The sequence below is a fragment of the Dipodomys spectabilis genome, unplaced genomic scaffold (assembly GCF_019054845.1).
Source record: "Dipodomys spectabilis isolate Male_0828 unplaced genomic scaffold, ASM1905484v1 ptg000165l, whole genome shotgun sequence".
NCBI classification, from domain to species: Eukaryota; Metazoa; Chordata; class Mammalia; order Rodentia; family Heteromyidae; genus Dipodomys; species Dipodomys spectabilis.
Genome location: NW_024870842.1, coordinates 1,175,825 through 1,247,074, shown reverse-complemented (window position 1 = coordinate 1,247,074; position 71,250 = coordinate 1,175,825). Strand labels below are relative to the sequence as shown.

The 71,250-nt window shown below is 45.6% G+C and overlaps 1 protein-coding gene across 1 annotated transcript; it reads right to left on the bottom strand.

Moving 5' to 3' along the window:
- Nucleotides 1-42,056: 42,056 nt before the first annotated feature.
- Nucleotides 42,057-68,146, bottom strand: CUNH16orf78 (chromosome unknown C16orf78 homolog). Its single transcript, XM_042693453.1, has 5 exons — nucleotides 67,946-68,146; nucleotides 61,624-61,731; nucleotides 61,016-61,199; nucleotides 45,011-45,260; nucleotides 42,057-42,204 (listed from the first exon to the last, which is right to left on the bottom strand). The coding sequence occupies exons 1-5, from the start codon at nucleotides 68,144-68,146 to the stop codon at nucleotides 42,057-42,059; spliced, it is 891 nt and encodes a 296-aa protein (XP_042549387.1).
- Between the last annotated feature and the right edge of the window lie 3,104 nt (nucleotides 68,147-71,250).

Here is a 71,250-nt window from a genome sequence, read left to right as displayed (position 1 = left end):
GTCAAAAAGAGGGTCAGCCACATCAGGCTCCGGATGGGGCCCTGCGCTATCAGAGCTGGGTTCTCCACGTGCCAGGAGGAGTGGAAAGGCCGGGCATGATTGGCATAGGGCAGGGTTGTCCCGGAGAGCAAAGAATGGCTGAATATGAATGACCTCAGACCATTTACCATTACGACGGCAAAAATCGTCTAAATCTCTGAGAATGACGTAGTCAAAAGTCCCGTCTTTGGGCCATCGAGAACGATTATCCAGTTGGTACTGTGGCCAAACTTGAGTGCAATAATAAATCAGTTGTTTCTTGTTGATGCAGTCAATAGACAAGACATCCAGGGAACGCAGGAGGCATTTCAATGGAGTTTCCTCCTTTGGGCGTGACTTACAACAACCCATTGGAAATGTAAAAGAGAAAAACTTAAGAGGAAAATTTAGTGAGTGAAGGAGGGCTTACTGAATGGAAGCGGTGTCCCAACTTACCACCGAGCCCTCTAGAGAGAAGTGACGAGCAACCAGAGTCAAGTAAAGGCCTAGTAGGTTCTCCGGCGTGGTATCTGGAAAGAGACTGAACGACAGAGAACCCTTAGAGAGTAGGTCACTCACCAAAATGTAGAAGTGTGGAGGAAGATGCAGAGGCCAGCAATAGAATTGATGCACTGTGTCCGCAGCAGATAGACGGGTTCATAAAAGGCCGTCAGAACTGTGGGTATTCCTCAGAGCAAAAAGGGGAAAACAAACAAAAAACGAAAAAAAGAAAAGAAAAGGAAAAAAAACAGAGGGGAATCCAGCTATCCTGACTTTAAGCCCTTTATCCGAGTCACGGCACCATTTATGTTAGGTTTTTAAAAAGAGGTGGCCGAGTAAGAACTGCACCACGCACGTGGTATTCAGGTAAGGGGTAGGTTTATTCAGTAGACCTGCTGGGACCAGGCAAGGTTGGCACTCCACGCGGCTGGCAAAAGGAAAAAAAAAGGGCGGTCTGGCCGCGGTTTAGGCCTTATATAGGGTAGGGGGTGGGGAAGGGTGTGTCCAGGTAAAGGGAAGTGGGATCAGGTGGGAGAAAGGTGTGGCCACATCAGGTTAAGATGTGACCTCAGCGGATGCGGATGTGACCTCTTCCAGGTATCCCAGTTGCCTAGGTAACGCAGGTACTGGGTGAGGTCTGTTCGCCGTCCAGGAATGGACCTTACAGTGTGTAGTCTAGTGAGGAGGTGGGCAAATAAACAAGCAGCAACAGTACACATAGATAAGAACGAGGACAAGGCTGGGTACTGTGGGCTCACATCTATCATCCTAGCTACTTAGGAGGCTGAGAGCTAAAGATCAAGATTTGAAGTCAGCCTGAGCAGAAAAGTCTATGAGATTCTTATCTTCAATTAACTACCAAAAAAACCAAAAGTAGAGTTGTGACTCAAGTGGTAGAGCGTTAGCCTTGAATGAAAAAGCTAAGGAACAGTGCCAGGCCCTGAGTTCAAGCTTTAGTACCCGTACCAAAACAAAGAAACAAACAAACAACAACAACAAACCCAAAAGGAAAATAATAAACCCAAACCAAAAAACTCCAGGACAGAGGAATCATTGGAATTTGTGGGAGGGTGGTGCTTCATAGGGTTCTTAAGGAAGGCTACCTGTAGGAGGGGGTATTCATTAGTTAGAGAATGAACTTCCCATGTCTAGCCAAGTTGCTATAATGGCTCAATTTTCCTTTCCATTTGACACAATGAATAAAACTAGACAAGAAACGTCAAGAAATGAGTCTCCCAGATAGATGGGAATCAAATGAATGAGCCCCGTGACTATGCCGGTTTCAAATACACTGCATTAGAGGGGGTCAGGGAGGAGACTGGCAGATTTCCTGAGTTGAGGAGACAGCGCTGAACATCAGGGGCTGAACTCTGCTGCAATGTACAGAAAGAAGAATCTGAGGGAGACAGCCTCACTCAGAGAACTCTGAGGGCCCTGCTGTGTTGTTCAACCATGTGGCAGTCAGCCTGTATGGGCGAGGAAAGTACTTGAGGTCCAGGAAGGAAGTACAGAAAGCCAGAGGGAGGAAGACCTCTTGCCACTGGGTTGGAATTAGTGTCAGAGATCAAGAAAGCCATACCAGCGTCTTGGGGTGTTCATGTGCTTTGGATAGAGGTCTAAGTGGGAGACGTTTGGCTCCAGCTTGGCAATATTGGGAGGTAGTGGAAGCTTTAAAGGGCAGGTTCCACTGGGAGGTCTTTGGGTCCCCAGGAATACCCCCCCCCCATCTTCCCTGTCCTATGATGGGGTAAGCAGCTTTGCCCCGCCATGGACTGCTCACCACAGGCTCAAAACAATGAGACCAACCTACTACAGACAGAAGCTCCCAAGCTTCCACCCAATATAAAGCTTTTCTCTTCGTAAGCTGATCACCTTATGTATTTGCTACAGTAACTGAAAGTTTTCTGGCACCAAAGATATTGCCTTGGTATTGAGCAATAACTAGTCTTAGATTGAGCACCACCTTAGTCCCATCTAACCAACCCTGAAAATAAGTCCTCAAAGGGTCAAACTGTTTTCAAGTACTTTAACTGCATCCATAACAAAGCTCATGAATGTGCGTAGGAATACAAAGGTATTTTGCCCCCAGAAAAATAAATGTGTTGTATCCCTGGCACCCACTGGCCAACACATGTATAAACAGGAGGCTATGCCCCATGGGGAAGAGGAAATCATAGCATCAAAAGTCACCTTCCAGCCACTGGTGGCTCAGTCCTGTAATCCTACCTCAGGAGGCTGAGACCTGAAGTATTGAGATTTGAAACTAGCCTAAGAATCCAAATCTAAGAGATTCTTATCTCTAGTTAACCAGCCAAAAGCCAGAAGTGAAGGTGTAATTCAAGGGGTAGAGTTCCAGCCCTCAGGTTAAAAAAAAAAATCCAAGCAAGAGCATAAAGCCCAGAGTCCAAGCCCCAAAACTGGCACAAACACAAACAAAATAAAACCAACAGAAACCAACAAAAACTGACCTCAGGAATGTATGATGATAGAACTAGTAACAAGTACATAAGAGCAGTTCTAATGACTGCTTTCTGTGTTTTAAAAAGTTAATTTGAGAGGTGACTGTCCAAAAAGAAATGTACTCTTTACCTGACTTATGTAAATGTAACCTCTCTGTAGATATCATCTTTACCAAACATTTTTTTAATGTAAGTTAATTTGAAACAAGAAAGACAAGAGAAAGGCACAAACAAAAGTCTTAGAAATAAAGACTACAAAGTTAGAGCTCGAAACGGCACTAGATTGACTTCCTATTCATGGAAGAGAAGAATAGTGAAGTTGAAGACTTAGCAATGGAAGCTATCTGTAATGAAACAAAGATAGCAGAACCAGAAAAAGGTTCACAAGAGAGCGGAGGTCAGCTTTCTCACGCCAGGCTATGTATAACTCCAGTTCTTTTTCCAAGGGGAAGGAGCAGAGAACATATTTGAAGACAGAATGGTTAAAATTTTTTCCAAACTTTATAAAACTTATAAATCCATGAAAAATCAGTGAACTTCTCAAGCTCAAAAAAGAAAAGAATGGCCAACCCTCAGTTCTGCAGCTAGTAAAAATATCTTTCAAAAATGAGGCAACACATGAGGATTAAAAACCTCAAAACAGGAGGATTTCTTTGAAAAAAAAAAATAAGACGTATAAAAGCCAAAGGACTTCATTTTAAATGCAGAGATATTAATAAAGTTAAAAGTAGAAAGGGGGAAAGGTTCAGCGATACTGCCTCTAATAAAAATAACAAGTAGACAACATGGTGTTCAGAAGACAGAATATTACTGGAGTAGAAAGGTCAGGAGGTAATACTTTATGATCAATACATCAAGAAAGATAATAATACTAAATTTTTAGTCAGCTGTTAGCAGAGCTACAAAATACATGAAGGAAAAGTTTATAAACCTGTAGGGGAAACAGACAACTTTGTAATGATGAGCAGGCATGTCAGCATCCTTCTCTCAAAAACTGTTAGAATTCATGGACAGAAAAATCAGACAGGGGTCAGAATATGTGAACACTAACTCCAACACCTGCAGGAGGAGACCCCAAGAGTCGACCACACAGTCTTTGCACCTGGAATTTGGCCGAAATGGGCCTTGTTTGGGTTATAAAATGAGTCTTAATAAACTTAAAAACATTTAAGTCGGGTTGGGAAGGTGGCTCAGTGGTAGAACGCTTGCCTTGCATGCCTGAGGCCCTGGGTTCGATTCCTCAGCACCACATAAGCAGAAAAAGCCGGAAGTGTTGCTGTGGCTCATGTGGTAGAGCACTAGCCTTGAGCTGAAGAGCTGAGGGACGGTGCCCAGGCCCAGAGTTCAGGCTCCACGACTGACAAAACAAAAAATAAAAAACAAAAAGCATTTAATTCTGATGACACAGAATTAAATTAGGAAGGAATAAGGAAAAGCTTGTTGGAAAAAATCCCAAATATTTGGAACAAAATGACACATATTTGACCCAGGTATAAAAGAAATCAAAGAGAAAAATAGTATATTTTACTAAGTGAAAGTGAAAACAGAGTTTCTAGGAAGAATTATAATATGTTAAGCCTATATTTGAAAGGAAGAAAGGTCTCTTACTGGACCTATCGCCCCCCCCCCCCCCCCCGCCCCTTTCTCTCTTACCTCAAAAGCCTGCTGTAGAGGCTCATGCCTGTTTATCTCAGCTACACAGGAAGTAAAGATCAGGAGGATTTAAGTTTGAGACCAACTAGCTGGGTGTGATGGTATCTCCTGTTATCAGCCATATGGGAGACCTAGGTAGGAGGATCTAAGTTCAAGGCGGCCCCAGAAAAAAGTGAGATCCTATTTAAAAATTACCTAAAGAAACAAGGGCGGAGAGCATCGCTCAAGTGGCAGAGCATCTGCCTAGCAAGCACAAAGCCCTGAGTTCAAATAGAAAGCTAGTTCTTTAAGATCAGTAAAAACAGTATAAACCTCCAGTCAGACTGATCAAAGGGGAAAAAAGTTACCAACATCAACAATGACAGAGCTGACATCTCTATAGAACTAACAGATATTAAAAGGATAATAAGAAATGTTATGAATAACTCTGCCAGTAAATTCAACACCTTAGTTGAAATGGAAAAAAAAAAATTCTTGAAAGTCACATTCTACCAGATCTCCAACAAGAGGAAACAGAAAACCTGAGTAGCTCTGTATTGATTCAGATAATTAAAACTGTAACAAGAATTTCACACAAATAAGTCAGTTACTAGTGGGTCATTCCTGAAATCCTAGATACTCCGGAGGCTGAGATCTGAGGATCCTGGTTTGAAGCCAGACCAGGGAGATAAATCCAAGAGACTCTTATCTTCAATTAACCAGTAAAAATCTGGAAGTAGAGCTGTGGGTCAAATGGTAGAACATCAGCCTTGAGCTAAAATCCAGGCAAGAGCTTGAGGCCTTCAGTTCAAGCCCCAGTGCTGGCACAGAAAAACAGAAACAAAGACTTTCACACCAATACAACTTCAAACCAAGAGGACTTCCCTTGTGAACTCAAGCAAAAATTTAAAAAGAAATAATACTTATTCTACACAAACTCTTTTGGAAAAAATAGAGAGCATTTCCATGTCACCCAAAGAGCCCAAGTATTATAAGAAAGAAAGCTACAGAATAGTGTTCTTTGCAAATAGAGATGCAAAAATTCTAAGAGAAAAACTTGAGGAAACTGAATCTGATCAAATAGAAAGAATCATGAACAAGAAGATTTACCATTAATCAATGCAATTCATCATCTTTACGAACTACAAAAGAAAAAATATGTAGACACAGAAAATCATTTGATAAAATTCAGTACTCATTTCCAATTAAAAATAAAAGTATTCAGGCACCAATAGTTCATTCCTGTAATTCTAGCTACTCTGGAGGCTGAGACCTGAAGGATTATGATTTGAGCCCTGGCAGAAAAGTTTTCAAAACTCCATCTCCAAAATAACCATCCAAAAGCTGAGCTGGTAGGGTACCACTGAGCCAGCAAGCCAAACAAGCAAGTTTGAGGCCCTGAGTTCAAGCCCTGTTACCTGCAAAAACAATAAAATAAACTCAACAACTAAAAATGGAACCTTTTTCAACCTGGAAAGTCTACAGGCATCATGGTGCCCAATGATGACAAATTGGTGTGCTCTGGCTAGGACATGGGGTAAGACAGAGACAAGACCTCCCACCACTCCTATTATCACTGCACCAGAGGCTCTAGCCAGTAAATAGGGAGGAAAAAGAAAGAAAGAAAAGGAAGATGTAAGAGCACTTTTACTTGCAAAGTATACAGTTCTCTGTAAAGGACATCTGGTAGCATCTTTCAAACAGCCGCTAGAACTAGTCAGTGTTTATTGGGACATGTAATTCGCATATACAGCCAATATTAGTTTTAGACTTTAATGAGAAACAGTCAGAAACTAACAGTAAGAATGCTCCTTTTATATATTTATTTAGTTTTTGCTGGTACTGGATTTGAACTCAGAGTCTCCTGCTTGTTTGGGTGGTACTCTACCACTTAAGCCACACTTGTAGCCTGGCTTTTTGCCAGTTATTTTGAAGATGGAGCCTTGCATATTTTCCTTCCCTTGCTAGCCTCAAATCCCAGTCCTTCTGATCTCAGCCTTCTGAATAAGCTAAGATTACAAATGTGATTTATAGGCACCTAGCAAAAATATCACTTGCATGCGTATAAAATATGGAGTGCTAAGCCCTCAGTCCAAGGACAGATGTGTGACATTTGTATATTGCAAAGTATAAAACACTGCTGAAAGAAATTAAAAAAGAATTAACTAATCCAAGATCTGCCTTCCCAGGGTAGCCTTGAAAGTTAGATATTAAACATGGCAGAGCTGGCCATGGCCAGGTCCTTGGTGACTTAGAGGAGCAGTAATTCCCCTTACCAGGAGCCTTTCACACTGTTACAACAGTGGGAAATCACTATCATATATGAATCATTACACATTTAACAGTTATACATTACTGCAGCCTGCCTCACTGTCATGAATACAAAACCTTAGTGACGCTGGAGGACCGCGTCACTCACAGAGTTGAAGATGCATGGAACTTTGACCAAGAAGTTCTACTTCTGCATATTCTGGGGAAAAGCTTCCCTGTGTATCAGGAATATCTGAGAATCCCCAGGTAGTATTTTTTTTTAAAGCAAAAGCTGAAAAGAATCCATCTAGACAATAAATACGTTGTGAGAAATATAATGTAACAAATATATCCTGGAAAGAGGGGGGGTGGGGGGAGAGGCCTTGCCCATAGTCAGAAGAGTTAATATCAGCACAGAAAATGCTTAGTGATAGGAGCCAGACATAAAAAGTGTATATTGTATGATTGTAAGTACATAAAATTGTAGCAACTCAAAGTAATCTATGGAGACAGAAAGACTGCAAATAGTCTCTTGAGTTTGGGAAAATGTTTAAGTAGGAGGGATGAAAAAAAGTTGGAAGGTTGGCAGGTTTACTACCTTGAATGTGGTGACAATTTCATGATACACATGTATGTCAAAACTTACCTCATGCAGCACTTTAAATGTGGGCAAATTATACTCATTAGATTTGCTTTAAAGCCAGATGCTGGTTGCACACACCTGTAATCCTACCTACTCAGAAGGCTGGGACCTGAGGCTCTTAGTTCAAAGCCAACCTGGACATAAAAATCTGTGAAACTCTTATCTCTAGTTAACAACCAAAAGGCAGGAAGTGGAGCTTTGGCTCAAACGGTAGAGCATCAACCTTGAGTGAAAAAGCTAAAGGATGATGCTCAGGCCCTGAGTGCCTTATTTCTGGCATAGAATGGGGAAGAGGAGGGAGAGTAAGAGGTGGAGGAAGAGGAGGAGGAGGAGGCGGCTGCGGCTGCTCCAGGTAGAGGGACTGGTACTGCAGAAGCTGGAGGGATGAGCCTTCACACAAACTACTGAGTAGAGAGCTTTGGCCTGGCTGGACAAGTAAAACAGGGAAGAGAAAATGACTACAATTATTGGCCCCTGTGGGCCGCTGGGGATCTCTGGAGCATTGCCAGGCCCAGCCCTCCACAATCTTGTGTCTCCTGCTTCCTATGATCACCTAGCACTCAGCCACCTTGGGCCCATGTTGAAATGAGTCCTACAGTGAAAGGCTGGGGCTCAGGGTAGGCAGGGCATGAGGAACCTGGTGGAGTGGGCAACTTCAGGAATCAGGGTGATGGGCCTAGAACCTCCTTTCTGCCCAGAAGGGGACCCACATAGATAGACACATAAAAAGCCAATGTATAGAAAGGTTATTTAGCAGAGATTATTTTGTGAAATGACTAGTAGAAACATGTTTGGGACCATCTGGCTGAGTTTGTGCAGCTTTTTGTAGCTCAAAAGTATGATATGAGAGGGAGACAAAGCTTGGGGACAGCTTATATATTTGGCCTGAGAGATGATGGAAATAGGAGTAAGGACTGAATTGGGGGGTCAGAAACTCCCAGCAAGCTGGAGGGTCTGCTTCACCGTCATTTGGTGAATGGTCTTTCAAAAACAGGTATTTCACAAATTCATTTCTTCTCATTAGCTTGCAAACTGAAAGGCAGTTTTCTCCTTCTCTTGGGAAAAATGGACCAGAGTTGATTTTCTCTTTGTTTCTTTCTTTGTTTCTTCCTTTCTTCCTTCTTTTCTTTCTTTTTCTTTTTTCTCTTTCTCTTTCTTTCTTTCTTTCCTTCCTTCTTTCCTTCCTTCTTCCCTCTCTTCCTCCCTCCCTCTCTCTCTTTCTCTTTCTTTCTCTCTCTCTCTCTTTCTCTCTCTCTCTTTCTTTCTTTCTTTCTTTCTTTCTTTCTTTCTTTCTTTCTTTCTTTCTTTCTTTCTATCTTTCGTTCTTTCTCTGTGGGTATCAGTGCTTGAACTCAGGTTCTCATGCTCTTCCTTGATTTTTCTACTCAAGGCTGGCACTCTACCACTTGATCTACATCTGACTCTTTGCTGAGTAATTAGAGGTAAAAGTCTCATGGACTTTTCTGCTTGGGCTAACATCAAGCCATGATCTTCAGATCTCAGTCTCCTGAATAGCTGGAAGTACAGGTGTAAGTACAGGTTCTTGGCTAAGAATGGATTACTTTCCCTAAGGAGAGGATAATTCCTCCTCAGCTCACTGCTTAAGCCAGAAGACATGTTTATGGGCAGTGATGGGCGTTTTCCAGAACTTATGAAGGCATGAGCTCTACTGGAAATGCCTCTGAAGGCAGAGAGGGAGAAGGGCCACACAAGACCCTCATGGGGATGGGAAGAAAAGAAACTCCAATATGCAGTACAGTCAACAAGCAAGACAATCTAGGAATGAGTCACACATGCACAACAGTGCCATAGGGTGAAAAGGTGCCATGGGGGCTCAGGGGAGGGAGAACCCTGGGTGAGGAGAAGCAGAGAACAGAAATTCTGTGGGGGATACAGGATTGAAATGGATTTCCAAGATGAATTTCTACTTGAATCAAGGCAGGAGAAAGAGGTTAGGAAAAAGATGTCCAGTGAAGGACCATTTTGTAACATGTGAGCAGCAAGCCACAGGCTCTGAAACTGTCCTCCTGGGTTTAATCCACCCCCGATGGACTGGAAATGTCAGCTGTGGAGGAGGCGATGGGTGATGGGCTGTGCATGTGTGCCAGTTTATCTGCTTTTCTCTTCTAATTTCCTCACCATGAATATATATAACATATATATATATATATATATATATATATATATATATATATATATATATATAAAACGTGTGTATTAAGAATGTTATGAATCAGCAAGCTAAACATTCTAGGCAATTTTCCTCCCTCAAAGGGAACACTGGCCCTGCTTTGGACAGTAGTTGAAGACAGATGGCCTTTCCCAAAACATAGAAGTCAGGGTATTCAGAGACCAGCTGTCTAAGGTCTCTCCAGGAGCCCTCTATGCTCCTACCAGGCCACAGGCTAGACTGGATATGGGCCAGGGGTGGGGAAATGTGCCCTAGCTGGCATTGCAAGGTGCCAGGCACACCTGAGCAGCTGGGCAGGTGTGACAGCTGCCCTGGACTGCATGGAGCTGGCTGTGTCTGTGCACACGCACCCGTGCGCACCTCACCGCCCTCCCTCTCCTCCTCGTCTCCCTGGCTAGCTCAGGTGTGGTGCATCTGTGGCCTGTTGGCAGATCTGTTGCCCGCAGTGCTAGGGAGCTGTCAGGTTAAAAGCTGGCTTGCTCGATTTGATCCCACATGCGAGCTGTTTTATTTCTCTCTCTCTCCCTTACATGGCTTCGGTGTGCTTTTATAAATATTTCACTAGCCTTGCTAAAGTCTATTTCATCTCTCTCTTAAATTTATTAAATATAAATGCAGCAACAACTCTACCATAAGTCTCTCTTTGCTGTCAAAAATCTCAGGCTCCCATGGAAGTAAATATAATTTGTTTTGTTTACCGTGGGTAACTCTGAGCCCTAGCTGCTGAATCAATACTGTCAGCCCCCCTCAACCTCTCTGGTTTTGTTAGCAGGGGTCTACTAGACCCCACCTGCCATAGGGCACAGGGATACAGGATACACTCTGAAGATGCCATGACAGAGAACTACTAAGGGCTTCTGCAAGACTTGGATGGCAGGGAGGACCGTGGTTTACTGGTCCCTCCATGGCCCTTTCCATCAGTAACCATGGATTAGCTTTATGCTTCACCTCAGACCTGAGCAGACCCGAAGCCCATTTGAGCACAGCTTTGCCCCAGGTTTCTTTTTTGGAATAGAAGGCCATCTGCCACAGCAGGCGACCTGGCCCAAAAAGAAGTTGACCCCTATGAAATGATTGAGGGCGTTAACATCCCTTTCACTCTGCCCGGAGCTAACAGAAGGAAGGGGGGTTCAAGAATTCTGGCCCCCAAAAGCAAGCCACAAGCACCACCCCATAAGCCCCCCTGCCATTTCCTTTGTTCTTCGTTAATTGCAAAATAAACACAACCCTGCCCACTGACTGCGGAAAGAGATTTCTGCCAACTGGGGAACCAGCAGGCAATGGGCAGAAGCTGCCTTCCATTCTGGGGCTCTTGCCCTCCGCTGGCCTTGTGTGATTTCCTGGAGTGTCATAGAGGGTCAGAGCTGAGAAAGATCCAGCTTACGGGAAATAAGGAAAGATCCAGCTTAAGGGAAATGAGGGAAGCAGACAGTCAAGATGGAAGAGACAGGCATATTTATTTTTCCCTCTTAAATCAGTGTGAATGGTTTTCTCTTCCACAAAGAACTGGGTCGTATTCACAGAGCATCTATCTTGGTTTTCCTCTACTTTTGGCCATGATGTTGGTGCAGACAGTATTACTTTTTTTTTTTTTGTAAGAAAGACAAAGTGCCTGGCCACAGTGGCTCACACCTGTAATCCTAACTACTCAGGAGGCTGAGATCTGAGGATTGTGTTCTGATGCCAGTCCAGACAGACAAATCTATGAGACTCTTATCTCCAATTAAGCCAATTAGCTAGCAAAAAAGCCAGAAGTGGAGATGTGGCTCTAGATGTGGCCATCTGTGAGCAGAAAAAACAAAAACCAAAAAACAAGTCAGAGCAGGAACTCCTGAGTTCAAGCTCCAATAAGAGTGCGCACGCGCACACACACACACACACACACACACACACACACACACACACACACACACACACACACACAGACTTGGCTAGAATCCCTGCTTCCAACTCCTAGCTCATCTACAGAGATGAGAGCAGGTGATGACACAGACCTAGTGACAGTTTCATGTTTAGAATCGGCTCCAGTATGCAGCTAGGGATGCAGAACTATGCTAAATGTCTATAACTCCAGAGAAGAGGCTTTTGTGGGTGGGGAGGTAGGGGCTTGCTCTGGGGTATCTGACACTGTCCTTCTGCTCCAGGGAAACCATGATTACAGGGGCTTGCAGAGTGATGTCCTATGTTGGCATACCAAGAGAGGAGAGCCCAGAACTCCTGGGGCCAAAAGAAGTGTATTTGGGGGGTGGGGGAGAATGGCTGAAGACTTTTTGTGGTCCCTTTCCATGCTGTTATACTGAATGCAATTGCGTGGTTATAATTAATTTTCTTTAAAGTGTTAAAAACTTTTAGAATCTTGCTTTTGAAATAATAATTTTGATTTCATATGTTCTCATATATACAGACTATCTAGATAGATATAGTCTCTCTCTAGTCTATATAAACTATAGTCACAAGCATGTTTCATAGGCCCTGACAAGATATAGATCCTGTGCTTAGGGGGTAAACTGAGCCCCTGTGTCTGGAATGGACATTGAGTGAGGAGTATGGAGGAGAGGTGCTAGCCCTGAAAGAACTCATCATCCATTTTCATCCTGCCTTCCCTGGGATAAACCGCAGGACCACGCCCCTAGCAGACCCCTGCAGCCTTCCTCTTCCCAGGCTGTGTGGAGGCTGCAGGTCCCCTGAAGGTAAATGACAGGGGCTGTGGAGGCTCCTGTGTCAATTGCATGGTGGCATTCAGGTGTGGGGCTGGAGCTTCCTGTTGCACGGTTGGGAACTAAGCTATTTCAGGCTCTCTCCCGGCTCCTCTTCTGCTCCTGAGAGGGCAGGAAGGAGGGCAGGGCCGGCACAGGGGGAGGCGTGGGCCTGAGTCTGCCTCTACCAGGTGTTTCAGAGGCAAACTTTTTCCTCCTGTTTCTGCTGCCCACTGCTGGTGGAATGAGCTTGTCAAGACTTTCTTTGATGTACTTGAAATTCCCTTTTCTAAGAGTGGAAAGACAAAAAATGAAAAAAAAAAAAAGAATCCAGTCACATTCTACTTAATGTTAGACATTTCCCTTTGTGGCAGGGTCTCCTGGAGTAAATTTACCTCGAAAGTCATTTTTACTTGATGGGGCTGTTTCTTGGGGATTGGATCTGTGGCTTTCCTTCCCCAGGGTGGGGATGGGGGAGGGAGAGGAGAAGGTCAGTGGAGGCAGAGGAGAGTGACAAGGCAAATTAAGACCTTTCTGCTTGCCCCTGGTTTTCTCTCTGGCTTGGTCAGCTGCCTGTGCCTTGGTGGTGGGGTTTGTACACATTGACTCCATTGTACATTTCCACTGTTCTCTAGCCAATGCTTTGACACCCAGTAAGCTATCGTTTGGCTGCTTCCCTGAGAGGCTGGTAGAATAGTTCTTCTGTTCCTCATGAGGCCCTGGCACTGGGAGAAGGAATCCAGCTGAACTAGGTTGTGTGACAGAGCCCTGGACTTGTAGCAATGTCCCATCCATTGTGGTGTTATTTCTACTGTCCCCTTTTGGCGTAAAGAGGTACACTATACCTTGAGAAGGTTCCCTTCCTGGTTCCCTGGAAAAGAGTCCCAGGGAGGGCCCTGATCAACTTTTATTAATTAATTTATTTTTTTGATCAGTCAGGGGGCTTAAACTTGGGTCCTGGGCACTGTCCCTGAGTCTTTTGGTCAAAGCTAGTGTTCTACCACTTTGAGCTACAACTCTACTTCTGGTTTTCAGGTGGTTCATTGGAGAAAAGTGTCTCATATACTTTCCTATCCTGGAACCACGATCCTCAGATTGTGGTAGCTAGGATTATAGAGTAGCTAGGATTACAGATGTGAGCCACCAGTGCCCGGCACTTGATCAACTTTTAGGCCTCAAACTGTGGCTCTCTCCCAAATGTGTCCCAAGGAAAAGTCAGAGCACTAGCTCTCAGAGGGAGGAAGTTTTGCTCTTGGGAATATTTGGCAATGTCTAGGAACATTTTGGTTGTCACAATAACCCCATTACTCGGATTGCCTCTGATATCTAGTAAGCAGTGGCTATTAGACACTCTATTCTCTCTTACAGGAGAAATCTCCACAATAAAGATCACATGTTTCAGGATATCAGCAGTGCCAGCCCAAGGAGCTCCAGTGCAGGGGACTGAACTCCATGTGGTCAGAAACTCTAGCCACATATTTATTGCCTCATCCTGTGTACTCAGACCTGATGTAGAGAAAATAGGGCTGTCATTCCACCCTCACAAGACATAAGGCAGGGACTCCTCTCCACTGGCAGATGAGAATATCAGGGTTTCAGAGAGTTACCCTGGGCAGTAGCATGCAGATTTGACACCATACGGAAACAGGGGTGGGCAGAAGAGATGGACAAGACATGATGCCTACGCGTGGTCCTTCTGGGAACTCCGGGGCTGGCCTGGTCCTTCAGAGACATTCCAAATTGTCAGCCCCCTAGCATCAACTCCCAGACATGGACTACACCATGGAGGACTGCCTGGATTTGAAGTGAGTTTGGGCAGTAGCTCAGTCATGACCAGAGCCACTGGCCCTCCTGAGCGCCACCTAGTGGTGATGATCCCCTATGGGATCCACCAATGGGGCTCAGACACTGATCTAAGTTTGTTCCTTTTCAGAGTTGTCCTCCCTTGCTCATCATGATAGTATTGGGATACAGATTCCAAGATAGATCTCTTGAGCCAGGACCTGAAGTCTCAGACAGAGCATATACTAGAGGTTTTGTTTGTTTTTGCTGGTTTTGTATATACTGGTGGAGCTTGAACTCAGGGCCCCGGGCACTATCCTTAGCTATTTTTTCGAGGCTGGTGCCCTACCACTTGAATTACAGCTCCACTTCCAGGTTTTTTGGTGGTTAAGTGGAGATAAAGGTTTATGGACATCCCTACCCAGGCTAGCTTCGAACTGTGATCCTTAGATCTGAGCTTCCTGAGTAACTAGAATTATAGACATGAGCTATCAGTACCCCAGCCACCATTAACTCCATTTTAACCCTGTAAATCACAAATTGGGGCACCAAACATGTTTTTGTGCAACTTCAGTGTGTATCCATTCTAAAATAAGGAGATTTCATAAAAAGCTCTGATCTCCAGTTTCCAGGGAAACATTGGAAAAGCTGTTCAGGGCCAAAATCCTGTTGTAGGAGCATGGCGCCTTTCACAGTGCAGTGTTGCCGCTCTATGTTGTACCTTTGATCCTTGATTCCTGTCCACTCATATTATCTCTCTTCTCTCTGTAGGCTTCTATTGGAACGTGAGTTTTCTGTATTGGGTGCTGGCATTGCGGGGGGGGGGGGTGTCCGCCCCCCCCCCCGCCTCCTCCCAGCATGATCTGTGATCTTAGGCCCTTCTTCTGCCTCACTTCCGTGGGGGGTGAGGTGGCTTTGAAGAAAATCTCAAGAAATACAGAGCAAATTTCTCATTGGAAACCAATGGGAATGGATCTGCCCTTCTTTCTAGGACATCTCACCTTTGTTTCTGTTCAATCATACATCTCCCTCTCTAAGTGGCTCTGGTTTTGGGTGGTGACTCCATTGTTAAGAAGCAGCCCGACAATGGGGTGAAGACAGTTGACAGGCTTCTGAGCCAGCACTTCCGATAGCGCGAGGTAACAGCTTCATTACTCGGTGGTGAGTGACCCATATTTCCTAACATGATTTCCCTGCTGTAACTCAAATTGAGTTCATGTTATTCTAATGATATCAGTTGACCTTGAGAATTAGACCAAGAAGCCTGGGGTTATTCTTCCAACTTCCACTGCAGATTCTTGGGAAGTGTTTGGAAACACAATCTGTTCCTCATTGCCCTGAAGTGGGCAGGAGAAAAATAGAAAACAAAGATCCTGACCTGCTCTGATTTTTAGAAAATGTATCTGGGAGCTTGCAGACCACGAGAGGCTTCCTTCCCTCTCGGTTGGGCCCAGCTCCTGTGTGCACACAGCTGGCGTTTTGTCTACATCCAGACACTGGAAGGAAAGGACTTTGACTGGACCCCCATTGTCCTTCCTCTTCCCCAGTCTCCTGGATCCCTCCAGGCAGGAAGAGCCCTCCTCTCAGCCTTATAGGACTTTCTGCCCATGCCCTTGCTAGGTCATTCTCCCAGAATCACAGCCAGTGTCATTCTGCTTCTTTAGCATCCTCGCTATCTCCCCCCTCCCCCCTGCTGGCTGGTGAAACCCAAACTCCTTATCCTGGCATCAGAGGCTTTTAATTCCATCCCATCTCTATACCCAGCCCTTCCTGCAACACAACTCCTGCATGCCTGGCACACAGTGTCTGTGGTGCTTGAAATATCCAGTTGTTACACCTCTGTGCCCTTTTTCCATTGTCCTCTCCCCCTGTTATACCCGCACAGTCGGTCACACCCTCTGCTCAAGCCCTCCCACACCTTGCATTCATTTGTTTGCCTGAGCTTTCTGGAACACAGCTGTTGTAACATCCAGATCATAGATTTGAACAAGGCAGATAAGGCCCTCTTTTTAAGTGAGTTTCCATTTCAGGGGAGAAAAGAGACAATATCAAGAACACAGCTCAAGACTTGCAATGAGGGCTGGGAAGGTGGCTTAGTGGTAGAGCGCTTGCCTTGCATGCCTGAGGCCCTGGGTTCAATTCCTCAGCACCACATAAGCAAAAAGCAAAAAGCCGGAAGTGGTGCTGTGGCTCAAGTGGTAGAGCACTAGGCTTGAGCTGAAGAGCTGAGGGACAGCGCCCAGGCCCAGAGTTCAGGCCCCATGACCGGACCCCAAAAAAAAAAAAAAAGACTTGCAATGAAATCTCCGAGGATGATGAGCTTCGAAGGGCAATAGCACTGTCATGTCCCTGGGGATCCTGGGAGATGGCCCTTGTGTGGCTGGGGGCTCAGGAAAGTCCCATGAGGAAGGATGTTTGACCTGAAATCAGGCTGAGAAGGATCGAGTCTGCAGAAGAGCTAGAGGAAGAGGGGTCAGCCCAAAACTTCATGAGGAAAGCTTGGTTTTCCAGGAACTCAGAGCCCAGGAACCAGGGGAGGGCTCTGTACTGAGCACACAGAGCCTCTAAAGGCTTGCTATGTAAGTTGCATACCTTGGAAAATTGTGTATTTTCCTTTGCCTTAGATTTCTTGTAAAATGAAGAGGAGTAAGAAGAAGCCAGTGAGGTCATATTAATGTAGTGTTTAGAATGTGTGTGTTTAATTCACCTGATCCATTTGGGAACATTCTCTCTCTCTCTCTCTCTCTCTCTCTCTCTCTCTCTCTCTCTCTCTCTCTCTCTCTCTCCTCTCCTCTCCTCTCTCTCTCTTTCTCTCTCCTCTCCTCTCCTCTCTCTCTCTTTCTCTCTCCTCTCCTCTCTCTCTCTCTCATCTTCCCCCCCCAAATTGTAAGCAGATCTAAACACAACTGGAAACTAGTAAGTGCTAGTTCTTGAGTAGAACAGAACAAAACCAAAGAGTTCTGAGTTGGTCCTCAGGCTCTGGCTCACTAGGTGCAGAGCGGAGCAGGTGAAGATCCTGCCTGAGGTTTTTGACCTTCCACATCAAAACCAGTGCACCTCATGGGGGTGGGGGAGAGTGGGGAGGAGGAGGGAAGGGTGGGAGGACAACAAAGAGAGGGGAGTCTGACGTGTGCCCCCTCCCCCGGGCAGCAAGCCACAGGGAGGAAGGAGAGCATCTTAGTCAGGCTGGCACCAGAATGCAAGATAAGCCAGGACACAATGTGGCTGGAATCTTTGCCCTTGCTGAACAAGAGTGCGGAATTAAGCATTCAGACCCGGAAACCCAAATCTCTGGAGGATTCCACTCTCTTGGAAGACATACTTCTAGTACAAAGTATGTGGGGGGAGATGGGGTTGGAAGAAGAGACTTTCCTGGGGTGAAGGAGAAGCCTAGGCTTGCTAGGACTGAGATGAGAGGAGACCTGCAGGGGAAAGGGGCAGAGAAATAGAGAGAGAGAAAAGAGCAGAAGAGGGAAAGAGAGAGAGGAGAGGGAGGAGGGACCACCAGGGACAGAAGCTGAGCAGCAAGGAGACAGAACACACTTGCAGTGGCAGACATGTGGAAAGAAGCTAGGAATAAAAGGCCTTGAGACAGAAAGACAGTTAAGGTAGATAGAGACAGAGGCAGACAAAGAATAAAGGCCAGGGTGGAAAAGCCCAGCTGGCTTAGATTTATTTGTCCTCACACAATCATACACACTCAAACACATGAGCTCAAAAACTCACGACTCACACATTCATACTCATACACTTACCCACTAGCACACCCACCCATTCACACACTCACCCACAGCCCCCACACTGACGCCCACACTTGAACTCTCATTGACTCACCACACACATTCACATTCATCCATTCAGACAGGCTTGCAAACTCACAATTCCCATTCACACCCACTCATATTAGCTCACACACACATTCTCACACTCATACAAACACACACCCATAACTCACACATTGCATGCACTCACACACCAACACACACTCACATTCACATACTCAGACAAGCTTGCACTCATAACTCCCATTCATGCACAGTTACATTAGCTCATATACACATTTCAATATCACATACGTGCACACACACACACACATACACTTTCCCACTCACATGGCACCAAGAGGCATATTTACATCTCTGTCCTCTCAATCCCCAAATCATTTCTCCTGGGTTTCACGTCCCCTTTCATCCCATTAGGATTTGGAAATGAATTTGCTGAATCTGGAGAGCAGCTGTGTTCTCCTAATAAGAGTTTGCAATTGTATTTTGGTTTGAACAAGCAGCCAGCATTTGGGCCCTGGCTTCTCCCCTGGCCTTGGTGGTCATCTCTCCAGTGTGGCCGCTGTTCTCATGTCCTTAGCAGGTGTTCAAGGCAGTGATCCAGCAGTAGTTGATGATGTTTCTTTCCTGTTTTGGCTCTTGGAATGATGGGAACAGACAGCCTGTGGCTAGGTTTTGGGGACCCAGAACCTGGCCATGTCAAGGCCAGGCCAGGCAGGAAGCAGCTCATATTCTCTGGAAGCTGGGTTCTTGGAGGAAATTCTTCCTACTTGCTCTCCTAAAATGGCTTGCCTGGGCCCTGTCTAGCCCCAAATTCACCTGGCGTGGTCCCTAACCTTGGCAAGCCTCTGGGTTCAGAGGCCACCGGGGAAGATCTGGACTATTGGCTCTACCAGTCTCAGAGATGTCAGATCAGAATCTGGGCAGCCACAGCAGTGATGAGCAAGTGGAGGCCACCATCAGATCTTACCATGTCACTGGCACTGTGACGGATGTGATGGCTTGCGTGCTCTTCTCTTATCCCTCCACCACAGGTGTATCTATTGAGAGGCAGGAAACCATTTGTCTAGTTGCTGTGACTCTGATTCCTGGGCTCCTCACAGTCTCTGACACTGTGGTCTACGTGTCCACAGAAGGGTTCTGTCCTATGTAAATGCCTGCAGGACAGTGTAGGAGCCCCACACAACCTGGTGCCCTGCCCTGCTTCCAACTGCTGGGCTGCGTTTTCAAAACTCATGCTGAGCTGAGCATGTGGACTGCACTGCACAGTCTCAAGTTTGTGACCATCATTGGATCTAGGTGACAAAGCTGTTCTATTTGGAACATAAGTGGAAGCAGAAGCCTCTGAAAGAGTTTCTGTGTTGAATTTCTTGGGAGGATTTTGGACTGTATCTTCTCCCTGGTGGGAGGTCCTTCAGTCACAGGGATCATGCCTTGGGTTTGGGAGGCTCTGGGGAGAGGGTTGTTCTAAAGGGGGAAGCCCAGCCCTACCCCGTGTCTCTCCTGGTTTCAGCCACAATCCACCTGCTCTTTTATACAATCTGTCACTGCAGTCCTCAGTGATTGACACGGGCAACAGGAGAGACCTCATCACAATCCAGCTGGCTGTAGGCATGTGGCCGCTGAGCTTTTAGAACTCAATGGCCCTCCTTTTCTTCATAAGCAGTCTACCTCAGGTGATTTATCACAGTGATGAAAAGCCAGTTAATATCTTCTTCTTGGGAAGGCTCCACAAAGGCAGGGCAGGTCTGTCTTGTTGGAAAAGCCTCTCCTTGGGCTCTGACATATTGTCCTCTGCTGGAACCCATCCTCCTGCCCCTTCTGCCTACCTAGTTTATTTCTAATGACCCTCAACACCTCAGGTCAGAGGCTGCCTTCCCCCAGCCTAGTCAATCCCCCATCACCTTGGTCTTCTCCTGCCTATTTCTCTCAGCTGAGATATCCATTCTATGATCATTTCTGGTCTGCTCCCTGGTCAAGAACAGAGCTCATGGGCCATGGCTGTTTCCTCACCATGCAGTCCCTACACAGGACCTGACTGTCCCAAGTGCCCAGGAAGACTCACCCACCGACCAGGTGCATGACAGTCTCATGCTACAGCCAGCATGTGCTAGCCATGAGTGGAGGTCAGGCACACAGGTCATGCTACAGCCAGCATGTGCTAGCCATGAGTGGAGGTCAGGCACACGGTCATGCATAGTGATGTGTTGTCATCCCATGGAGGTCAGGGACACAGGTGCATCTGTGGCTCTAGAAAGACAGTGCCATAGAGTTCTAGCTATAAAGCCACTTACAAGGGAAGAAAGAAGGAATTTCTAACTAATGTAGAATTGGAATTTGCACCTAACGTAGAGCTTTGGCTTTTGCCAGTTCTGGGGCTTGAACTCAGGGCTTGAGTGCTATGCTGTCCTTGAGCTTTTGTATTTAAGGGTAATACTTTACTATTGAACCATACGGCGTTACTTTCCTAATGAAGATCTTAGCCAAGGCCCTGCCCAATCCTGGCCCAATTCTAGGATGTCTTATTTTGTAAATCACCTAGTGGACAGAGCCCTCCAGTCCTGTCTACACCTCCCAGAATAAAACTCAGCTTCCCATTGCGCTGTATGGCCCCCCACCCCTACAACGGCATCTCACCTTCCTTTTCTCTTGCCCTTCAAATATGCAAAGCTTTTTCCTGCCTCGGGGCCTTTATCCTCCTTGCTCCCTCCATCCTCAGTCTTTATTTGACTGTTTTTCATTATTTACTTAGATCTGAGCTCACGTATCAATTCCTTGGACAGGCATTCTCTGGCCACCCAGAACTGAGTAGCCGCCTCCTTCCCAGCACCTGCCAGGAATTCTTTCTCTCCACTTGCTGACTGGGCTCCTCACAGGAACTTGGCTTATTTAGTTGCTTCAGAAGAATGTAAACACCATAGAGACAGGACTCTTCTGTGCTTGCTGCATTTCTGAGACTAAAATAAGGCGTGTCATGTCACTTCACACCACAAGACATCACGTCACATCACACCATGTCACATCACCACAGCACATCATATCACGTCACATCACAGGCTCTCCCAGACCATCTTTGGGGACAAGAGTAAATGGAAGAATAAGATTTGATTGTAATTGTAGCCCCTCTGTATAGTATTGTCACAGTAAAAAAAACCTTATTAATTAAAAAAAAGATCTGATGTACCGAGCTGTTGATGGGCCTGAGGCAGGAACAGGAGGGTCTCAGGCTTTCAAGACTGATGTGAGGTGTTGGCAGAACGGTGGCTGTGGCTGGGCTCTGCTCGCAATCAGGTTGTGCAAGCATTGCTGGCTATGGGGAAAGGCTTTGTCTGCTTGAATCTAGCATTGGCAGGAGCACTGGACCAAGCAAAGGTGCCATGAGGCTGGAGTTCAGAGGGATGAGGAAGATTCTGAGGGCGGGCGGGGGAAGGCTGGGGCGGGGGGAGGAAGCTCAGGATGGGGAACTAGAGTTGTGAAATTGGTGTCTCTCACCAGGCTGATGAGAACCAGAGGCAGATCCTGGCAGGGCTGGCTGCCTCTTTGCTGCTGCCCATGATTGGATATGTTCTCAATGAAAGGCAAGCTCCTCATTTTTTTTTTTTTTTTTTGACAGTCTTTGGTCCAGGCTCTTACAAAGGCTGAGAAGATACCATGTGTGGGTGAAGAAAAATAGAACAACTGTAACTCCTCTGGTGCAGCATCTTTACAATAAAATTAAATTAAAATAAAGGAAAGTAGCAGAACTGGATTGCTTCTCTGAGGAAGTTGGGATGCTCCTCACCTTCTCAGCTCATGTGCTCTACCACGTCCTGACCCAGGTAAGAGGAAAGAGCACCAGGCAGCCACACCTGGCTCCACAGAATTGGCTAGACATGGTGGTATCCTGTTCTGCTGTTCTCAGGAAGCCACAACACCCAGTCACTTCAGCCCTGAAGTCCCTCTGCAGGACTGGGCAGGCTGAAATAATGACAACTCTTTTTCTTTGGGCTTCAACTTTGGTTGTCTTCGGTGGGTGTCACCTAAACAGGTGAAGGTGGCACTGTCTAGCCATCCTCTTCCTCAGTAGATGCCAACATCCACTTGTTAATCCAGGTGCCCCCTGTTCCCCAGTGAGAATGGAAAGAGGGGCTCCCCTAGGATAATCCCTGGTGGCTTGAGGTACTCCAACACTTCCAGAGACTTCTTCCTCATTATCTCTAATGTCAGCTTGGAGGATCGAGGTTCAAATCCAGCCTGTGCAGAAAGGTCTGGAAGACTCCATTTCCAAGTAACTGGCTCATGGAGCTTGTGATCAAATGGACTTGGAGCTAGAAACTTCCCTTCACAACCCAGATGTCAAATCTAGGTATCAGGATAAAACAATGGGACAAGTCAGTGAAAATAACCAATCCATCTGTCCCTAAGTCCAAAGCTCATGCTCAGGTATGTGCCCAAGTGAAGTGGCAGAAGACCAGGCCTCTGGAGGTTGCCTTCCCTCCTGGGCCAGAATCCCAGTTCAACCTTTCAGAAGTGGTGTAACCTCAGGAAATTTATTAACCTTTCTGTGCTTTGCCTATGAAACAACTCAATTGTTTATTCAGGTATAAAGCCCAGCATTATCATGATGGAGCATGATGGAGCACCAGTCTTGGTATGTGCGTGGAGTGGAGGGGACTGAGTGGGGGCAGGTAGAAGCTGGGAGGGCCTCCCTGGGGCTTGGCATGGAGTTTGTGCCACGTGTAGTGGAAACCTTGGCAGACACAGCATATCAATCTGGTCAACTCCAATGCCATCCATTCTCACACCAATACCAAAATGAGCTGGTCTGGGTTGGTGGTAGAAGCTGTGGTTTGGGCTGGTGGTGGGAGGTAAAGGAGAGACAGACCAGATCCCAGTAAAGGTTGTCAGGACCTATGGCTCTCAACCAGGGAGTAGTGGCTGGTGGTAGATGTAGAGGGAGAGGTGGGTGTTAGCATTTACCAAGAAAAAGGGTGACTTGGAGAGGACCCTGGAGGGCAGGGAAGGGCAGGCTTGAGGTCTTCATTGAAACACCCATTCAGAAATGTCTGTGTGTGTAACACAGGAGCTTGGGGACAGCTGGAGCTGCAGATCTCAACCTGGAAGCCTTTGGGAGACAGTGAACCAGAGAGTAAGAACAGGGAGAGACAGAAAGCTGGCCACAGCCAGGAGACCAGCATTTCTAGGATAGGGGGAGCACAGGGCAGGGAGCATGAGGATGGGGACAGCCACCATGACAGATAAGAAGCCACAGGACTTCCAGGGTCACTGGCTTACAGAAACCACACCACTGCCTACGCATTAGCCTCTGCCTTCCACCAGGGCATGGATGGCCATGTGGCCACCAATTATGGTGTCACTAGTTTCATGGAAGAGGTCAAGGGTATATCATAACCACTTACCACTTCTGCTGACATTTCATTGACTGAAATGAAGCACTATCCAAGCCCTGGTCCAGACTGTAGGGAAATCTAATCCCTCCAACCCATTGAACACAAAGGCTCCAGAAGGAAGTTGAGAGCCACGGCTGAGTAGTAAAGTCTGAGGGCTTTCCAGCCATCCATGGCTCATGCCTATAATCCTGGCAACTCAGGAGCTGAGATTTGAAGATCATGGTTTGAAGCCAGCCCAGGCAGAAAAAGCCATGCAATTCTTACCTCCATCATACTACGCAGAAAAAGCTGGAAGTGACACAGTGGCTCAAGTGGTCAAGTGTTAGCTTTGAGCAAAATAAGCTCTGGCATATCATCTAGGGCCTGAGTTCAAGCTCCAGGGTGTGGCACCAAAAAAGAAAAAAAAAGAGTGAGGGCTTGCCGAGAATCAGTGGCTCATGGTACTCAGGAGGCTGAGATCTGAGGACTGTGGTTCAAAGCTAGCCTAGGCAGAAAAGCCCATGAGATTTATCTCAAACTAACCAGCAAAGTGCCAGCAGTAGAAACATGACTCAAGAAGCAGAGCGCTGGTCTTGAGGGGAAAAGCCAAATGAGTGAAAGTCTCTGGAGTTCAAGCTCTCGTACTGCCCTCCTGCAAGATGGAGGGCTCCATGCATCAGTAGGTGGATTTCTATGGCCTCCACTGAGAACCGCCTGGGTGAAGTGCCATCCCTATCCCAGAAGGGACAGGCGAGCATCAAGCCAAAGAGTGAGACTGTCAATATGAAGGAGGAGGGAAGTAGATAGGAAGGAAGGCGAGTACACACACGTCAAGCCAGACACGTGTATGTGCTAGTGTCTCAGTCAGCTTTTGGTTACTATGATCGAATACCCTGAGTGGACTATTTTATCAATAAGAAAAGAGGATTGTTATGACTTACAGTGTTGGAAGCTGAAAAATCCCAACAATGTGACACAGATTCTTGTGCATGTCCCACTGGCTGCACCTCATCAAGGTGTGTGTGTGTGTGTGTGTGTGTGTGTGTGTGTGTGCCCTCCTTCTCCTGATGAATCTACTAGGTTTCGATCATGAAGTCTCTGTTGTAGTGTCCTAATCTAATTTAATTACTTCTAAAACACCAGAATGGGATTGAGTCTATCTTCTCTTTTAACTGCATGAACTGAGGGAACACTATATTCAAACTATGTAGGCAGATGACAGAAGTGGCCACCAATTCCCCATCCATGGTGCCCTCTGACCTCCTCCCTGGTGGGAACCACACCTCTGTGGTGCTGGCTGCTGGTAGTGGGGGAGCCCTTTGGGGTAGAGCACAGGGACTATGGGACCTCTCTGTTGTACTGTCCGTTCATTTTTACTGAGAAACTAAAAATGCTCCTAAACAGCATAACACCCCAGAGCTCTCAGCTGAGTTCTGCAAGATGGACAAAGAAGTATTGTATAGACAGATAGAGGCCCCAGTCTACTGCGCCTGGGCAAAGCCCCACTCACCCCAACATTTCTACCCGCTTCTTCACTTCCACCCAGTCCTGGGCAGGAGCACCGAGGTGACCCACAGTCACGGTGACGAGGACAGATATGAATATTTTATCTTCTTTTCTTTCTTGCTAAAACCTCTAATATTGCTTTCCATAAATCAATTTCATCCGAGCACTCTGTTCGGGGGGTGGCATGCCTTTATGCATTTAGTCTTTGATTTGGTCTCTGGCCTGCCTTGATGAACAACCTGACTCTCAGAGACCCTTCAGGGCAGGACTTGCGCTGGTGAGCGGGCGGCTTCCTAACTTGGTGACTTCTCATCAACTTCATTGCTTTTACATTAAAATAATCATTTCAGCGGGGGCAGCCCAGGGCTGAGCATTAGCTGCTTAATTGTACCCACCTTTTAGCCTTCTTCTCAGAGATTGATTCCAGCGCTTTCTTAGCATAATACACGCCAGGGTCTGTGAAAGCAGCAGCCCTCTTAGCCGGAGCCGCACAGCCAATTGATGCGTTTCTCCTGTTAAATTTACTGGCTTTATTGAAAGGTCTTTGGGGAGTTGCTCACTCATTAAATACACCAAATACAAAAATCTCGCTTAATACAGTATTATCTTGGTAATATGGAAGACTTCCCCAACGTGAGCACAGAAACGGAATGAATTGTCAAGCCTTTAGAAGGCCATGCCTGCAAAGGCTCACCTCGCTTCCTAGGCTGTTGCCTCTGTGTCTGCCATGCTGAGTCTTACTCCATCTAATCCAGTCCAGTGGGTCACCCTTAAATCACCTCGCCCTGTTCCCCTATGGACCCGCACTTGATGTGACAGGTTGGCTATGTCTCTGCCAGTTTCTCTCTGAGTAAAATCAGGTTAGAAATGCCTTCCCTCTGTTACAAATTTGATGAGAGAGAGAGAGAGAGAGAGAGAGAGAGAGAGGAGGGAGATTTCGTCACTTTCCTAAAACGATATGGGTCACTGAACAGCACAGGAAGTCTTGGATAATTTTAACAGAACAGAAATAGAAGGGAAAGCCCAGAGTGTAGGGAAGAGGGAGCCTGACATGTTCTGTTACAGAGAATGAGGAGCTAGAAAGGACATTATAAGCACAATGGCCAGGAGTGTCGATTTCATAGTGTCTTTGGCATCCTTTTATTGCCAAGGTGGGCACCTTTGTTCATCCAATTCCAGCATCCTTGTCTCCTTCCTATTCCATTCAAACCCTCATTTTAATCCAGGGCCATAAGGACAGATTTGCAGAGGCCACCAATTTGTGGAGCATCATTATATGTGATCTTTTCTCTTGTTCCTGGCCATCTGGACTAGGCCAGTGTTGTGAGCGCAGAACTTGAGTTATTTTGTTGTTCTTCCCTCTGTCCTCATAACCCACCCATCTGCATGTCCTGGACAGTTCAGTGATGTGGAAAAACAATCATGGCCCTGTCCTGAGTAGGGAGTGCTATGTTGTCTTATTCTCCAGTGTTATTGGCTGCCACCTGATCAACAGAAAGTCTGTCTACTGGAATTTTGCTTGGGGTTTGCTATAGGAGGGTGAGGCTTCTCATTCCCCATGGCCCAGGTCAGGAACTTCCTTTACCAATGGAATGTGGGAAGACATCTGAGCTATGTTATGAGGTCCTGCCCTTGCTCTCTGGGAGGATGGCATGTCTGGAAAGGTGATGAACATATTCATGAATGAAGTGTATGTAGGCATGAAGCAAGAAAAAAATCCTTGTGCATCAGTGAGATTTGAGGGTATTTGTTATCTCAGCACAACCCAGTTAGTGCTGACTGATGCACACTAAGACCAGAGTTATGTACTGTCAGGATGTTTAAATAAAAGCATGTGAAGTGGAAAGGGCTCACATGGAGCACCCCGATACTCTGACAGCACGTGCTCTCCAGCTTTTCATCGCCCTGTGCACAATCAGGATTCCTGATTACTCAGTCACTCCTGAGCAGGGCCTTGGCATGTACTGCTCCTTCTGCCTGACACACCTTCCCTGCCTGTGGCATGTCCCAGCTCTTCTTGCCAATTAGTTCTGGGCTCCATGTTATCTCCTCGCAGAAGCCCAGGCCTGGTCCACCCTGGCTTTGTACCATTGATCCCACTTTTATTTTCCTTCTGGTTCTCTTGGCTATCTGTAGTCATAGTTGGTTGTGATTTTCCTCTCTACCTGCCATGTATTCCATGAGAATAGGACCCTATCTCTCATTTTCTACCTTTGGTTCATTTCTAATGAACCTTGCACACACACACATTCCCTGAAAATATGTGTTCATGGTTAAAAGGCATTTTGGAGAGAATTAAGAGGAGTTGAACAAGAGCTGAGAAACAGATGACATGAACGAGTTGTTAATCTGGTTCAGCATGATAGTGGTATTGGGGACAGAATAGAGAAAATAGGTCATTACTGCTAGATGGAAGTGGAAGTATCAATAAGTATGCATTATTTGTTGGTTTCTTACACTCTGAATTGGTTTAAAAAATTCAAAAATTACAAAAATTCAAAAACCCCAAAAAATTAGTTTCTCCATGGGCATTGTGCATCTCAGTTGATGTGGAGATGCCTCAGCCTGCACTATCGATTGGGTTTAAGTTGTGCATGGCCTGCTGACTGTTTCCCTATCCATAATCCTTTGAAAATATCCCCCAAAGCAAATGGTGCCCAGATCAGTAAGGTAAGAGTGAACATATTAACCACGCACTGGTGCTGATGCCTGTAATCCTAGCTACTCAGGAGGCTGAGACTTGAGGATCACAGTTTGAAGCCAACCTGGATTGGAAAGTCCTTACTCTTATCTTCAACTAACCAGCAGAAAGCTGGAAGTGGAGCTGTGGCTCAAGTGGAGGGTACTAGACATGAGCAAAAGAAAAAAGTTAAGGGACAACAGCTAGGCCCTGAATTCAAGTCAGTACAGGCACAACAATAAATAAATAAAAACAGTAAGTAAAATATTCCAGTAGGGGAGAGGACACAGGATAGCCCATGTTAGAATAAGGAGATGAGTACATTTGGGTCATGATATCTTATTCTGTCTCCTTTGGTGGATTTGAACCTTTGCATGGCAAAGGGTTCATGCAAGTGTGTGTGTGTGTGTGTGTGTGTGTGTGTGTGTGTGTGTGTGTATAGCTTGCTGATTTGTTATAAACAGCACACATATTGTACTTAGTTCAGAGCCTGTTCCATGCCACTCTCTTAGTAATCTACCCTAAATCTGCACAGTTCACATAGGTGAGGGAGCAGGAAAGGAAGAGCTTTGGAGCAGGCTGCGTGGGCTCAGAGCAGCGGTGGTGGGGTGATACTGCTCTCCTTGGTGTTGTTGAGGAGCTAGCTGTCCATTGGTGGGTGCCATTGCACTAGGATCTGGGTCAGCACTGTGTGCTACATAGCTGACCACTTGGTGATTTGTGCTCACCCTGCTGCTGATCCTAATTAAGGGCCCGAGAACAGAGAGTTCAGGGGGTCAGGCCTGACTAGCAGCCCTCATCACCCCAAAGCCATAAGTAGGGGTGTTAGCTACAAGTTACACGAGCTCTGTCCTAGGCAGGGCAGGGAATGACATGAGGCTCATGTTCATGCCTTTCTGAATAGAGGAGGTCTGGGGTGATAATTCACCCCAGGCCTGCTCAGCCCCCTGTGGAGCACAGAGCAACTTCTGGAGGTGAGCAGAAGCTAGGACAGCTACTGTGCACCCACCTGGCTGTGGCCACTTTCTGTCTGGGGGTTTGTGTTGGCATCAGTGCTCCAGTGGTGACAAATTTGGGGATGGAATCTCTGTGACCTTGGACCTCCTCTCTTTAACTATCAGGTTTCTAATCTGGAAAATGGGGCTAACAAGCGGGCTCTGCTGTGGGGACCAAGTGAGGTAGTGATGTGCAATGCCCATTTCCAGGAGCTCGGTAGGTGGCAGTCAGTCACTCTTGAAGGCGTAAGATGAGCCCTTTACAAATAGTTGCCAAGTAATGGGATTAGTTTGACCTGTAGCCCAATGTGACCCTAGAGCTGCAGTGTGCTGGCTCTATGGATGAACCTAGAGTGATATTTCTCCCAGAAGGGACAAGGATGCTGGGTCACATTACCTCTTCTTGCGGTGATGAGTAGTCAGGGGGAATTCTGTCATCCATGAATTTTTTTGAGTGCTAATGCCTGTTGGCATGGGTCTAAGCACTTTCTATAAATGAACTTAGTTCTCCAGACATTGCTACAAACTAGAGATTTTTATCATTCTCATTTTGGAAGCAAGGAAACTGAGACTGCTGCAGAAAAGAACTCCATGGTAGAATCAATTGTAGAGTCTGACCTGTGAGATACTCGTTCTCTGCTTTTTGGGTTAAGGTGCAGAAGAGATTTGGTCCATGTGAGTCAGTTCTCAAGGGGACGGAAGGCTGACAGCAACAAAGCAGCCAGCTCCTGGCCTGGGACACTGCGCCATGACCTTGGAGGCCGAAAGAAGGACTATTTAGGACAAACGCAAGAGCTTCTGTCTGAGCCCATGGGAAACAGCAATTGAAGGCATGGCTGTGAACATGGGGGAACATTGAACCATGCGTTTCTCTGGATGCCCAGTAGGAGCAGAAAGGTTGGTTTAGGGCTGGATGTATCCCGAGAGAGCCAGGGATTAGCAATCTAAACTCAAGCCCCAGTTGTTTCAAATCTTCAAAACAACTGTGGGTCAAAGCAAATGGTTTGAAGAGAACCTTGTATTCAGAACCAAGCCAATGAGAACCATCAGGGGGTCTCAGTGACCAGAGAGCGGAGTTGAATTAGGAGCCAGAGAAGATAAATTGGGAGTGGTATGGCTATTCTATCAACCAAGGGGAGAACTTGTCAAAGAAGAAAATTTGCAAAGAAGAGCTTATCCTACAAAATGAAAAAAAGTGAAGGAAAGTTATTAGGGTTGGGTGAGAATGTTGAAGGTCTGACATTGCTCAAGATGCATAGTATTTATAAACTGCTTGGTTGAATGGCCACTCCTTTGTGCAACTAAAGATAAGAAAAATAGTTTTTTTTTTTAAGCAAGGAAGAAGAAGCCTGGTGTCACTGGCTCATGCCTATAATCCTAGCTACTCAAGAGGCTGAGATCTGAGGATCAAGGTTCAAAGCCATCCCGGGCAGGAAAGTCTGTGAGACCATTCCAATCAATTACTCAAAAAAGCCAGAAGTGGTGCTGCGGCTCAAGTGGTAGAGCTATCACCTTGAGCAAAAGAAACTCAGGGATAGTGGCCAGGCCCAGAGTTCAAGCACTGGGACCAGACAAAAAAGGAAGACGAGCTTAGAAATAGAAAGAGATCCTCTGGGCCATGATGATATCATTAAGCTCCTGGATCAAGCTCTAGCTGATGACAGATTAGTTATAGACTGGTTGGTTCATAAGAGGTAACCCATTACCCTTTTGCATAGACATGCTGAATCACAGATTTGACCCTTGCCACTGAAGGAATTCTACAAAGTATCAACCACTTGGGACCTTGAAAGCCCATTCATGGGGAACGTCACATCACAGTGTGCAGCAGCTTTTCTTAAACAAAGCAGCCCTTCCCTTCCCTGCTGCCTTGCAAAGACAAGAAGCTCATTTAGCCAACTGTAAATTACCTCTCAGGGTCCCATGTTATCATTATAGGAAGGCTTTGAAGAGGGCCCGGCCAGGGAAGGGAAGCACAGTCCTCCATTACAATCAGCTGTCAAGGAACCCAGCCAAGGCATGTCTGCTGGGGTGTTGGTGGGTGTGGTGAGGAGGTCTGCAGTGTGGCTAGGCCTTGGGATACATGGGCAAAGGCCTTTTGTGAGGGGCCCCAAATCCTCCTGGGTTCTATGAACAAGCAAGGCTGTGGTCTCAAGGCCTTGGGCAGCCTGGCAGCTTCACGCACTCACTTATAATCTATAAGCCACCTCCTCACAGTGGCACTATGAGGAACAGGTGGGAAATAGCCGTGTTGCTCTGGGACTGTCATCGATGCTTATCCATTTGCTGAGGCTGCGTTTTGGTTGCATTGTGGTACTGGGGCTGGTACCTAGGCCTTGTATCATCTCCACAATAGATTAATGTGAATTGAGAATGCTATGAGGGACAGGAACAAGATGGCCTCTCTCTGGTTGGCCCAGACATTCTCAGACAAAGCAGTCCTAGAAGCTCAACATGGCAACCTTCACCACCACAATGGTCATGGTGACAGGGCCAAGCTTAGCCTTTGGGAGAGTGCTGGGGCTGAGCGAGCTTCGGTGAGGCGGCGAGCACAGGCTGAGACGTTAGCCATGAGTGACCATCCCCGGCCTGTCGCCCCTGTCCTTGGAGATCCTTTGTCCCATGGGCTCCTGAAATGTAAGGACTGTGGAACCTTTGGGAGTTGCTTCAGGCCTCCTCCTCACTTCTAGCCAAGGCTGACTCTCGGGATGCCAGGACTTGCCTTCCACGCACAGGGCTGAGCCCACAGAAACCCAGCCCTGAGGTTCCGAACTTTTGGGGGCTACTCAGGAGAGTTCTATCTCCCACCCACCTAAGGCAGCCACAGACCCCCTGTGGCAACTCTGCCACTCTTGCCTGCCCGTCTATGCTTTGTTCTGCAGCTCTAAGATCCACTCCTTTTTAAAATGTGTTTTGTTTTCCCTGGAGTATCTCTAGGTATGTATGCGAAAGGGTGTTAATTCGGTATGTTAACTTATGAGCATGCGGAATCTTGATCGATGCACCCCTTCCACAGCCTGGGCTGCGCTCCTTCCTTTGCTCCTGCTTGTGGCTCTCTGGTGGAGGAAAGTAAAGGGCCTTGGTAGTCTTACATCTCCGGTTTTAATTGCCCCTCATAGCCCTCTCAGGAGCCTCTCTACTGGCTTTTCCTGCCCCTCCTGCCTGGTTCCTGTGAGTTACAGAAAGTACAGAAAGTCGATCCCAACACTCCTCTCTTTTCGACTACAAAACGTCTGCTGCACTCTCAGACTTTGCTGCTCAGGTTCCTGCTAGGCCCTCCCTCCCATGTGCTGCACCGCTGCCCTGGACCTCCACATGCCTCTGCTGCAACCCTGCTTCCCTCCCTCCCCTCCTCCCCCCCACAGCTAGGCTGAAGCAAGGCCCCATAGCTGTCTTCAGCCCATCACCTCCTTCTTCCTTCCAGGTCACATCTGCCTACTTCTCTCCCTCTCGGCTTGCTCCCACATGGGCTCTGCACTGCTCTCCTCGTATATCTGGCTTCCAGGACAGACTCCAATGTAGACAGCCATCCCCCTCCTGCACCCATTCTGACTGCCAGGTAACCCGGGAGATCCTTAGCTATGGTCTCACGGGCAGCTGGGTGAACCATTCCAGCTCGCCTGCAGCACACAATGGCAGCCTAATAATTAGTTCTCCAATTATAGTCCCATAATAGAGGCTTAATCTGGGGCTCATTGGGAATGAGAGCGTTCACAGAGGGCCTTTCATCCCGGGGCCTGGCCGAGCACTGCTCAGAGATCCCTTCCTTGTCTGGGTGTCAAAGCCTATCCTCCGGTTCACCCAGGGCCTCTGCCTCTCACCCTATCCGGGCCTGCGCACCCTCTAGTCCCCACGGAAGGACAACACTCTAGGCTGAGTCTTCCTTCCAGGAATATCCCAATCTGCTTTGGGCCAGGGACAGGTTGCAGGCTGTCCAAGGTCAAAACCAGCCAGACACTTCTCCAGGGCCAGGAGAGGCAGGCAGCTAGCTACTGGGCAAATGTGTGTGGACCAGGAGGCCTCTCATTATAGAGATGCACCAATTGGCGCAGCCCCTGAAAGCCTTCCGGTTTGCCAACGTGAAGACTTAATTGCCTTATGGACATTGGAAGAATAGAGGGCTTCTCCAGGGAGTGGTTACTCGTCTGCTCACTTGCTCTCTCCCACTGATAATGACAGGACTTGTGACTGATTAAAGGGGGAAGACAAACTCCCCTCTGGGGGGCCCGTGACAGGTTCCACCTACATTTAAAGCCTGTCCCCTCCCTGACTCTCCTCCTCCTCCCACCGACTTTTCAGAGGTGATTTTTTAATTGCGTTTTCCCAGGTGGAGAGAGGAATGGAGATGAGAGGGGGTGGGCCGGGAATTTCTTCGGTAGGGCCGGTGGCAGCCTTTCCCAGCATCCTCCTTCTTACCAGGGCACGTTTTCCTGTGGGGCTTGGAGGCTCTGGGAATGTGCTGACCAAGGCAGCCCAGAGAATGAACAATAGCACAGGATTTGCCTTGCTCCACCCTGGGCTTTTGGGCTTCACACTGGCCTTCCCTGGCTGCCCCTCCCTTTACCCAGTGCCGCAATTTCTGCTCTGGACTCAAGGGTCTCTGTTCCTTCCTCAGGGCCTTTGTCCTTGGAGGACTTTCCTTCCCAGGAAACACAGCTCCTAGATCTCCTAAAGACTTTTTCCTTCTGTCATTTGGGTATTACTTCAAGAAATCTTTAAGAGTCACCTATAGAATGTCAAGTAGTGTCACTCCTGGATAAATACTGGCAATTGGTCCCAGAACCCATGCTGATCTCAAATGTGGGGATATTCAAATGCCACACACAAAACAATTCTGTTTGCATATATCCTGTACTTATCTTCCTGTATATTTTTCATCATCTCTAGATTACTTATGATCCTCAACACAATGTAAATGCTATGTAAATACCTGTGATACTGTGTTGTTTAGGAAATCAGGGCCAGAGAAGAAAGAGGATTGGCTAGGGGCTGGGGGCTTATACCTATAATCCTAGCTACTCAGGGGGCTGAGGTCTGAGGATCGCAGTTTGAAGTCAGCCTAAATAGACAAATCTGAGATTCTTATCTCCAATTAAGCAGAAAAAAGCTACAAGTGGAGGGGTGTGGCTCAAAAAAGTGGAGTGCCAGCCTTGAGTGAAAAGGCCAAGGGAGAGGGAGCTTGCGGCCCTGAGTTCAAGCCCCAATACCAGTGTATGCACATGCACAACACATGCATGCACACAAACACACACAAACACAAATCTACGTGGGTCTGGTACAGATACAATAGTTTAAAAGTATTTTGACCCACAAAATTGGTTCAGTCTGTGGATACCCCATCTCCAGTTATACAGGGCCAATTGTGTACCCTTCAGGGGTCATAGATGGCCATTTATCTTTAGGCTCTCAAGTTATCTTTAGGCTCTCAGTTTGTAGTCCTATGCTGGAAGGCAAGCACAGCAAGAGCAGACCGGGCTGGTTCCCTGTGGCTTTCCAGTGCCTAGGGCAGTGCCTGGTTGCCAACATGTGCAGAGAAAGTATGGACCTTCCTTTATGGCCTGCAATAGTCTCTTGGCCCTGCAGGCAAAGCTTTGCTTCGCCTCTTTGGGAGCAGGCCCCTCCGAGGACTTTGTCATTGACAATGGGGCCTTCTGGAAGTCACCTCCATTTCCAAGCTGGCCCAGTGGGGCCAGGATAACGAAGCGGCTTTAACATAAATAATTTGCTTCTGAGGTGTAAGAAATGGGGCATATTTTTAGAAGGCCTGCCCTCCTAGGGGAAGTAAATGACTTTTGAAAACGGGAATTTTTCAAAGTGGCCTTCAAGAGAAAAAGGAGCCGTGTGGGATGGCCAAAATGGAATTCTATGAATTAGTGTAACTCATTATTCTGGCCGTCCGCACACAGACACACACATACACACTCACTCGCTCACTCACTTTCCTCCTGCCTTCCATTTCATGGTCTTAGCTCGAATCTGAAATAAAACCACGGCAGCCCTCCTCCCTGGCCCTCAGCGGCGGTCTGTCTGATTGGATACCTCCCACAGCCCTGAAGACCAGAGCTTCAAGGAGGAAGCAGCCGGGGACACGCTGAGTCTTCGCTTCTTAAAGTGTGCACCGTAAGTTACCTTGAAATGTGTTTTTTTTTTTTGAAAAGTATTTTAGGTTCAACAGACACTTGGTTCCTGTTAACAACTCATTTAAGGAGAAAGTGGGGGGAAGGCATTCAGATCAAGGCTTCTTTGACAACGTGAACCTCCTTACTTTGAACCCTTACAATGTCGATGGGATGAAAGATTTTGTGGAGACGCGATGGGTAAACGCACAGGTGAGAAAGGACAGATACGAGCTACAACGGAGACGCGGGGATCTTGGGATGGGCTTTGTCTGGCCAATAATGGAGAATAGCTACCAGAGGGAGGAGGGAGTGGAAAACCCAAAACCAAGATACAAAACCCATTTTTGTGACCATTGTGTTTGCACTGGAGTCTTGATCTAGCGGATATGTGCTGTCTGGGGAAATAAGGCGACTGGCCTCCTTGATGAGATGCATTCTGAAAACCAAGGTCTACAGGAGTCACCCACAGCGGGTGCTCTGGGGGTGCTTTTCTCTCTGTCTGTAAAGTCTGGCTTCCCTGGGACATGGGTATGACTTTGCTTCCCTGCAACTCCTGGGGTTGCTTTTCTTGAAGGTTCATGCTAGCTTCCTGTCATCCATACCCCTAACTTGAAACTCCCTGTCTAGCTATACTGAGCTGGCTTTGGTTAAACTTTCCTTCCCAGTTTCCTTCCCTCCCCCAAGACCCTTACTCCCACCAGACTCATCCTCTTCCCATCCTACCTTATTCTTACTCTGCCATGCAAGGCACCCTTCCCTGAAATTCTATTCTCCATGATCCAAGATCTACTTGTTCTGGCAGGCCCGAGTCCTATGCATCTCTGAGCCTCTTGGTCCTTATTGACCCTTTTGTGATTCTCCCTCGATGTCCCTGTGTGCATTTGGCATACCACATTGATTGTTCATCTAGTCTTCTGGGGCTCCCTAGGGCACAGGTCTTGCCCAGGACCATAGCCCAGGACCAACAGTAGGCAGAATTATCTGCCAGCTTGGAGGATGAGGGGCACAGAGGGTATGAGGTTCATCACCTTCTACAGAAGCAGGACTCTGAGGGAAAAACAAACAAACAAAACTGCTCCCATATTGCTGTTACCCTGTCAACCACCAGGAAACCTAGAGAATGAGGGGTCCAGGGGACAAGGTCCAAAGATCCAGACTTTCAGCATTGTCCCAAATCTTTCTTTGCAACAGTTCACTCAACCAATAACTGTTAGGTGACCCCTCAAGTGCCAGATACTGAGATGTGGATGTAAATATAGCAGACATAGTCATTGTTGTCTTAGAGCTGACAGATAAGCAATCAAGAGCCCCGGAAACATTGATGAGTGGTAAGTGCAGGTAAGTGAGTGGTGTGTTCAGCCTAGCAGTGACTTCTCAAGGACACCAGAGCTGGCTGCCCTGCAGGTGTGGTAATGGGGAGCCAGGAGTCTTCTTGGTAGGCTCCTTAATACTATACTATACTAAGCACAGCTGGACTAATGTCAGAAAATCAGTCCTGTGGGGCAAAGACAGGGCTGGTGCTCTAAGCATAGGTGGAGCGGCATCTCTAGGCAGAGATGGTGCCTAAACTCGTCATGGCTGTAGAAGTTCCAACCAAGACCCAGCTGCCCTTCCATCGGAGGTCACAATCAAGATGTTCTCACACCCTCCAATGAGGTAACCTTTATGTAAGATGAGAATCTTCCTTCCAACAAACTCCCAAATCCCCTGCTGGAAGCTCTTCAAGGCCTGGCCTGCATTATCCAGCATTGTTACCCCTTCTTTAGTTCTCTTTCACTTCCTTGATTTTTCCTACTAATGAAGTTGGTGAGCTGCATCCTAGTGTGGTTTCTAGTCTTCATGGTCGTCTATCTGTTCTACCTCATGATAAATTCCAGGACAAGTAGAATTATGTAATGGTCTTCTTTGCCTAGGGAGGATTCTAGTAAAGGTATAAACCAAGTAAATAAATATTTGGCACGTGTGTGACCACTTTCAAACCCATGGCCATGGCAGACATTACCAATCAATCCTCACACTCACTTCTGCTGTTACTGGACGTGCTTTAAAAGCACCTGCTCAGAAAGTCTTCCCTGGTTATCCTCTGGAGGACACACCCTCCCCTGTTTCCTCATCTTTTGTACTTATCTTTTATGTATTTTAAAAGCTCTTATTTAAGACCTATTTCTTTCAACTAACCTGTAAGCTCCTTGAGGTGAGACTATTTTCTTTTTTTCATTTCTGTGTCTCTAAGAGTTGAGCATAGTCATTGTCATGTAAAAAGAGCTCAATAAACAGTTGCAGCAAATTGACCCAAGGCTGGGAATCACTGCTTTAAGGAAGAGAGCCTACTCACATTGCTGGTTTGATCCTGGCTCTGAAACTTCCTATCTACTTGGGCAAGTCTCTACCTACCTTTTTCACTTCCTCGGATGGAGTTAAAAGGAAAGTGAAAGCATTTTGTAGACCTGGATCCAAGCGCTGGCTGATATGATTATGGTGCAGTTTCTCCCCTTTCCTCTGCACCATGGCTGGGGCTATGTGAACACAGCTTTTGTTCTGGAGTTTTGGAGGGTTCAGGACAAAGCCTGCATGTGGAGGCCATGGGGGCATTTTATTTTGGACTTACAAACTGGCTTACTGTAGAGCTAGTGGGCTGGTGTTTGGTGCAGGTCCAGAGATGCCTGGAAGAGTTGCTCTGTTCTCCTATCCTGCTTCAGGGCAGTGGCAGCAGCTCTGGGACCCTGTGGTGAGGGGGCCATGGCTGCCGTCCATGCTGGCAGGAGGCATAGATGTGACTGTAGCCGATGACTGTTTAGGATGCTGCATTTTAATTTCTTCCTTCTCCTCCTCCCTGCTTCCAGGGGGAAGGAGGGAGAAGGCCCTGCGTAGCCTTTGTTGTTTCTACAGTTGGGGGATGGAGGCCTCTGGAGCCCTGTTTCTCTCTCTGGCCTACTCTGACCAGTGGAGCCTGCCTAATGCATCCTGGGGGAGGCTGCTTCTGCCTTGGGCAAAGCAGCTTGAGATGCCCTGCTGAGGCTGGGGACCCAGCCAGGCCCGTGGGAATGTGTGTGTGTGTGTGTGTGTGTGTGTGCACGCGAGCGCGCATGCGTGTGCACAGGGGAATGGCCACATGGAATGATAGGCTGTTTGTCTGTCACCAGTCCTAGTAAGGGATGTGTGTGGAGGCTGGTCGGTATCTGGTGAGACACACTGCCCTACCCTTGATTCTCCGCTGGGTGGACAGTAGCTAGAGCACTTGAGCAGAGGAGGGCCTGGGAAGCAACCTCCCAACCCTGACAGGGCCTGGGCTATTTTATTTTATTTTTTGGGATCCGGTTGTGGGGCCTGAACTCTGGGCCTGGGCGCTGTCCCTCAGCTCTTCAGCTCAAGGCTAGCGCTCTACCACTTGAACCACAGCGCCACTTTTTTCTTTTTTCTTTTTTTCTTTTTACTTATGTGGTGCTGAGGAATCGAACCCAGGGCCTCGAGCATGCAAGGCAAGCGCTCTACCACTGAGCCACCTTCCCAGCCCAAGCCTGGGCTATTTTAAAGGCTTGCTCTTGTCCATTTTTGGGGGGTCTATCCCCATCAACTCAATCAATAGAGCCAAGTTCTAGACTTTCCTCCCTCCCTCCTTCCTATATCTCTACCCCTACCTGATCCAACTCAAATGTCACCATCTTCAGGATGCCTCTGCTGGACCCTCTAGAACAGGACGGCTTATTCTCTCTCTTGAGTTCCCACCCTCTTTTTGCTCCCTCTCAATCTGTGGGTACTCTCTGCCTAGTAATTACTACTTACCTATAATTCTTACCTTGTGTTTTCCTTTTGACAATGAGAATCTCTAGTTGGCCATTGTGCCCTATCTGCTACTCTTCCTGCCTTACCTTTACGACCCTTTATCCTAGAATGGTACCCTTAGAAGCTAGTTGCCATGATGGCCCCCAAATGCCTGACTCTTGAGCTTCACCATGCCCTTCTCTTTCCTGCTGACCATGACTGAACTCTGATAAAGAAGACATAGCAAAGGCATCTGACTTCTGTGGTGAGTTCCTCGGGGAGCCTCAAGCTCTTATCTGCTCTCCTGTCCTGCTTGCCCTGCAAGGCTACCCTGTTGACAGGATACTCAAGCAGCCCTGTAGAGGCCTGTGCACCCACAGCTAGACCCAGTGAGCCTACAATGAGATCTAGCCACATCAGAAGTAGATTGTCCAACCCGGCTGAGTCTTCCAATGGTGGCAGTTCTGGCAAAAGGCTGGACTGAGCCTCACAAGTGTCCTTGAACTAAAGCATCCCAGCTGCACTGTTCCTGAGTTCCTGACCCAGGAGAGAGGTTGACTGTTTCTTGTGGTTTGGGGAGACAGTAAGTGCCCCAGTGCTCTGGGGAGGGGGAGATTTTTTCCTGTGCGTGGCCTTGGTGGAACCAACTCCCAAAGAGCTCCATATGTTCCAGGCCACAGACAGAAATCTCTGACCTCAAAGAGAACCACTTTTTACCCAAGTGGGGCATTATCCCTAGTACTGTGTTCACATGGCTCTTTGGTCACTCTACTCATCAAAAGCCCACTGTGTGCCTAGAATATACCAGTCGTTGTATGCATATAATTTTAGTTCCAGGGCAGGCTGGCTGTTCCTAGTCATCCTGTTTCCCATCTTTTCCTACTCCAGACATCTCCAGCTTTCTAAAGGGCCTGTACAGCTACATCCTTATTTTAAGTTGCACTTCTTACCCTATCTTTGGGAGAATTGGAAGCTCAGAAGAGGACATATCCAGAAGACTTCTTCTGGATATGTAGCTGGATATGTGCCTACCCAGTTATGATTCACGTAGAAGACCCAGCTGCCCCTCAGGTAGACTGATCGCTCTGCCCATAGCTGGGATGTGGCTGCTACCAGGAGAGCAGTTTCTGCTGTGGTTGAGTGCCACCTGGTGGTGCAGAGCAGGAACTTACTTACACCGGGGCGAAACCAGAACTTTGTTTTAATAAAAACACTAAATACATTTCTTTTAAAAATATACTTTTCATATTGTTGGAGACACTATGTATCCCTGATTGTCGTGGCTTAAATTTACTATTTTGTTATTTGTTAATCTGTTTAATTTGTATTACTAGAGGTTAAACACAGAGCCTGGAGCTTGCTAGGCAGGTGCTTTATCACTTGATCCATGGCCCCAGCCATTTTTGCTTCTGGTGTTTTTTAGATAAGGTCTCCTGCTGTTTGCTGCCCTTGTTTTTGAGATAGGTTCTCTCTAAATTGTTTTTTTTTTTTATCTCACCATAATCCTTCCATCTTCACTTCTCCTGTGGCTGGGATTATAAGATTGCACCACTATGCCCAGCCTTAAAGGTACTTTAGCCTAAAGTAATTGTATTGATATACCCATACAAAAGGCTTTAGTCCCAAGTGGACGGAGTCAAAAAGTTTGGCAAGCACACATTCCTCCAGGGAGCCCCTCCAACCCTACTTGCCTGCTGCCATCTGACTTCAAGCAGCATAGATCAATTGGACCTGGACTGAAGGCCCAGTTAATGGGATGACACCAGCACTGTTGGTGTATGATTCATTCTCAGTTTTATTTTGCCACAGTCGGCTGCCGGTACTTGGGCCAGTTCTAGTTTTTGGCTGCACTGAATAAAGCAACCATAAAGACTTAGCACATGTCTCTTGGAGTGCATGTGTGTGCTGTGTTACCTTTTCTGTGTGTGGCTAACTTGTAGGCTCAATGGGAGCGCAACACACTCGGCAACATCCAGTCCTGTTACTCCTCAGCCACTCTGGTGCGTCTGCATTGTGCTTTGTCAGTGACCAGCCCTGACAATGGAACATTCTTGTCCATTGGCCACTCCAGAAGTTCCCATCCTTTGATGCTTTCCTTCCTTCCTTCCTTCCTTTCTTCCTTCCTTCCTTTCTTTCCTTCTTCCTTCCTTCCTTCCTTTCTTTCCTTCTTCCTTCCTTCCTTCCTTCCTTCCTTTCTTTCTTTTCCTTCCTTCCTTCCTTTCCTTCCCTCCCTCCCTCCCTCCTTCTCCCTTCTTTCCTTCCTTCCTTCTTTCCTTCCTTCCTCTCTTCCCTCCTTCTTTCCTCCTTCCCTCCCTCCCTCCCCCCATGCCCATCTCTCTCTCTCTCTCTCTCTCTCTGTCTCTGTCTCTGTCTCTCTCTCTTGTTGGTCATATGGCTTGAACTCAGGGCCTGGGTGCTATTCATGAACTTTTTTTGCTCAAGCTTAGAGCTCTACCACTTTGAGCCACAACACCAGTTTTCTGGTGGTTAATTGGAGATAAGAGTCTCATGAATTTTCTTGCTTGGGCTGACTTTGAACTGCGATCCACAAGCCTCAGTCTCCTGAGGGGCTAGGATTACAGGTGTGAGTCACCAAAGCCTGGCTTTTGTCCACTGGCCATGTGGGGACCCTTTTCCCAGAGGTTTCTGCTGTCTTGTCTGCTGCTTTTCTATCCCATGATCTGCCTTTTGCGTATTGATTTGTGGAAGTTAAAGCTGGATGGGAAGCTCAGGGCTTTACTATGGATAGCGTGTGACTCAACGTGGACACTCCTGTTGTGGGGTCCTTTCTGCGAAGTGAGCTCCTTATCCACTGGGAACTGGGGCAACAGCTCTCATTTTAACGGAGCTCTTAGGTATCAGAACTTGATTTCTGCCTGCCTGGTGCTAGCCTTAGCAGATAAGGAAAGGATAAAGAAGACCCAGAGAGTTAGTTAAAGAGCTTAAAATCACACAACTAGTACATGCGGCTGGTGAGATTCAAATTTACTTGAAAGGCTGGTGAGGACTAGACAGGGACCCGGGAAACAGGATGGGCAAGGCTGGTGCTCTGAAAGGCCCTGTGGGATGGGCCTATCGGCTCTGTTTTACAAGGGGGCCAGCATTATCTCGCCCCAGTCTGTCATTTTGTGCCTCTGTGACTGAGGGAAAGTTGCTTGCCCACTCTGGTTGCTTCGCTTCAGGAAATAATGAATTCCTAGATTCTGGCCCTTGGTAAGGTCCCAGAGTGAGTGGGGAGCCTGTGGCTGTGAGCATCTAAGGGTGCGCTAGTTCTTAGGTGCTAACTCAGCCTTCCCCACACTCATGAAGGTTAGCTCCCCACAAAGCCTGGCTCCATGCAGGGGATGTGTGGGTCCCCAATCAGAGCTTTATAACCTTTGTCCTTCCTGAAATCCCTGTCAGGACTTAGAGGCCTGTTTTCTTCACTTCTTCCTAGGAAGAAGGGCTCTCCTCTTTTTGGTGAGGAGCACCCTGATTTCTCCAAAAGCTGCTTCCCAGGTGCAGAAGACAAAGCCTACACCAGCACAAGCACTCATGTAGTTAGGCGTGTTTTCCTGTCTACGGGTCTAAAAGAGATGCACAGGGACATGCTAGAGGGTAGGCTGCAGCCACATGGGGACCATGGAGGAGCCCAGGGCAGAGGGAGCCTGGGGGTTCATTCAGAACCCCCCCTAGAGGGCTATGCTGGGCCTCGTGTCGAACACCTTCTTGGCGTCTATCTCTGCCTCCACCATGTGGGGGTGGATGTCCACGTCCATTCCCACGTCTTTGCAGAGCTTTAGCAGGGTGCGAATGTTGTTCTTGGACAGCCGCAGGTATCTGCAGGACAGAAGGAAGGCAAAAGGCATCAGATAAAAGGGGGGGGCCTCCCCAGGGGCCCATTCTCTTGCCTTGGTGAGGCTGACAATAGAGTTCTCCATAGAGGTGCTGGGAGTTTACTGACTGGTGACTCTGAGAAATCATTTTGCTGGCATTAGTAATACTCTTCTCCCCTCTTTCCCACAGCTTCTGAATTTAGCGCAAGAACAGAAGTTGGCAGGAAACAAAGCAACACAATGAAAGGTATTTATCTGGGGATTATCAACTGTGGGTTGTGGGGGGTGGGGGGGAGGAAGCGCATCCTATTCTGAGGACTCTTAATTAAAATGCCACAATTCAAATGGCATTTAGAAGAAGCTGCCACAGGAAGCTGAGTGGGAGATTACAACGTGCATCCCCCCCCCCCAAATCTCCCTGTCTCTCTTTTTTGGTGCTGGTCCTGGGGTCTGAACTCAGGGCCTGGGCGCTGGCCCTGAACTTTTTGCTTAAGGCTAGTGCTCTACCACTTGAGCTACACTTTCACTTCTAGCTTTTTTTTTGGTAGATAATTGGATATATGAATCTCACAGGTGTTTTTTTGCCCCTGTTGGCTTTGAACCATGATCCTCAGATCTCAGCTTCCTGAGTAGCTAGGATTACAGGCGTGAGCCACAGTGCCCAGCATCACTCATCTCTCTTTCTGTTGTTATGTGTAGATCCATAGAGGCCACAGGCCAGGTGATAGAAATTCACAACAGTGGACATAATACCTAGGCAGCTTTAGGTATAGATTTGTATACTTTGGGTTAATAATATTCAACCAAGTTGTTAGCACATTGATTCAAAATGTTTTCTGAAGTCCCCTACACTTGTGATATCCACACTTGTGATATACACTGAGGGATGGAATTGGTTCCATCTCTCCTATAAGATCAGGAAAGTATCTGCTATGGTGGCCAGAGTTCCTGACTCCATATTTGGCTTTGACCTCCATCCTAAGGTCAGGGGTGTGGAACCTTCCAGTATAAGCTGTTTACACATCAGAATCATTTGGTACATGACAGGCCATTTGTTGTCCACGGCCAACTGCCTGTGATAACTTTATATGGCCTGTGAATGATGTTATAAATATCCAAATGGCCCATGGCAGAAGATAAAAAGTTCCTCCACTCTTGATAAGGCCTCACAATTGTAGAGTCCTGACCTGGAGCTCATGATCCTCCTGTTTCAGCCTCCCTGAGGACTGGGACTGCAGGTATGTGCCACCAGGCTTGGTTGCTTGGTGTGATCATTAGTATGAGGGGTCAGGCCCTCTGTCAGGCTACTTGCTAGTTGGTTATTTTGTAACAGATGATAGGGGAGAAGCTGCAGGTTGGTATAACCTGCTTTTCTGCTCATTGGTAAAGACATTTTGCCTTCAAGGTTTTCCTGAGATTCACCTGCTTTTATGGCCAACTCAGGTGCCTTCATGAGTCTCTCCTTTGTTTCCTGAGCTGCCAGCCTGGGACAGTTTTATGTATTTGTGCCTGCGGCAGGCTTTATGATCCCACCAAGCTCTATTCATCCCTTCCTTGCAGTTTCTGATGGCTTTGAAGATGCTGTCTCTTCAAATGTTCTGCCTTCTTGGGGTGTGGGGTAGGAGTTCTGTCCAGATATCCTTTCTCACCACCATGAAGCCCAGGTAAGGCTGTCAGAGCCAATGAGAAGCACCTGGTTCATTTCAACACCATAGGCAAAGTTATCCTGGCAAGGGACCCCCAACTAGGGCAGTCAATGGGACTCTCCCTGTCCACCTGTCAGCAGACGCTCATTTTGATCATCTGCCCTTACCAGTCAGGGAGCAGCGGCACTGCAAGCCCTCAGGTGAGTTTATTGATGAGTTTATTGCTATCAACTTCAGATTGATGACCACAGGTTTCTGTGGTCTGGATTTCGCCTCAGCTAAACAGTTCAACTAGGAACTTTGTTCTTACAGAAAAGAATAATGCTGGGCTAAGGAGAGGAATCTTCAGATTTGTCTGTTTTTGTTGTGTGCAGTGGGAGCCAGGCTGTGTGGTGTTACTAAAACCTAGTAAATCCTGAGAAATAGAACAATGTGAGGTGCCGGTGGTTCATGCCTAAAATCCTAGCTACTCAGGAGGCTGAGTTCTGGGAATCACAGGTTAAAGTTAGCCAAGGCAGATATATCCTAGAGACTCTTATCCCCAATTAACCAGCAAATAGCTTGAAGTGGAGGCATGGCTGAAGTGGTAGAGCACCAACTCTGAGTGAAAAAGACAAGTTAAAGCTCCAGGTCTGAGTTCAAGCCCCAAGCCTGAGTTCAAGTACTAGCACAGCAAACAAACAAACGAACAAACAAAAATAGAGAACAAGCAAGCAAGGGGAATCTCTGCTAAGACCAGCCAGCCCCAAATGGCTTTGTACCTTGTTCATGGTCACTTAGGAGACTAAAACCCCAAACATATAGCCGATGTGACGAGGGGTGGGGACCATTTAATGCTAGGATCTTAGAGGGATTTCCTGTTAACTCAAGGCAACATGAGACCCTCTTCTCCTTTTGGAGTAATGCTCTGGTTTCTGGGGTGGAACAAATGGGTAGCTGGGAAGAGTCCTGGAAACACCAGAGCTGTGGCTTTAGAATGACAGCACCTAACACAGCAGGAGGCTGCTGGGAAAGTCACGCCTTGAGCCTAGAGCGGTTCTTTGGAACCCAGGGTCACAGCTCAGGCATACTGAGCCTACCCCCAAGGTTTCCAGCTGTCTGGATAGAGACAGCAGCGGCCAGCACCAAAATCCTAGGACCCTGGCACCACATGGGGCTGCTCACCGGCAGCTCAGCACCTCCTCTGGCTTCAGCATCTTCACATTCTCAATCTTGGGCTCCGTGCCCTTGTCCATGAGGTTTTTCAGCTTGCGCTCATAGGTGGTGTCCGGGGTCTTGGTGGCCCAGTCTCTCATGATGTTCACCCTGCGGCCACTAAATATGCCATCCTGCAATATGGGGTCCAAAGATGAGCTTTGCCGACGGTATGGCCGCTGAGTGGACTCCAGAGCAATTGCATCCTTGATGTCTAAGTCTGAAATTGGACATATGTCACCAGGGAGTTAGATCCTGGGAGAGTGAGAGGTGGGCTAGGTGGAAGGGCACCAAGACAAAGACATTAAAAAAAATAGCTGGGCACTGGTGGCTCACAACGGTAACCCTAGCTACTCAGAAGATTGAATCTAAGGATCACTGCTCAAAGCCAGCCCAGTTAGGAAAGTCTGGGATACTCTAATCACCCATTAACCAGCAAAAAGCTAGAAGTGGAGGTATGGCTCAAGGGGTAGAAGCATCAGCCTTGAGTGAAAAAGTTAAGTGAAGTGGCACAGGCCCCGAGATCAAGCCCATACACAATTTTTCGCACCCACATTATTGTGAGATTTGCCTAAGTTTTGATACAATGTGTTCATATTGTGTGACAGTTTGTTAAATTCATGCAGAAATACCTGTTTTATGTGGTCTACAATAACGGAAGGAACAGTAAGATTGCTTGATTTTTAAATCCATTATTTCCTAATTTGATGCCTTTGTTCTCTTTTACAGCACTTTCTGCAGTTCACTTTTTATTTCTATCTTTGGTGGCACAGGATTTGAGCTCAGTTCTTTGTGCTTACTAAGCAGGTACCTTGCCCCTGGAGTCACAACCTCAGTGCTTTCCTTTGCTCTGTTTATTTTTTAGATAGGGTTTTGCTTTTTGCCTGGCCTGGACAGTAATCCTGCTATTTTGCCTGGCCTGGACAGTAATCCTGCTTTTTATGCTCCCTGTCATAGCTGATGACAAGTGCAGGCCATTATGCCCAACTATTGGCTGACTTGGAGTTTCACAAACTTTTTTTTTTGTCCAAGCTAGCCTGGAACCTTAGCCTGCATCTTAGTCTCTCACATAGTTGGGATGATAGGCATACATGCCACCACACTCAGGTGTTTATTGATTGAGATAGGGACTCATGGTCCTTTTTGCAGGCCAGAACTCAAACTATGATCCTCCTTCTCCCTAGGATTACAAGCATGAGTCCCCACTTTTGCTGTGTTCTTACTTTTTTTTTTTTTTTTTGTCGGTCGTGGGGCTTGAACTCTGGGCCTGGACGTTGTCCCTCAGCTCTTCAACTCAAGGTGAGCGCTCTACCACTTGAGCTACAGCGCCACTTCCTGCTGTGTTCTTACTTTTATGTCTGAAAATATCATTCATTCACCAGCAATGACTTATCTGTGGGTTGGGGTAGGATTTATGGGGTATGGTCTTTACTCTCAGTAGTCTAAGTACCACTTTAGGGTTGATGCTAGTCTAATTCTTTTTCCTTTGTAAGGTAGTTGTTCATTCTCTGAGAACTTGCAGAAATCTTCTCAGCTAAGTTTAAGGATCTTAGCAGGATATGCCTAAGGGGATGAGTGTAGACTTCCTACACTTATACAAATGGATAGACAGTGGCTTTGAGATAGTATGATCTGCCCAAAGCCTCACAATGGGAAAGCTGCAGAATCAGGACACTTTATGCCTGCTATGGCACTCTGGTCTGGCAGCTGGTCCTTCACAAGGTAATAGGGTCCCTGTTCATGCATACTGAGAACTGGTGCCATGTCCTGGGAAAATCATGGTCTGAATGTCCTTTTTGACTCAAATGGGACTCTTGGAGATAAGATCATGAACTTTCCTGGGATGTCTGATCCTCTTCTGGACCCAGAGGCACCTATGTTGGAAAGAACAGAAATAGTATTAAAGGTAGTGACAATTCATGGTCTTTCTGGTAGAGGAGGGCACTGGAACCTCCACACATCATCTCCATTTACTGAATGAGAAAGCTGGTGAAGGTGCCCAAGACTCCATGGCAAGGGGTGGCCCATGGATGAACCCACACTAACAACATTCTGTTTTGTCTGGAGACTTAACATGATTCCCATTCTTGGTCTATGCCTGAACAGACAGGTTAGGTTTCTAGTGGGACAATTTTGGCACCAGGGCTGTGCACTTGTGGACAGTAAAGGCTGTGGTTCTCCAGCCCTCTGCGGTGAAAATATCTCTTGACCTAGATTAGACATGGGCTCGTGGCAGCACACCCAAGTGAATTCCCAGCTTCTTGGAGTTTGCCATTTGCTAAGATTTGTGTTAGAAATGGGCTCTGATTGTTTCCCCAGAATCTTTTACCAGAATCTTTCACCTGACATCCAAAATGATCTTTCTGAAATTCAAATCCAACTTGGAAACTTCCTCTTAAAACTTTTAATAATCTGCCACTGTAATTCAGTGAGGTTTATTCTTAGAAAAACCACGCAGAAACTTATGCTTTCAGCCAATGTGAGGAACTGAATATCTAGCTTCTAAGCATTTTATTTAATGGGCATATTGTAGGAACATTGGGAAACAGAAAACACAGGGAAGTGAGCCTTGATTAAGCTTAGGCATAGAAATGAGGTGAGCTCTGTGAGGGCCCTAGTTAGCAGCAGGAGGTTATAGCATATGGAAGGGGGCAGAGGACTCAGCAGTTCCCTAAGCTGGGGAGACAATCCATAACCCAGGTAGAGCAGGGTGGGTACAGCAGATAAGAAGGACGCAGATGACTTCAGAGTGAGGGGAAGGCTCTTCTCAGGTGAGTCCAGATCAGCCCAGACAGGACACTAGGCCAGCAATTTCTGTGTATCTGTTCTATTCACCAAGGCACGAGCATTTCAAGGAGAGATGCAGAAGGTTAAAAGTCACCCAAATCCCAGTTCTAGGGAAGAAGATGACAATGTGCGAAATCAAGGATACACAGAACAGGATTAACAACAGATAAGATTGCAAAAGGAAATATTAGTAAAATTGAAAACATGGTGATAGAGACTATACAAGAAAAATTACAAGGAGAAAAGACTGAAAGGTAAAGCTAGTGACTTGCAGAGCTTTAAGTATGTATTATTAGAACTGGAATACTTGAAAGAGAGGGAAGAGAAAAATAAAACCCAGTGGCCAGAAATTCCCCAAATTTGATGAAGTCTATAACCATTTGATGAAGTCTATAACAAACCCGGAACACAAACATAAGAAACATGAAGTAAATGACCTTCAGGCTCATCATTTTTCAGTTGCTTAAAGGTAAAAATCTTAAAAAAAGACAAAGGAAAGGGTAAGTTATCAAGAAATAAATTAGAATGACAGCCAATTTCCCACTGGAGACAAAGGGACACCTCATCATTAAAGAAAGAAGAAACATGGTCAGTCTAGAATGCCACACTCAGCCAAAGTCAACTTTCAAAAACAAAAGTGAAATAAATACCTTTAATGAAAACATAAAATAACATGAACTTATGTTCTTATTTAGGTTCATTAAGGGTGACAGACAATGCTTGGGGCAAGATACTTAGATCTATGCAGAGAGATGGAAAAAACTAGAAATGCAGATAAACACGTATGTCTCCTTTTAAATGACTCCTGAAAATGTTTAAAATTAAAGCAAATTTATGTATATACTTTTGTAATTCTTGTGTTTGAACTCAGAGCCTTGTGCTTGGTAGGCAGGTGCTCTATTAAAAACATGCTCTCAGATCTGTTTGTTCTTGCTATATTTGAATAGCAATTTCTCACATTTATGAAAAGATCTGGATTATGATCCTCATATTTATTCTTTTCATGTAGCTGGGACAACTGGTATGCATCACTGTACCCAGCTTACTATTGGTTGAAATGGAATCTTGTGAATTTTTTGCCTGGGCTGGGCTTGAATGAGAGTCCTCTGACTTATGCTTCCTGAGTAGCCACCTGTGCCTGGCTAAAAATATAGTCTTAAATTTTTTTTAAATTTTATTGCTGGGTGCTGATGGCTCATGCCTATAATATTAGCTACTCAAGAGGCTGAGATCTGAGGATCATGGTTCAAAGCCAGCCCAGGCTGGAACATCCATGAGACTCTTATCTCCAATAAACCACTCAGAAAACCGGACGTGGTAGAGTGCTAGCCTTGAGCTGAAGAGCTAAGGGACAGCGTTCAGGCCCAGAGTTCAACCTCTATGACTGACAAAAAAAAAATTTTATTGTAAAGATGCTGTACAGAGAGGTTACAATTACATAACTAAGGTAATGGGTTCATTTCCTGTCGAGCATTGTTATCCCCTCCTTTGTTGTTCTCCACTATCCCTTCCCTCCCCTGCCTCCCTTATCCCCCCCAACCCCCGCCCACTGAAGTTGTAAAGTTCATTTCCAACATAGTGTCTGGTGAGTATCATTGTTGCAATGGGTCATCCTATGTCCATGTTTCAGTGTTTTGTTATTCCCCTTCCCCTCCCCAAATTAGATAAATGTGTATACAAGATGAAGGATACCAAAACCAAGTACAGTGACAACAGGGGATATACCATAGGGGGAAGAACATACAAAAGAAACAAAAAATTATGTAGTATACTAAAAACAACAACAACAAAGAAAGACCTCTTGTGTCTATATCTTGGGGTTCATTTCGCTTAGCATCATCTTATATGGTCATATGTACATAGCTTTTGAGCTTTTCTGCTCATCTGATAAAATTATCCTAGACATATACTAATTATTGCAAATGAGGGAAACCATAGGACCTATACTTCTTTGGGTCTGGCTTACTTCACTTAATATGATTTTTTCCCAAGTCTTTCCATTTCCTAACAAATGGGGTGGTGTCATCCTTTCTGATGGAAGAATAGAATTCCATTAGTTAGAATGGCTATAATCAAGAAATCTAATAACAACAGATGCTAGAGAGGATGTGGCCAAAAGGGAACACTACTGTTGTTGATGGGAGTGTAAACTTGTTCAACCACTCTGGAAAGAAGTATGGAGGTTCTCAAAAGACTCCATATAGAGTTTGCTATGACCCAGCAATCCCACTTCTGGGAATTTACCCAAATGATCACAAACAAGGCCATACTAAAGCTACCAGCACAGCTATGTTTGTCACAGCATTATTCACCATAGCTAAAATATGGAACCAACCCAGATGTCCCTCAGTAGATGGATGGATCAAGAAAATGTGGTATATATATATATATATATATATATATATATATATATATATGTATATATATATATATATACACACACACACACACACACACATACATATATATGTATGTATATATATATAAATATAGTCTTTTGAAGCAAAACATTTAGAACATATGGAAAAATATAATGTGTGACATTAAAGCACAAAACCTGAGAGAAGAATAATGCAAACATATTATTGGAAATTCTTTTTATGCTTTCCATGAAGTGAAGTTAGGCTGAGATAAATTAAAGGTGTATGTTATTATCTCTAAATCAATCACCAAGATTGTGCAACAGAGTTATAGCTTACAAGCTAAAAAAGAGGAAGAGGAAGCAAAAATAGTACAAAAAATATCAGGGGAAAAAAGAAGTAACAAATAGATGAATAAATACCAAAATGTTAAATTAAAACCCAGTGCTATCAAAAGCTTTATGCAGAGTAAGTAACCTCTCTGATTGTAAGGCTGAGAGGTAGATTGAAAAATATGTTCAGTTTTTCTAGCTGTACTAAGGGTCAAGTAACACAAATGTTTGTATTTAGGCTGTACACATACACATGTATTAGGAATGACTGTGACAGGCTGTTTGGTAATCGTGCATCACCTTGCTTAGTTATCTTTTGTGTGTGCATATTTGGACAGTGTGTTTACCCTCCGTTAGCAAATTATAAGTACTGTATTTTAAACTATTATTTCATGAACATGCAATGACCTTACACTAGACCTCCAGAATCTACTCATAACTGACAGTTTGTACCCTTTACCACCATCCCAGCACTGGTAACCACTATTCTGCTCTGAATAGATGCTGCATACGGGTGCAGCCAGTGACCTCTTGCTTGTTCTACACGGGGCTTGCTTCTCTTTGTGGCTGAATGGCCTTCCATTGTATGTATGTGCTGCTTCTTTGTAATTCATTGATCTGTTGCTGGGCAGTTAGCTTATTCCATTTCTTGGCAGTGCTGAGATGAATATAGAGGTATAGATGCTGCCAAAATATTGACTTTACTTCCTATGGCAGATATTCTCAAGTGGGATTGCTAGATCATATGGTAGCTCTGTTTTTTATTTTTAACCTTTACAAGGATTTTTTTTTTTTGGGTCCAGTCATGGGGCCTAAACTCTGGGCCTGGGCGCTGTCCCTCAGCTCTTCAGCTCAAGGATAGTGCTCTACCACTTGAGCCACAGTGCCACTTCTGGCTTTTTTTCTTTTTGCTTATGTGGTGCTGAGGAATCGAACCCAGGGCCTCATGCATGCAAGGCAAGCGCTCTTCCACTGAGCTACCCTCCCAGCCCCCTACAAGGAATTTTTTTTTGTTGGTTGTGGGGCTTGAACTCTGGGCCTGGGCGCTGACCCTGATCTCTTCAGCTTAAGGCAAGTGCTCTACCACTTGAGCCACAGTGCCACTTTTGTTTTCTGGTGGTTAATTGGAGGTGAGAGTCTCACAGTCTTTCCTGCCTGGGCTGGCTTTGAACCAAGATCCTCAGATCTCAGCCTCCTGAGTAGCTAGGATTACAGGTATGAGCCACATACACCTGGCTCCAAGGAAATTTATAGCGTTTTCTAAGTCTGTGCCAATTTATATTCTTGTGAACAGCATACAAGGATTTCCTTCTCTCTACACCTTCTCTAACACTTCTTTGTTTTTCCCCGCTTTGGTGGGAAAGCCCAGGGCCTTGGGCTTACTAATTAGGTACTCTATCATTCGAGGTGCACCCCCAGCCCTTTGTGGTTTGGTTATTGCTTGTTTGCGTGGGGTTGGAACTCAAGGTCTTGTTTTTCCTTGGCAGACATTCCTCCTTTTCAGCCACATCCCCAGTCCCTTTTACTTTAGTTATTTTTATTTTTTTGGGTCCGGTCGTGGGGCCTGAACTCTGGGCCTGGGCGCTGTCCCTCAGCTCTTCAGCTCAAGGCTAGAGCTCTACCACTTGAGCCACAGCGCCACTTCCGGCTTTTTCCTTTTTGCTTATGTGGTGCTGAGGAATTGAACTCAGGGCCTCGAGCATGCAAGGCAAGCACTCTACCACTGAGCCACCTTCCCAGCTCTACTTTAGTTATTTTTAAAATAGAGTCTCCTGTGTATACCTGGGCCTGCCTGAATCATGATCCTCCTATTTACACTTCTCACCCAGCTGGGATGACAGGCAGGTGCCACCACATCCCACTTTTTAATGGTTGAGGTGGGGGTGTCTCACAAAGTTTTTGCTCAGGCTGGCCCAGATATGCAAATGAAAACAAGCTCTTGTCATTGACATGAGCCACCCTAAGAGGTGTGAGGTAGTATCTTCTTTTAGCTTTGATTGCAGTTCTTTGGTTAGTGATGCAGAGCACATTTTCACGTACCTGTTTTCATTTGCATATCATCTTTGATATGTAAATTTCAGGCCATTTTATCCAGGTTTGTTTGTTAGTTTTTCATATTGAGTTTTATGAGCTCCTTATACATTTTGGATATTAAGTCAATCTTTCTGTTGCTGTAACCAATACTTGAGGAAATAAATGTGAGAGAGTTAGCATGTATTCTGTCTCAGAGTTTCAGAGGTTGCAGCCTTTGGGCAGGTGACTCCATTATTTCTGGGCCTGTGGTAAGGCAGAGCATCCTCGTGGAAAGGCAGGTGGGCAGAGCTGTTCATCTCATGGTGGCCAGGAAGCAGCTGATTAGGAAGGACTGGGGACAAGGTACCTTTTCAAGGCATACTCCTTAGTGGGCTACTTCTTCCAACTAGAGCCCTCCTTCCTAAGATGCCAGTTAAAAATGAGTCAATCAAGAGATCAATTAATAAGGCAGAGGTCTTGCCTGCTGGAGACTAAGTCTTTCACACATGAGCCTTTCAGGAACACTTCACAAACTGAGAGCAGAACAAGAGCCTGGTTGTGCAATTAGTCCCCACCCATAAAGATTCTGTCCTTCACCATGGCTTCGAGCAGTCCCATAGACATCAATCACCAAACCTGGAGAAGTTGCACATGACATCCTTGGGCATCACATTGAAGCCTACTGCCCCAGAAGACTTGCACTTGAAGAGTGGACTGATTGGACCCCATTGGTGTGTGCGGAACTGGGCACCCAGTCAGAGAGGCTAAATGACAACACAGGGAGATGCACAGAGAGCTCATACAGGCTTCATGAAGCCTCTGATCCGGTCTGGGATTGCTGTGGTCCTCAGGGTGTCCAATGATCTTGAGAGTCATGTAGCTCTCTCCTAGAGACACCTTCTTAACCCCTGCAAAACACATCTCAGGCAGGACCTTCCCTTGGGACCCCCTCTTGTCTACTGGGAGCTCTGCTTGTGTTCTTATTCAATAAATCTTTGCTGTTTTACTTTTACCTCTGTGTCCATGGACTCATTTTTTTTGAAACCATAGAGACAAAGAGTTGCAGTTTTTCAGTAACAAAATTATAATACAAACTAATCCATTATCAGAGTTGATATTAGGGAGTGCTTTCTAAAATACGTTTGGAAGTGTTCTTTCCTCTTAAATTTTTTGGGAGTTTGAGAAGGATTTTTGTTAATTCCTATTTAAATGTTTGGTAGAATTCACTAGGCTTTTTTTTTGTTGTTGTTGACAGACTTTTGAGTGCTGATTTAATCTTCTTATTATTGGTCTTTTTTTTTTTTTTTTTGCTTGTCAGGTTTTATTTTCTAGGAATGTATTCTTTTTCCTTTCTTTTTTTTGGCAGTACTGATATTTTTGATCTCCTTATGTTAAACTTGCTAAGCAGATAATCTACCACTTGAGCTCTATTTTTAGCTCATTTTGCTTGTTATTTATTTTTGCTGGCATCAGGGTTTGAACTCAGGACCCTGTGTTTATTTGGCTTATTGGCTTGACTGACACTCTATCACTTGAGCCACACCTTCAGCCCTGCTCTTTTGTAGGTTATTTGGGAGTATCACAGACTTTCTTGCCCAGTCTGGCTTTGAAAAGAGATTCTCTGTATCTTAACGTCCTGAGTAGCTAGGATTACAGACATGAGCCACCAGCACTCAGCGTTTGTTATTTTTCTGAGGGTCTCAAATGTGTGCCAGGCCAACCTAAACTGTGATTGTCCTATCTACTTTTCCAAATAGCCAGGGTGACAGGTACCTACCATCGTGTTGTAGCTATCATTGGTTGACATGGGATCTTGCAAACCTTTTGCCCCTGGGTGGTGGTGAACTATGACCCTCCTGAGTAGCTAGGATAATGGGTGTGAGTCACCAATTCTGGCTTCTATTACTTTTAGGTACCAATATATTGCTGTACTATTATTTGTGATAATCTCTTATGATCTTTTCTGTTTTTGTTGTGGCAGTCATCATGTATACTCTTTCATTTGTGGTTTATTCATGTCTTTCCCCTCTTGATTAGTTTACCTAAGGACTCCTTAATTTTACTTATCTCTTAATTTCATTAATCTTGTTTGATACCCTTTATTTCTGCTTTAAAGTTTACTATTTCCTTCCTTCTGTTAACTTTGGGGTTACTTTGCTCTTTTTTTCCATTATTTATTTGTTTATTTTTATTGTGAAAATACCATATAGAGGGGTTACAATTACATGAGCAAGGTAATGAGTACATTTCTTATCAAGCATTGTTGCCTCCTCCTTTGTTTCCCCTTCCCATCCCTTCCCATCTCCCCCCCATCCCCCCCCCGAAGTTGTAAAGTTCGTTTTTTGACACCTTGTACATCTCATTGTTGCAATGAGTCCATCTGTATCCTTATTTAAACAATTTGTGTTTTCCCTTCCCCTTCACAAATATTTTTTAGCTCTTAAGGCATAAAGTTGGCTTCTTTATTTGGGATATCTCTCTCTTTTATTATTATTTTTCTTAATGTAGGTATTTACAGCTGCAACTCACTTTAGAACTGACCTTGAAGCCATGATCAGTTTTGATATGTGGTGTTTCTGTTTCCATTTTTCAGGAATTTTAAAATGTACTTTTGATTGCTTCCTTGAACTCTTAGTTATCTAGGTGTGTAATTTAATTTCCATGTATTTAAGGAAAAATCCCATTTTTCCTTCTGGTACTGATTTGATTCATCACTACTACTATGCTCAGAAAAGATATTTGAAATGATGTAAATTTTCTTGGATTTGTTAAAATGTCTAACATAGGCCCTACTATGGATATATTGGGTGAACTTGGAAAAATGTGCGTTCTGTGGCTGGTGAATAGAGTGTTCTGCAGGCATCTGTTAGGTCCATTTGTCCATAGTGTTTTCTAGTTCTGCTGTTTCTGTATTGATTTTTCTGTCAACTTGATCTAGCTCTCCTTTTATGTTTAGGATATTAAATTCTCTTCCTATTATTGTACTGCTATTTATTTCTCCTCTCTGTTCTGTTAATATTTGTTTTATCTATTCAGGTGATCTGGTGTTGGATGCATACGTATTTACAACTACTACATCTTTCTGATGAATTGATCTTTTCATGGTTATTTAATAACCTTCTTGGGGCCATGTTATCTTTTGTTGTTGTTTTTCTGGTCCTGGGGCTTGAACTAAGGGCCTGGATGCTGTGCCAGAACCGTTTTGCTCAAGGTTAGAACTCTACCACTTTGAGCCACAGTTCTACTTCTGGCTTTTTTGGTAGTTAATTGGAGATACGAGTCTCATGAACTTTCCCACCTGGAGTTGGCTCAGAACTGCAATCCTGAGATTTCAGCCTCCTAAGTAGCTAGGATTACAGGTGTAAGCTCTGGTGTCCTGCTTCACGTGACCATTTTTAACTTAAGATCTGTTGTGTGATATTAGTTAACTACCTCCTTTTCTCTTTGGGCTTCCTTTTGCACAGAATATCTTTTTCCATTCTTGATGACCAGCTTATATGTGTGATTAAAGTTAAAATGAGCCTCTGGAGTGCAGCATATGGTTGGATTTCTTTCAGTGCCTCCATTCACTGTACTTTGGTTAGAGAATGCTCTAGTTCAGATTCCCCAAATTCTTGCATTGGAAACTCGACTTCCAATGCAATGGGGTTGGATGGTGAGGGTTAATGTCTGCATCAGAGGAGCGTGTTGATATGAAGCAAGTCTGTCCCTCTGGCTTCCTTCCTGCATCTCCAGCTTCCCCTTCCCCTTCAGACATGTTATGATGCCACACCTAAGCCCTCTTAGGTTCTATCAACATGCCTGGCACTTCCATCACCAGCACCGGTAGCCACACTGCTCACTCCGGAGGGTTATTTTAGAACAGTGTAGAATGGGCTGAGCTGCAGACTAATCCTCTTACACTTAAAGTAATAACTGACAAGTAAGGAGTTACATTGTCATTCTGTCATTTTCAGATTGTTTACAGTCCCTTCCTTCCTGTCTCCCTGTCCTGCTCTCCTTGTGCTAGGTTCGACTCTATTACTGAGCTTTCCTCTGTGGTCATTACAAAACAGCTTAAAACTCCCAAAATCCTACTCTAACCTCCTAACAGTTAAACTTTCACCAAAGGCATAGAGTATGATTTTATTTTTTTATGATGTGATTTTTATTTTTTCTCTATTTTATGCCCCCAATGGTATGATATGTATTTTTTCTTGTGTGTTCATGAACACAGTACTATAACTAGAGTTTTTCTCTAGAGTTTTTCTCTAAACATAGGAATTGATCGGACTTTGTGGAAACAATATCAACTGCTACCCATACTACAAGAACTTGATTTTGATGTACTTATGCTTTAAATGCTTGAGGTAGACAATGGAAATTGTCCAAGTTAAAAGAAGAGCTTTTCCAGGTGCAAGAAGCTCACAACTGTAATTGTAGCTATTCTGGAGGCTGAGATCTGAGAATGATAGTTTAAAGCAGCTAAGGCAGAAAAGTTTGTGATATTCTTATCACCAGCAAAAAGCTGGTGGAACTACAGCTCAAGTGGTAAAGCACCAGCCCTGAATGATAAAGCCAGTGAGAACATGAAGCCCTGAGTTCAAGCCCCAATTTTTTTCCTCTCTCTCTCTCCCTCTCTCTATCTCTCTCCCTCTCTCCCTCTCTGTCTCTCTGTCTCTCTCTCATACACACACACACACACACACACACACATTCACACACACACACAGATATACACTGTGGGAGTAAGAGAGAGAAGGATGGAAAGAGGCTAGCAAGAACTAGATCTGGTATTTTCTAGCATACTGGGTAATCATAATTCTATAACAATCTATAAGACTTATCAAAATAAGGAGAAAACAAGAGTTTAGAGTTTGTAAAGATAGGAATGCTAATTTCCTTGATTGGATAATACATGTATCAAATCACTGTACTCTACCTACACCTTAGAATTATGAGTAACTACCATCATAACAATTTGTTAGTGGCTACATAAAAAATATGTAAACCTCATTATCAACTGGAGAAGAAGCCAATAGTTTGATACATGTATGGAGTTTTGTGTAGTAATATTATAAGACAGTTACCAGAAGGTGAAAAGCAAGTTTGGTAGTACTCATTGTAGCTAGTTTTCCATGTAGTTTAAAATATTTAATTTTTATTTATATTTACTTTTATACTAAAATACAATCATTTTTTGCCTGGGAAGATCTCAAACCTCAAAATTTCTGATCTCTGGCTCCCAAGTAGTTAGGGTTACAGATGTGAGCTGTTGCACCAGACTTCAATGGTGTCTTTGAATTCAGTGATTCTTTTGATCAACTTGACTGTTAAAATGCTTTATTGCATGCTTATGTTTCAAAGAAGACACTGTATTCTTTATCTCTTGGACTTCTTTTTTCTTTCTTTGTACTGAGGATTGAAATCAAGATATTCCTTTGTCTTACAAGTGCTCTGGCACCTGAACTATGCCCACAATCCTTTTGCCTTTGTTTTTCAGATAGCTCCTTGATCTATCTTTGCCCAGGTTGGCCTTGGGCCATGATCCTTCCTCTGGGAGGTACCTGGGATTACAGGTGTGAACCACTATGTGTCTCTTGTCTTTGAGTTAGGGTCTTATAAACTTTTTGCCTGTGCTGGCTTAAGTCACATGTCTTCTGTCTCTGCCATCCTGAGCATCTGGGATTACAGGACTATGCCACCATTCTTGGTCCTGCTTTTTTATTTTTAAAACAAAGTGGCTCTATCTCTGTGTTGCTTAATTATTATTTTCCTAGTTTCGCTAGTTTTTTTGGTTAGTTCATTGAGAATGTTTTTGTAGTTTATTTTAAGAGAATTATTCTGAATTAATTTCCAATCAACTTGTTAATTTTTTGGTGGTCTACTAGAACTTTATTAGTTTTCTTTGATGGTGTTATAAAGAAACTCACTTTCAGTCTAAAGACACAAATTTAAGTTTATTTTGTTGTTGTTGTTGTTGGGGTTTGCATTCAGGGATTGGGCAATGTCTCCTGAGCTCTTTTGCTCAAGGCTAGTGCTCTACCACTTTGAGCCACAGCACCACTTCCAGTTTTCTGGTAGTTAATTGGAGATCAGAGTCTCATGGACTTTCCTGCCTGGGCTGGCTTCGGACTTCAATCCTCAGATCCCAGCCCCCTCAGTAGCTAGAGTTACAAGTGTGAGCCATTGGCATTGGCTCAAATTTAAGTGCAAAATGTAAATGTGGCAGCCATGAAGTCTAAAATCGGGAAGAGACTTTCATAGAGGAAGAGAACCAAAATTAGACTAAGATACTGGTAGTGAAAATGGAGAGGAAGTGAACTAGATGAAGGTAATCTGACCTGGTACCTGTTCATGGAAACTGGTCATGTCGGTGAGAGAGGTTATGAAGCAGAACAGAATTTCTGACTGTGTCTAGGTGCTGCCATGTTCTGAGACAGAGGGCGCAGTGGAGCCATGTTGAGTTTCCAAACTAACATTGGGAATGGGCATGCCCTGCTTAGGGGCTGCTTTGTCTTGAACTCATCTCCCTAGCCAGATCATGCCTGCTTAATTTAGGCTATAGTCAGTGTGCACAGGAAACTTCCCTTGGTGTGTCCGGGCTCAGCCCCAAGTCCTAGATTCTACACCTCCATCCCAGTGGATCTGGTCCTTAGATGTTTCTGAATACCTGCTGTTGCTCTTGGATGGACCCATTTACTGCTCTCCAGTGGCCACTAGTTGCATTACACCAGGAGAGAGGACACCTCCATTTGCCCTCATTAAAGGGGAATTTGTCAAATCAGCTTGCTTGCTGTGTATGTGGGCACTAAGATGGAAATATTTAGTCAGCTGGTATAAGATTTTTTTTAAAGGAAATTTTTTTTTTGAGAAAAATATCCCTCCTACTTTGGGACTAAGACAAATGGAACAAAAATCTTTCCAATTCCAAATTATAATGGGAATACATGGGGTGAGAAATGGCAGAGAAACAAGAGTTTGGGGAGGGAAAGAAGGGGAAGGACAATAGCTATCAAGGACTGGTAAGAGAGGAGACTGGTGGGTGCTGAGGAATTTAAGCAGATTCTCATTCTTTAGGTTAGTTTTGTGCCCTGACCTTACCTTACTCGAATCCCAGCATGATACTGCAAAAGTATCAGAAACTTTCCCTGTAGGAAAACGTATCTAGGAACAACATGGGGCAGGAGATAGGAGAGGTACCTGGTGCTGGTGGCTCAAACCTATAATCCTAGCTTCTCAGAAGGCTGAGATCTGAGGATTATAGTTTGAAATCAGCCTGGGCAGAGAAGTCCAACAGACTCTTCTCTCCAGTCAACTGGCTAGCAGCCAGAAGGCACAGCTCAAGTGGTGGAATACCAGCCTTGGGTAAAAAGAATAAAAAAAAAAACTAACAAGAGCACTGAGTCCTGGGTTCAAGCCCCAATACTGGGGAATCAAAGGAACTCACCACCAATTTCTGATTTGCTGGCTACACAATTCTGGACATGGGCCCTCTGATGCTGCTTCCATCTCAAGGCTTCATGCAAAAGTTTTGGGGAGGAATAAAGGCTCTTTTCATCCTATCTGGAAAGGAGCAGAGGAAATCTACCCCCACTGAAAGGAAGATCTAAAGAAAATCTTGAAGGCTACAAACAGGACCAGGATGCTGGAACAAGACAACACGGGGGGTCACAGAATACTTGGCTGAAGTGTGAAGTTTCACGTAAGGTTTAGGCCAATTTGGTGTTACTTTTAAAATACTCTTTTTATTTTGGTGTAAGTATGGGGTTACAGAATATTTACAAAGAAATCAAAGAGGGTGTCATTTTCTGAATGCTAACATCTCGCATAACCATGGCACATCTCATAAGCCACAAGCTTCCCTTGGCCCCTCACAGAGCTTTTTGGAATTTGATGAGTTTCTCCACTAATGTACTGTTCTGGGATTCCACCCAGGATCCTGTACTGGATAGTCACATTGACATATGACAGAAAACAACTACAGTTTGCTCACAATGGCTTTGGCATACTAAATTAAAAACAACAACAACAAGAAAACAGATTTTCTTTTGTTGGGCACAATCAAGGCACTCTTGCATAGAAGGACTGTCAGGCTCTGCCCAGATGTTCTGCCCACTTTCCCCATGGGGTGGGTTGCCCTATGGGCTGGTTGGAATTCTTTCCTGATTCCTCTTTCCCTATATCCTTTGGCTTAAAGAAGCCAAAGGGCTGGTCCAGGGCTGGGCCTCCTTTCAGTGAGCTTTTCATCACAGATAGCCAGCCATGTTTTTAAGCACCTTCAGTGTTGGGCCAGGTGGTCTGCATGTATGACTGCTAAGCCATAACACAAGGCGTGTTGATGTCCTGTTTTATACAGGAGGAATGTAGACCCCAGAGGTGGAGGGACATGTCCAGGGTTCTCCAGCTTTGATTCATGAACCAGATTTGAATCTAATGGCATGGATTTCTGGTCCCTTGGAGAGAACAATTATGATGTTCTGGAGACAAGTCTACTCCCTTACCAGACTTCCTCTGGCCATCTTTGCTCAGGTTTATATTCAGTTGCTTGCCCAGCTGTTCCACTCCGAGCTTCTTGGAGTACTTGGACTCTCTTCTCTTGGTGGATTTTTGCTTTATGTCCTTGTAGGGAGTAGGAGAAGGTACCCAGTTACAGAAGCTGACCCAAACAGCCATTTTCAGAGTTTGCTGAAAAAATGGGCAAAGGTGACAGGGGGAGGCCTGCTCTGGGTCCTAGGGAGGTCTGAGTGGGAGGGCGGGCTCTTGATGCTGGCTTAGTAATATTCCTCACTTGGAAGGAGGCTAGTAGGCACCCTGGAACCCCACAACCCTTGCTGATAAAGAGATCTGCAGCTGCCCTTTTGTCCCCATGACTTGGGGCTCCCATATTTCCTGAGCTGTGTGGGGGAGAAGAGTGGAGGGAGGAAGCTATGGCACTTGGGAATAGACTACAGGAATGCTGTGATTTGTTGGGTGATGCTGGATAGGAGTGAGGAGCATGTAAGGGATTTTCTTTTGGCTGCAGTTGTGGTACAGGGATGTGTTTCAGAGCCTTCAGTGAGAGTTGAAGCCATATCCCATTGGGGAAAGGAGGTGGAAGGCAGCACATTACCTCTCCCTGGAATGACACCCTTGGGGCTTCTCCTTGCTTCTTCTGGCTGGCTTTGATTTTCTTATCTTCCTTATCTGCTCTAAAGAATTCCTCATTGGCCTTTTGCCTCTGAAAAGACAGAGAAAGGGTCCTGAGCTGCCTTTCCAAGACTCCACACTGTGTCATGTGAAAGGCTTCTTTGTTTTTTATTCTTATTTTTTTTATTGTGAAAATACTGTACAGAGGAGTTACAATTACATGGGCAAGATAATGCGTACATTTCTTATCAAGCATTGTAGCCTCCTCCTTTGTTTCCCCTTCCCATCCCTTCCCATTCTCCCCCCACCCAATATTCTTCCCCCCAACCCCCCCCCCCCCAAGTTGTAAAGTTCGTTTTTGACATAACGACTTGTACATCTCATTGTTGCAATGGGTCCACCTGTATCCCTATTTAAATGATTTGTTTTCTCCCTTCCCCTCCACAAATTATACCAACATCAAATACAGTGAAAGCAGGGGTTATACTGTGGGGGAGGGACATACAAAGCAACAAAGAAATCATCTTATAAATGTGTTAGAAACAATTGCATGAAAGAAAAAAATTGAATACATATCTTAGGGTTCATTTCCCTAACATCAACTTATCTGACCTTTTCTGCTTGACTCAGACATATACTAGTTACTGCAAATAAGGGAAACCATGGGACCTATGTTTCTTTGGGCCTGGCTTACTTCACTTAATATAATTTTTTCCAAGTCTTTCCGTTTCCTAACAAATGGGGCAATGCTGTTCTTTCTGATGGAGGCATAGAATTCCATTGTGTGTATATACCACATTTTCTTGATCCATTCATCTACTGAGGGGCATCTGGGTTGGTTCCATATCCTAGCTATGGTAAATAATGCTGCAATAAACATAGTCATGCTGGTAGCTTTAGTGTGGTCTTGTTTGTGAACATTTGGGTAAATGCCCAAAAGTGGGATTGCTGGGTCATAGGGGAGCTCTATGTGGAGTCTTTTGAGGAACCTCCATACTGCTTTCCAAAGTGGTTGAACAAGTTTACACTCCCACCAACAATGCAGTAAGATTCCCTTCTGTCCACATCCCCTCCAGCATCTGTTGTTATTAGAGTTCTTGATTATAACCATTCTAACTAGGGTGAGGTGGTATCTCAATGTTGTTTTGATTTGCATTTCTTTTATGGCTAGGGAAGTTGAGCATTTCTTCATGTGTCTATTGGCCATCCTTCTTTCCTCTTCAGAGAAGTTTCTCTTTAAGTCTTTAGCCCACTTATTTATTGGGCAGTTGTTTCTTTGAGGATTTGTTGTTGGGGGATTTAATTTTTTGAGATCCAGGTATATTTTAGATATGAGACCCTTGTCTGTTGTATGGCTAGTGAAGATCTTCTCTCAATCCGTGGGCTTTCTATTGATCTTGCTGGCTATGTCCTTTGCCATGCAGAAGCTCTGCAATTTCATGCTAAAGCTAAACCAACATGAGTTAAACCATCTTAACAGGCCCATCTCAAGCATTGAAATAGAAACAGCAATAAGAGACCTCCCATCTAAGAAAATCCCAGGACCAGATGGTTTTACAGCAGAATTCTACAAGGCCTTCAAAGCAGAGCTCACACCAATACTTCTCCAACTCTTACATGAAATTGAAAGAGAAAGTTCACTACTGAACTCATTCTATAAACCATCATAACCCTCATCCCAAAACCAGGCAAGGACTCATCAAAGAAAGAGAACTATAGACCCATTTCTTGGATGAACATTGATGCAAAACTTCTCAACAAAATTTTGGCCAATCGACTTCAACAATTCATCCAAAACATCATACACCACGATCAAACAGGATTCATTTCAGGGATGCAAAGCTGGTTCAATATATGCAAATCAATTAATATAATTCATCACATCAACAGGAGCAAGGATAAGAACCACATGGTATCTCAATAGATGCAGAAAAAGCATTTGACAAGATCCAACACCCCTTTATGATGAAGGTTCTGGAAAAATTAGGACCCATTTCCTCTTAACTCAGGAAAGAGTCAAGGATGTCCACTCTCTCCACTTCTCTTCAATCTAGTATTAGAATGCTTAGCTACAGCAATAAGACGATGCAAACATAAAGGGGATCCAAATAGGGAAAGAAGAAGTAAAACTCTCCCTCTTTGTAGATGACATGATCTTGTATTTAAAGAATCCCACGGACTCCACTCCCAAATTACTCAAGCTCATTCAAAACTTTGGCAAAGTAGCAGGGTATAAAATTAACCCTCAAAAATCAATGGCTTTTCTGTATGCCAACAATGAGAAATGTGTGGCTGAAATTAGGAAAACAACTCTGTTCATAATAGCCCCACAAAAAATAAAATACCTAGGAATTAACTTACCCAAATTAGTGAAGGATCTCTATGATGAAAACTTCAAAAGCTTGAAAAAGGAAATCAAAAAAGAACTTAGAAAGTGGCAAAAACTCCCATGCTCCTGGATTGGAAAGATCAACATCGTGAAAATGGCAATACTTCCCAAGGCTATCTACAAATTCAATGCAATACCTATCAATATTCCAACCTCATTCTTCAAGGAAATAGAAGAGGCAGTCCAAAAATTCATATTGAACAATAAAAGACCCTGAATAGCAAAAAACGATCCTCAACGGAAAGAACACTGCTGGAGGAATATCAATACCAAATTTCAAACTCTACTACAAAGCCATAGTAGTCAAAACAGCTTGGTATTGGCACAAGAACAGACCTCAGGACCAATGGAATAGAATTGAAAACCCAGAAATGAACCAACAGACCTATAGCCATCTAATCTTCGATAAGCGAGCTAAAAAAATAGAATGGAAGAAAGACAGCCTCTTCAGTAAATGGTGCTGGCAAAATTGGTTAACTACTTGTAGAAAACTAAAGCTAGATCCTTATATGTCACCCTGCACCAGAATCAACTCCAAATGGATCAAAGATCTCAGAGTCAAAGCAGATACTCTGAAAACATTACAGGATGGAAAAGGAGAAACCCTAGGACTCCTTGGCACAGGCCAAAATTTTCTTACTAGAGACCCAGAAACACAACAAATCAAAGGAAGGGTTGGCACATGTGAAAGGCTCCTGTGAACACTCTCCGCCTCAGGTAGCTGCTCTCTGGAACTCTCATCCACTCTGTCCTTTGGCTTGTAATCACATCATGGTGTCCAACCGTGGTTGTTCAGTGTTGCAGAATGACCAGTTCTAGATGCCAAGTCTGGCTTTGTCCCTCACTCCTTTAGTACACATTGGTATCTCCCTTCCTCTTCTCTATGAAAGTTCTGCTCCTCAGACCTAGCAGGAATTCTAGTTCCTTCCAAAAGGTCTTTTATCTGTGACTCCTTGACCAGTCTCCAATCTGAAGCCTACTCCGATCTCTCCTCTTCTCATTTCATCTTGAGCATTCTGTTCCAACACAAGGTCCTCTTTAGGTGAGCACGGTCAGCTGTGGGAGAGCTGAGCAGCCCTGTCTGAGCTGGGCGCCTTGGCTGTGGCCTGCGCCTTGCCTCACAGCTCCCACTGCAGGGGCAGAAGGAAGGCTTGCTAGGGGTCTCCAGTGTCCTCTGGGTGGGAATCCAGCAGCGTGCATGAAGGAAAAGTCATCCAGAAAGCACCAGACCCAGCCTCTCAGTGGAGCGGAGAGGATGCAGATTTATTATGGGAAGGGTGAACTTGGCTGTCTGTCCCTGAAACCCTGCCATTGTGGTTATAGGGACAGTGGCCAGGCTGTGGGCGCAAAGTGAGACTGCAGGATGTAAGCCTGGTCCACTGTACTACCTTGGGGAAATGGCTGCTTTTTTGAGGACTCAATTTCTCTGTCTGAAGAGTGGGCTAATAGCAGGACCTCCACTGGGAGAAGGTGGTGCTAAATGATGTATGTGTGTGTGTGTGTGTGTGTGTGTGTGTGTGTGTGTGTGTGTGTGTGGTGGATGGGGAGGCCACCATGCAGATGCAAAGAAAGTTCCCATGAGCCAGAAGGGTAAGTGGGAAGGAGCTGGCCCAGGGTCTGCTTGGAATGGGAGCTGTGATTTCACTGCAGGGTTTTGCTAGGCTTAGTGAGGAAGGGCAATCGCCTTGGGGTCAGGGCCAGGGATTGTGGTGGAAATGAGGGGTAGGGGGGACAAGGTCATATCCTCCAGGGCGGTCTACCTCCTGTGTTCCTCTTTATCCCTGGAGGATCTACTGTTGTTCACCACCCCCAGCCCCATCCTCTGGGCAGAGTTGAAGCCTTACACTGGAAGCCACCGTCACTGTCCCTAACTCAGAAATATATGTGGTTGAGACTCAGGAATCTGGAATCCTCTCTGATGTGGTCTGGGGTGGGAGCAAAGCCCAGTGGCCAGGCCTGATGTAAAAAAGTAGAGGAGGCCAAAGGGGCCTTGACAGTCATCACCAACATGTCCCCTTACCACCGGCCACCGCCTGAGACCTGCCCTGTAAGATTTGTCAAGGGGAAGTTCAGTGTTTCTGCAAAGAATAATGATGAAGGCAGGCAAGCAGATTTGTCAGTGTGAGGTTGCTCCCCCCTAGGTCCACAGTCTTCTTCAATGAAAGCCACAGATGAGGTCAAGCTGTTAAAACATGTTAGATATTCAAATGGCTGTCATTTCTTGTCATTTCTGTATGTGACAGGGATCCAGCATTCAAATGGCAGGGGGTGAGGGTGCAGGGGTATTGTAAGTCACAGGCACGTTGGAGGGGGCTGTTAGCCAGTGGCTGCTGATCTTTCTTTGGGATTGGCACTCAGGGCCTTTCTGGGTATAGGAGAGAAGGAAGCTGGGGATCAGAGTCACCACTTTCCTGAGATGTGGGGTGCTGATCTTTGGAGAACGAGAAAATGGAGGCAGGTACGAAGTACTGGCCTAGGGAACTTGAGGACTGAGTTGGAAGCCTCTGCCTTTCATGAAGGGCAACTTCCTCAAAGGAAATGCCTTTCTTTCATGTCAGTTTCTGACCTCAGATAGTGGCCAAGTGCTGCTGAGAAGACAAGCCACATACAAGGCTGTGCACCGGGGAGGCTGTGTTCATCACAGCTCAAGCACCGCCATTAGTGACGCGGCGCACACCCATTCTGCTCTGGGGCTGGCTGTGGCAGGGCTAATGGCATCCTGACCCAGTATATGATCTCCAAGCCCATAGCTCATTTCTCCACTGAAGATGAGCTGGAGATAGGGAACACTGGGGAAAACTAGGGCAAAGTTGGTAGCTATAGTTCCTATCGAGGGGAAGGCACGTGAGGATGGCCTCTGAGTCATGCAGATACGAGGAGTCCCATGGAGAACAATGGCTGTGGAATGAGTGCCCTTCAACCCGGAGCCATCCGGAGGAGGGACATGACAGGGGACAGTGGGGGGGGATCCTGTCCTGTCTGCACAAAGATCCTCGAAGGCACAGTCCTTTTGTATTTTGTTCTCCCTTCATTCCTTCCTTCGTTCCTGTCTTCCTTCCTTCCTCCCTCCCTCCCTCCCTCCCTCCCTCCCTTCCTCCCTTCCTCCCTTCCTTCCTTCCTTCCTTCCTTCCTTCCTTCCTTCCTTCCTTCCTTCCTTCCTTCCTTCCTTCCTTCTTCATCCCTTCTTCTCTCCCTTCCTCCCTCCCTCCCTCTCTTTCTGTCTACTGGTACTGAGGCTTGAACTCAGGGCCTAAGCACTGTCCCTTAGCTCTTTCTCTCAAGGCTGACAGTCTACCATTTGAGCCACAGCTCCACTTTCAGCTTTATTTTGCTGGCTATTTGGAGATAAGAGTCTCATGGACTTTTCTGTACTGGCTGGCTTCAAATAATGATCCTCAGATGTCAGCCTCCTGAGTAGCTAGGATTACAGGTTTGAGTCACCTGTGCCTGGCTCCTTTGGTGCTTTTCAAACCCTGAAGGATAGTGACATTTCCCCACAGTACAGTTTGCTGCTGGCATTGGACCAAGGACTGCCTTTTTCTTAGAGCATCTACTTTAGAAACTTGCATTAGGAAAGTCTGTCCCCTTGAGAGGTAAACCTCCCAGCTTCCTGACACGTTTCTAGAACTGTCCAGCCTTTCTCATGGCCCTGAGAGCTGAGCCTATAAATCTAATCAAGACTCATGCACTCCTATCAGTTTTGGTGGGAGAGGAGGAGCCTAGTTTTGAACACAAATCCATAAACACAAATGCCTGACACATGAACTCACCTTCCCTCTAACATCTATCAGTACTTTTCCACTAGCTCATCCTAGTGCCTGTGGCTTTGGGGTGTCAAGATCTCAGTCTCTCTCCCCTATTTCAGTGAACTGGACCAAAGCCTTCAACTGCTGTTCTTCCACAACACCGCACGCACCTGCATGGATCGCTTCTTCTTTCCCCACCTCCGCTCCATCCACTCCAGCACACGGGTGAGATCAGACATCCGCCTCTCCTCCGCCGTCCTCCACATAGACTTCCTCTCCGTAGGCATCATGCTCTTGATGTCCACTGGGGCCTGGGACGTGAAGTCTCTGCTAAGCCTTGGAACTTTCTCCTGCGCTTTTGCTCCCTGCATCTCGTCTTGATGTTGTGACTGTGTTGGAAGGTAGCACCCAGCCTTGAGATGGGACCTTAAGAGGTAGAATTAGGTGAGCTGCTGGAATATTGCCTTGGGAAGTGATTGTGAGGTCACTGTTGGCCTTGGCAGGTGGCCCTTGGGGACGTAGAGGAGAAAGGATGCTAGCCGCCTCCTTACTTTGTCCCAGTGGCCACTGGCCCTCCTCATTCCACTTCTATTAAACAAAACCAAATTGGGTTGAGACAAAGGCTAGTTTAGGTGTTTCCTTTTCTCAAAAATCTTCATGGACCCTGTTGTGTAATCTAAATTCCTTAGATTGGCATTGCAGTGTACTGTAAATAGAATGACACTTTTTTGGTGAGTTCTTTTCCTCTCTGTCCATTTATCCATTAAAGTGGATAATTAGCAGATGCCTCTTGTGTGTGGGGTTTGGTGCTTAGGGTACAAAGCAGGGGAAAGCCTAGTCACACCTCCTAAATTTGGTGAGTCAATGGGGCAGATCAAGGTTTGCTTTGATCCTAAGCAGGCTCACCAGGGCTACTGTTACCTGAATGTTTTGTGCCCCAAATTCGAATTCCTATGTTGATGCTTTAACCCCTGAGGTAATAGGCTTTCCTTTGGGAAGCCGACATGGGACAGTGCTCCTCTAAAAAGAGATGGCTGAGGGCAATCCCAACTCTTCTCTCGTGTGAGGGAGATGCCATCAGTGAACCTGGAAGCAGCCCTCACTTGACACTGAATTAGCTGGCATCAGCTGCTGAACTTCCCAGACTCCAGAACTAGGTGAAACAAATGTTTGTTGTTTAAAGTTGCTCTGTCTATGGCATTTTCTAATCATAGCTGTACGAGCAAGCTATGGAGCAGAGGAATGTCCATGTGTATGGTCCATGTGGCAGAGTAGGGGGCATGACCTACCTGAATAACTGAAGACGAGGGTGGCTGGAATAGCACGTGGGATAAAATGATGCTAGGTAGGGACAAGGCAGAGGCCAGACAATACTGGACTTTGGAGGGCATAGAGTCATCTCAGAATGGAAGAAAAGAAGGATAGAAGAAACCATAAGGCGTTTGGATGAAGGAGGAGGGAAGGATTGTGGGAGAGAGAGAATGGAGCAAGAAAGGGGAACTATGCTTGTGTGTGTGTGTGTGTGTACATGCACATCAGTAATGGGAATTAAACATAAGACCTCTGTGTTTTTGCTCTACCACTTGAGCCATGCCTCCAGTTTTCGCTTTTTGCTGGTTAATTGGAGACAAGGATCTCTAAGATTCATGTGCCCTGGCTGCCTTTGAACCTTTATCCTCAGATCTCAGCCTCCTGACTGGCTAGGACTATAGGCGTGAGCCACTGGCCACACACTTAACTAGAGTCCCAGAATCCTCTCCCTTATCCCTGATAGTCACCACTCCATTTAAGAGAAAACATCATCATAACTTCTAATGTCAGATTTACAGATTTTTGAGTTTTATTCAAATGGAATCACGCACAGGTAGCCTTCATATTCAGATGATTTTGGCAGTGCACTGCTTTGTCATATATTCCTTGCTGGGGCAGAGCCTTGGCTAAGGTGTCCAGCATGCGGGAGGAGCCACTGCCCCGTCGCCTACCTTCCACCTCTGGGTGCAGAAAGTCGGCTGCTCACTGTTATTGGATCCTGTGCTTGGCTGGGAGTCTCTTTCCTCTCACTGACTTCTGCTTTGTCTTTATCTTTGTCTCTGATGTCTAGGTGTGGATATGAATATTTGTCCCGCTGTAGGTTTGTTGAACTTAGAAGTGTGCTTCTATTCATTTTGGTTGCTGTGATAAATACTTAGGAGGAATAATTTAAAGGAGGATTTGTTTTGACTCAGAAATTTCAGTTCATAATCCTTTTGCTGGTTAACTGGAGGTAAGAGTCCCACAGTTCTGCCTGGGCTGGCTTCAAACTGTGATCCTCAGGTCTCAGCCTCCTGAATAGCTGGGGTGACAGATGTGAGGAACCAAAGCCTACAAAGTAATTTCACACTTGGTTATGATGGAAACAGAACACCTCACATGTCCTTCAGGGAGTGGTACAATCCCCACTGAAAAACAAGCTATCATCCATACTCTCTAGACTTCCTTCATGCAGTTCCATTTGGGAGATTGCTGTGGCAGAAAGTTTGGCTCCTCATATCCTGGTAAAGGTTGCTAGTGCGGGGCTGGGAATGTGGCTTAGTGGTAGAGTGTTGCCTAGCATGCACAAAGCCTGGGTTCAATTCCTCAGTACCACATAAACAGAAAAAGCCAGAAATGGTGCTGTGGCTCAAGTGGTAGTACACTAGCCTTGGGCAAAGGAAGCTCAGAGATAATGTCCAGGCCCTGAGTACAAGTCCCAGGACTGGCAACAAAAAGTTGCTAATGCTTCTATCCCAGAAAATCAAGTCACATTTTTTCTTTCCCTTTTTCTCCTTCATTGAGGGTCCATTTTGTTTAGTTGCACAGAGAAGATGTGGAAATGGAATTCCCTCTTACACAGATTCCTGCTGATCATTTGGGCAAACTAGCTACCCCTGATGCCTGATTTTCTCAAGGCATGGGATGAAATGTGGCATGATGTCATTTATTTATTTTTTAAAGTTTTATTGTTATTGTGAAAGTGACAAACAGAGGGGTTACAGTTATATAAGTCAGGTAATGTGTACATTTCCTTTTGAACGGTGTCACCTCTTTTCTCCCATTTTTTTCCCTTCTGACTTCCATTCTCCACAAGTTGTATAGTTCATTTTCAACCTAGTGTCTAGTGAGTATCACTGTCTTACCATCTCTTCTATCTGTAGCAGCCCAGAGACTCCTATGGCAGAAGGAGTACAGAGTTTAAAGAGATTGTGTGTGTGTGTGTGTGTGTGTGTGTGTGTGTGTGTGTCTCCAAGGGCTTGAACTCAGGGCCTGAGCACTGTCTCTAAGCATTTTTTGCTCAAAGCTAGTGTTCTACCCCTTGAGCCACAGCTCCATTTTGAGCTTTCTGGTGGTTAATTGGAGATAAATCAGACACTTTCCTGCCCCAGCTGACTTTAAACTGTGATCCTCATATCCCAGAGTAGGATTAAAGGCATAAGCCATTGGCTCCTGGATTCCTAAG

What these genes read in the sequence shown, in the direction of transcription:
- CUNH16orf78 (XM_042693453.1), bottom strand. Translation starts at nt 68,146, where the DNA reads ATGCAGGGAGCAAAAGCGCAGGAGAAAGTTCCAAGGCTTAGCAGAGAC. An exon ending in GGGTGTCATTCCAGGGAGAG is followed by an intron (nt 61,200 to 61,623) that starts GTAATGTGCTGC and finishes CCATTTTTTCAG; the next exon opens with CAAACTCTGAAAATGGCTGT. An exon ending in GAGGAGGTGCTGAGCTGCCG is followed by an intron (nt 42,205 to 45,010) that starts GTGAGCAGCCCC and finishes TCTGTCCTGCAG; the next exon opens with ATACCTGCGGCTGTCCAAGA.